Source organism: Sminthopsis crassicaudata, chromosome 3, assembly GCF_048593235.1.
Source record: "Sminthopsis crassicaudata isolate SCR6 chromosome 3, ASM4859323v1, whole genome shotgun sequence".
In the NCBI taxonomy this organism is placed as follows: domain Eukaryota; kingdom Metazoa; phylum Chordata; class Mammalia; order Dasyuromorphia; family Dasyuridae; genus Sminthopsis; species Sminthopsis crassicaudata.
Window position 1 is genome coordinate 648,350,377 of NC_133619.1, and position 56,263 is coordinate 648,406,639.

At 39.6% G+C, this 56,263-nt stretch overlaps 2 protein-coding genes across 3 annotated transcripts; both read right to left on the bottom strand.

Moving 5' to 3' along the window:
- Positions 1-2,431: 2,431 nt before the first annotated feature.
- Positions 2,432-29,197, bottom strand: LOC141565044 (uncharacterized). The gene is made up of 2 exons (XM_074308055.1): positions 28,766-29,197; positions 2,432-8,517 (listed from the first exon to the last, which is right to left on the bottom strand). Exon 2 carries the CDS (start codon positions 8,486-8,488, stop codon positions 6,680-6,682), a length of 1,809 nt encoding a protein of 602 aa, XP_074164156.1. The 5' UTR covers positions 8,489-8,517; positions 28,766-29,197; the 3' UTR covers positions 2,432-6,679.
- A 10,383-nt stretch (positions 29,198-39,580) lies between these two features.
- On the bottom strand, positions 39,581-51,012 carry LOC141565031 (uncharacterized). Of its 2 annotated transcripts, none has more exons than XM_074308022.1 (3): positions 50,809-51,012; positions 46,423-46,549; positions 39,581-42,865 (listed from the first exon to the last, which is right to left on the bottom strand). In XM_074308022.1, exons 1-3 carry the CDS (start codon positions 50,995-50,997, stop codon positions 40,854-40,856), a joined length of 2,328 nt encoding a protein of 775 aa, XP_074164123.1. In that variant the 5' UTR covers positions 50,998-51,012; the 3' UTR covers positions 39,581-40,853. The 2 variants fall into 2 exon arrangements, with proteins under 2 accessions (XP_074164123.1, XP_074164124.1); XM_074308023.1 differs by lacking the exon at positions 50,809-51,012 and adding an exon at positions 49,923-50,789.
- Between the last annotated feature and the right edge of the window lie 5,251 nt (positions 51,013-56,263).

The following is a 56,263-nucleotide window of genomic DNA, read 5'->3' on the forward strand; positions in this document are numbered from 1 at the left end:
TCTCTCAGCAGCAGTCCTTTGAGATGGAGTTGAACTCAGTGAGTCCTCACCATAAAAGGATCATAAACTTACTAGGTTAGATCAACTTAGTTACCACCCCTAAGCTGCCAAGTTTTGTTTCTAATTATTATTATTTTTTTTAGCTGCACCACATATATGATTCCTTGTGCCATTTTTTTGGTCTTTTTTTTTTTTTTTTTCTTGATGACCCTGAGCTATGGCTTCCTTCTCATATGTAGCTCATATTTTTCATCACTAAAAGATCTATTAAAGACCACATTATGAGACTTGACTCTGACTACAATGCACATTTCTAAGCAAACTTTGGGACTTCTCTTCTAGGCAGAAGCCTGGAGGGAAGAAGCCCCCCCTTTTCCTTGAGACAATTGTCTCCAAGAAACGCAGAGCAGTGATTGCATTCCCCAGGTAGGTATAAACCCAGAGGTCAAGGGGCCTACCTGTGCTCTCCCTGACTCCCCCTCATAGAACCAGAAGTGGTCTTGGGGGCCACCTTCAAGCCATGACTTCTGCTTTCCTCAGCTGTCAGCCACCCAGAGGCTCTCCTGACAGGAAGACTTCTCAATGGCACCAACCCTCCCCATTCCCTCTAGTGCTGCTGTCTGGCCACCTTTAGGTCACTCCCTTCCAATCTGCTTCCTCCTTGAACTCGGGGAAACACAATTGCACCAAGTGCCCTCACGTCCCCCAACACATCCCATTGAGGCTTTCAGCTAGGAAATGGAGATCTTCTGAATATGTAAGCAAGCATAAGTAAGTCCACTTGATTCTACACTGGCTTTGTGTATATCGGTACACTCAATACCCCACTTCATTATGTTCCTTCTGCCAATTCCTTTCCGAAACTCTCAGACTCATTTCCTAATAAAGTACTTCGAAGCTACAGATGTCCTTGGACTGGTATGGAACTATAGGAAAAATCTCTGTAACAGACCTTTTTAACTCTAAACGCACAAATCCACATCTTTTTTTTCTTTTCTGAAAAATATCTCATTTCCTTTCTTCATGCCCTCACTGGATCTCACCCAGAACTCTTTGTGAGTCTGGGTACAAGACAAAACCCCAACCGAGCCACGCCAAAGGAAAAGACATGTGGCTCAAGAGAGACTGTGTCTGTGTCATCTGTGGAAGTGTGAGACACAAATGTCCCTCAGCTGATCGCCATTGCAAAGAGTAGGGAGAGGCATCTCAGGGAGATGTCACATAATCTGTCATCCTTTTTTTCCTTTGGGGTCGGGGGCTTCTGTGAGCAGCTCAAGGGACGCTTTGGTGGTCTCATGGAATGCATTATAGAAAGCATGGTCCCAGCTCTACACGCCCCTCCAGGTGGTGACTACTCCATGTTCTGTGGGGTATTTCAGGGTCAGAACTCCTCCCCAGCTCTCAGCCTAATTCCCCACTAAGACTTCTTCCCATCCCTAACCCACCATCACACCCTGATGTCCGGGGTGCCCATAATGGAAGCAGAGATGCCCAGGGGCACTGCCTCCTGCACGTGCCGACTCTGCCCACTCTGGAGCCAGGATCAGCAGTTGGTGCACAACATCCTCATCCATGGGGAGCCTGGAAGGGCCAAGTTGAAATCCTGCAGGAAGAAGTGAAAGGTACCTCCAGGGAGGGAGGAGGAGGCAAGGGCAAGCCTAGAGAAAGGGCTCTGGGCTCTCTGAGGTTCTGGAAGGGCACCTTGGAGAAGGAAAGCCTGGCATGTGGAAAGGCTACAGGAAAGCTCTGCTGCTGCCTCCTGAGTGACTCTCAGTCTGCTTTCACGAGGGTCCCTCTCATGCTTTCAGGGGGACCGTTTCTTTCTCAAATCACCTGTTCCTCAGGAGTTAAGCTGAGCCCCCAGAGCGCTCCATCCCCACAGGGGCTGTTTCTGTTCGTCGCCAGGTGCTTTTTGTTGTTTCCAACATGGAGCAGTTCTCAGTATGTACTGGCCTCCTAAGGGAGGGCTTCGGAGTAAGTGACCTGAGCTTACTCTACCCATCCTCCTCGGTCCTTCACATACCCAATTTCTTCAGTTGCCCAAGACCTTTCTTCCTCAGTGTTCTGCTATAGCAGGGATCTGGTCCTGGGATCTCAGTCCCAGAATACAGGAAGAGTGTGGGGATAAAGGACATAGGACTGTGCTTTGGATAGGAACACATACTTAGAGGGGGATGGGCACATTGAAGCCCCTGAGACCCCTCTCTGCATTTCAAAGAGGAGGTGAGGGAGACAGACTTGTTCCTTGCCTAGAGTTAGAGCTATGAACACCTGGAGCCAGGATGAGGCCGCAAGTGTGGCCTGATTCAGTTCATTCAAGTAAAGGCTCTCTTCACAATATTTGACTCAAATGTCCTCATGTTTTAGCCAACTGACTTTACTATGAGACCAGGGATGCAAGGAAAGATAACAATAAAAACAGCCAGGATTTCCAATAATGATTTCATGTTTGCAAAGTGTTTCATAATTATTCTTCAATGTATTCCTCATCTCAACCCTGGGGAGCAGATGCCCTTGTTCTCCCCATTCTGGAGAGATGGGGAAACTCAGGCAGGATCAGGTTACATGACAAGCCTACATACAATGTACAGCCTGGAAGGCCAGAGAAGGAATTGGAACTCGGGCCTTTTGGTTCCCAACACAACATTTAATCCAGGGTGCCACTGAGTGGCGTAAAGAAAAATTACAGAAATTCATGTCAGGTTAGCAAAACATTTTTACAAGGCTCTTTTATGCCTGAAAGCACAGAAAAAAACAAAGTGAACATCAAGTAATTGGGGAATGGCTAAAGAAATGATAGTTTATGATCATCAAGAACAATTGAGGAGAGATGACAAACAGGACTGAAGAGAAAAAATATTACATCTACTGAGTTTTATGCACAGTGAGAAAGCTGACTTACTGGGGACCCTCACTCAATCCTGAATCAGTATGAATAATTCCATTATGATTTTATGGTAGAAAAGGATTATTGCTAATTTTTCATTTAGTAATATTTAATAGTCATTTAATAGTAAGGACAAGAACAAGTAATTCACTGTTGTAGGAATCATACAGTCATGGACCTTCTGTTAGAGGCTTTGGGCAGACTTCATACTTGTATATATAATAGAAACTATTTCCATAACAGCACGAGGCCGACTTCCATAACTTCAGTATCTGAGAATGACGACAAGAACTCTCTCCATCCTGTTTCCCCACATGCCAATCTGGCCCGGTGGAAAGCCCCCAAGTCTTCCCTGAAATGTTCTTGGAGATGTTCGATCTCCACTTGCCCAACCCAAGAAATAGCTCATCTTGATCACTGAAAGGCCCCATCTTCCCTGACCCAAGCCAAGGGATATCATCCAGCTTATGACATCTAATCAGTGGATAAATTTCCTGCACTGGTCATCCTGAAACCCTATGGCCCTGATGGTATGCATATTTTAGTCTTTGCATTATACAGTAACCAATGAAATACTTTTCTACTTATACCATAATTGTATGGTATTATGGAAATATAGCCCAGAGAGAAGGTGGTACCTCAGATTGAGAGGGAAGTCTGGGATCTACTTAGTTAGAGGGGAACTATTCTCTAATAAAGGGTTTAGGGCTCAGACCTCTGCCTCAGTTTCTCCTGCAGGCTGTTCTGTGTGATTCCCCTCCCCCCAACAGGATGGAAAATTTCAGCTATTTCATGAATATTTAATTCTGTTGAAAGTCTAATGAAGGCTGTGCTGTAGAAAGAGACCTTCCCTTGTGAATGAGATTCCCCAAGTTTCATCTACAGCATGATTTCTCCAGAGGATAGTCCTACAAGCATTGCCTTTATCCATCTTCCTTCCATTAGCAATAAGGTTGCTCCTCCTCCAGGGAAAAACACAGCCACATGAATCTATTTCTAAGACTTCTCAATTAATTCTGAGAGAGAAAGTGAGAAAAGTTCTCTGGTTGAAAGCCTTCCTACACTGAGTCTCCAGGGAACTGTTCCTCACATTGATTTCAGCAAAAATAAAAATCTGAATCCCATTTGAATATCTTATTCATGACAATGATCAGATTTCTATCTTATATGAATTCTGAGATGGGAAATAAGAAATGATTGTTGTTGGAAGACATCACCACTTTGACATAATGCACAAGATTTCCCTGAAGTGGGGAACCAACCTCTTCTGTTAAATATGTTAAGAATGGGAAGTCGAAGCTCTGCTATGTTCACCACACTATGAGGTTTAGCTCCAGTTTGGACTTTCTGATATTTAGCAAAATTGGAATTCAATGAATACTAGAAAATCTAGTTAAAAAAAAACCCACCAGGAACAATGAACAACTTTAGGAAAGTGGCAGGGTATAAAATAACCCCACACAAATCATCAGCATTCCTATATGTTACCAATAAAGTTCAGTAAAAAGAGATAGAAAGAGAAATCTCAATTAAAATAACTGTAGATAATATAAAATATTTAGGAGTCTACCTGTCAAGACAATAACCAGGAACTATATGAACAAAATTACAAAATACTTTTCTACAAATAGTTAGCTCAAAATAATTAGAAGAATGTGAAGTGCTCAGGGATAAGCTAAGGTAATATTTTTTAAATGACAATTTTACCTAAATGAATTTATGAATTGGGCACCCTACCAATCACACTACCAAGAAATTATTTTAAAGAGTTAGAAAAAAACAACTACAAAATTCATCCAGAAGAACAGAAAGGTCAAAAATCTCAAACAAATTAATGGGGAAAAAATTCGAGGGACGGTAGAAAGCCCCCAAGTCCTCCCTGAAATGTTCTTGGAGATGTTCGGTCTCCACTTGCCCAACCCAAGAAATAGCTCATCTTGATCACTGAAAAGCCCCATCTTCCCTGGCCCAAGCCAAGGGACATCATCCAGCTTATGACTATCTAGTCAGTGGATAGATTTCCTGCACTGGTCATCCTAGCTGTATCAAACCTAAAACTATAAAACAAAGCAGCAGTCATCAAAACCATTTGGTACTGGATGAAAAATAGAGTAGTGGATCAGTGGAATAGATAGGTTCAGAAGATATAGTACTCAATGACTATAGTCATCTAGTGTTTTACAAACCCCAAAACTCCAGCTTCTAGCCAAGAACTCATTGTGACAAAAATTGTTGAAAAAATTGGAACATATTTTGGCAGAAAATGGGTATTGAGCATCACCTAACACTCTATAACAAGATAAGGTCAAAATGGATTCATGATTTAGACATAATAGGTGATATGATAAACAAATTGGAGGAATGAGGGATAGTCTATGTCTCAGATTAGTGGAGAATGAAGGAATTTATGGCCAAAAAAGAACTAGAGAACATTATGAAATGCAAAATTTGATTATATTAAATGAAAAAGTTTATCAAATAAAACAAATGTGGCCAAGAGTATAAGAAAAGTAGAAAGCTGGGGGGGGGGATTATGAATAGTGCTTCTGATAAAGATCTTATTTCTAAAATATATAGAGAATTGACTCAAATTTATAAGAATATAAACCATTCCCCAATGGATATAGTCAAAGGATATGAACAATTTCCCGATAAAGAAATCAAAGCCATTTCTAGCCATATGAAAAAAATCACTATTGATTAGAGAAATGCAAATTAAGAAAACTGAGGTGCCAATTTACACCTCTTAAATTGACTAAGATAACAAGAAAAGATAATAATAAATGTTGCAGGAGATATGGAAAAAATGGAACACTATTACATTGTTGATGGAGTTGTGAACTGATCCAAACAATCTGAAGAGCACAAAGGGTTATCAAACTGTGCCCACACTTGGTGCAGGAGTATCTCTATTGGGTTTGTATCCCAAAGATATCACAAAGGAGGGGAATGGATCCATTTTTGCAAAAATATTTGCAGCAGCTCTTTCAGTACTGACAGGGAACTGGAAATTTAATGGATGTCCATGAGTTGGAGAATGGCAGAAAAGTTATAGTATGTGGATCTAACGGAATATTATATTTCAATAACAAATGATCAGAAGGCTCATTTCTGAAAAGGCTGCAAAGACTTTCCTGAACTGATGCTGAGAGAAGAATGGAACCAATTGAACATTGCACATAGTAAGAAGATGATTATGTGATGATTACCTGTGATGGACTTGGCTCTTTTCAACAATAAGGTGATTCAGTAGACTTGTGAGGGAGGGAGCCATCTATATCCAGAGAAAACACTATGGAGCCTGAATGTGAACCACAACATAGCATTGTTATCTTTTTTGTTGTTTGCTTGCTTGTTTTGTTTTTTTGCCCCTTTTGATCTGATTTTTTCTTGAAGAGCATAATACATGTGGAAATATGTTTACAAAAATTACAAAAATTATAACTTATATTGGATTACATGCTACGTAGGGAAAGGGATTTGGAGAAGAAGGGAGAAAAATTTAAAGCAAAAGGTTCTGCACAGGTGAATGTTGAAAACTATCTTTACATCTATGTTGAAAATTCAAAACCCATTATTACTTTAAAAAAATTGGAGTTCAGTGTAAATTATTCAACAATGATTACATTCATAAAGTTTTTTTTTCCCAGTGTGAATGCCCTGATGTTGAGCAAGAGTGGACCTCTGTGTTAAAGTCTATCGATATAGATGACATTCAAAAAGTTTCTCTCCAGGGTGGATTTTCTATGTTCAGCAAGAATGAAACTGTGTCCAAAAGTCTTTCCACGTTGATTACATTTGTAAGGTTTCTCTCCAGTGTGGATTCTGAGATGTTTCCCAAGATTTTTTTTTGCGTGTGAAAGAATTTCCACATTGATTACATTCCAAAGGTTTTTCTTCAGCATGAATTTCCTGATGTGTTACAGTAAGAGGTCCCTTCTGTTTGAAAGTTTTTCTACGATGAATACATTCAAAAGGTTTTTCTTCAGTGTGCATTTTCTGATGTTTAACAAGAACATTCCTCTTACTGAAAACCTTTCCACATTGCTTATGTTCAAAAGGTTTTTCTTCAGTGTGAATTCTCTGATGTACAGTAAGATGTCCCTTTTGTCTGAAAGTTTTTCCACATTGATTACATTCAAAAGGTCTCTCTCCAGTGTGGATTTTCTGATGTTTAGCAAGAATGGAACTGTATACAAAAGCCTTCCCACATTGATTACATTTATAAGGTTTCTCTACAGTGTGGATCATCTGATGCTGACCAAGACCCTTTTTTTGTGTGAAAGTCTTTCCACATTGATTACATTCAAAAGTTTTTTCTCCAGTGTGAATTCTCTGATGTTCAATAAGGTTTCCCTTCCATAAGAAAGCTTTTCCACAATGATTACATTTATAAGGTTTCTCTCCAGTGTGGATTCTCTGATGATAAGCAAGAATGGAACTGAATGGAAAAGCCTTTCCACATTGATTACATTTATAAGGTTTTTCTCCAGTGTGAATTCTGTGATGTTTAGCAAGAATGGAACTGTTTCCAAAAGCTTTTCCACATTGATTACATTCAAAAGTTTTTTTCCCAGTGTGGATTTTCTGATGTTCAGTAAGATTTCCCTTGCGTGAGAAAGCTTTTCCACATTGAGAACATTCAAAAGGTTTCTCTCCAGAGTGAATTGTGAGATGTTCCTCAAGACTTATTTTCTGTATGAAAGCTTTTCCACACTGATTACATTCCCAAGGTTTCTCTCCAGTGTGAATTCTCTGATGTACAGTAAGTTTTCTCTTTCGTAAGAAAGCTTTTCCACAATGATTACATTCAAAAGGTTTCTCTCCAGTATGGATTCTCTCATGTTCAACAAGATGGTACTTCTTTGTGAAAGCCTTTCCACATTGATTACATTCAAAAGGTTTCTCTCCAGTGTGGATTCTCTGATGTTTACGAAGATTAGACTTTCGTGGGAATGCCTTCCCACATTCAAAACATTTATAAAACTCTCCAATATGAATCTTCTGAGGTTCATCAAGATCTGAGTTCTTACCAGAAGCCTTCCCATTCTCACCAAATGCATATGTTTTTACTACAGGATCTACTATACAATAGTTGGGAAGAGATGAATGATGGGATGAGATTGCTTCATTTTCAATATATTTATCAGATTGTTTTCTCTTGTGAATTTGCCAATGGCTAATGAGCTTAGGGGCCTTCCCAGCTTGATTACTTCCATAACACATTTCTCCAGTATCATTTTTCTGCTGTCTAATGAGGTCTGAACTCTTGCTGAAGGACATTTCCCCTTGATTATCTGGATTCATTAGTATTTCAGCAAGCTTCTCCTGGGAATGAAAACGCTCTACCTGTTCAGCAAAACATTTTTGATATTCACTATCCAGAAGACAGTTATTCTCTGAGCTCATTTTCTTACAATGATTTAGGAAAGAAGATTGTCTGAATTTCTTTCTGATTTCATCCAATTCATAGTCACTCTTTGGATTATCTACTTGGATGTTAAAGTCATGAGTTTCCCTCAAAGTGAGGTCACAGGGACCATCCTTCATGAATCGCTTCAGGTCACAGATTTCCACAAAATATCCCAGCTTTCTAGTCATTTCATTCCTTTCAAATTTGGTCTCCACATCTGAAGAAAATGAACAATTATATGTAAATCCATGAAAAGACATTCACAAATAATTAAAAGCAAAAGCAATGGTTACTTAAGAAGGTGTGTGTGATGTGAGAATGACCAAGGAGATGTTCACCACAGAGTACTGGTCCCATCAGAAATTTATTCACTCCAAGCTAAATATTCACATTCAACAAAAGTGGCAGACACAAGGCAAGATACCTACCAGACTGGATGTAAACAGATTAGAGTGATTCTTCATGGGAGAACAGTTTATTTCTAACTTGGAGGGAAACACAGGCTTTGCAACATTTCATCAGAAATAAACTGGTCAGCTTTCAAAAATCTATTATACAACACTACATTTATTCATCTGGACTAGAACACTTGGAAATATCCAAATTGGTTTGATGAAAATAATGGGGAAATTCAGATGGTAAAAATAAAAGTCAGAATTGTACAGGGCCTGAAAGTAAATTACTTCAATCCTTTCTATGAATGCAGTATTTTAAAAAGACATAGGTACACCAAAAGCTAGGTAAACACAAAACTTAAGAGAGATTCATAATTCTGGGCTCAATAAGAGGATACATAAAAATCAGTTTTATACTGACAACAATAATTTAAAGTGCTTTTACAATTCCTGAGACTATATATGGGTCAAGGACTTATGCTGTATCTGAACAATTCAGCGTAGATGGAGCAACATTGAGCAATGAAAGAAACATGATCCAGGAGAGATGGACAGAATAGTTCTATAGCATTCTTTTTTTCCCCAAGCATGAGAAACATATTTCCTATGTGCACAAGAAATGTCAACTTTTTCTCAGTCTTCTTATTTATTAATTTACTCTTTTCACCAGTTACATTTAAAACTTTTTTTCCATTCCTTCAAAACTTTTCTGTTCTAATTAGTATGCCAGAAATTAGATATGGATCCACACTTAACACCATATACCAAGATAAGATCAAAATGGGTCCATGATTTAGGCATAAAGAATGAGATCATAAATAGATTAGAGGAACAGAGAATAGTCTACCTCTCACACCTGTGGAGGAGGAGGGAATTTATGACCAGAGGAGAACTAGAGATCATTACTGATCACAAAATAGAAGATTTTAATTACATCAAACTAAAAAGTTTCTGTACAAACAAAACTAATGCAAACAAGATTAGAAGGGAAGTAACAAATTGGGAAAATATTTTTACAGTTAAAGGTTCTGAAAAAGGTCTCATTTCCAAAATATATAGAGAATTGACCCTAATTTATAGGAAATCAAACCATTCTCCAATTGATAAATGGTAAAGGATATGAACAGACAATTCTCAGATAATGAAATTGAAACTGTATACATACACTCATATGAAAGAGTGTTCCAAATCACTACTGATCAGAGAAATGCAAATTAAGACAACTCTGAGATATCACTACACACCTGTCAGATTGGCTAAGATGACAGGAACAAATAATGATGAATGTTGGAGGGGATGTGGGAAAACTGGGACATTAATACATTGTTGGTGGAGTTGTGAAAGAATCCAGCCATTCTGGAGAGCAATTTGGAACAATGCCCAAAAAGTTATCAAACTGTGCATACCCTTTGATCCAGCAGTGCTACTACTGGGCTTATATCCCAAAGAAATACTAAAGAGGGGAAAGGGACCTATGTGTGCCAAAATGTTTGTAGCAGCTCTTTTTGTAGTGGCTAGAAACTGGAAGATGAATGCTGAATGAATGCTCCATCAATTGGAGAATGGTTGGGTAAATTATGGTATATGAAGGTTATGGAATATTATTGCTCTGTAAGAAATGATCAGCAAGATGAATTCAGAAAGGTTTGGAGAGACTTGCATGAACTGATGCTGAGTGAAATGAGCAGAACCAGGAGATCACTATATATTTCAACAACAATACTGTATGAAGATGTATTCTGATGGAAGTGGATATCTTCAACATAAAGAAGATCCAACTCACTTCCAGCTGATCAATGATGGACAGAAACAACTACATCCTGAGAAGGAACACTGGGAATTGAATGTAAAATATTAGCACTACTGTTTATCTACCCAGGTTACTTATACCTTCGGAAACCAATACTTAACGTGCAACAAGAAAATTGGATTTACACACATATATTTTATCTAGGTTATACTGTAACACATGTAAAAAACTTTTCTGTTCCAGATTCTCTTCCTTAACACCATCTTCAGCCCTTATTAAGAAAACGCATGTGAAATTATCCAAAACATTTCCATAAAAATCATGTTGTGAAAGAAAATATAAATCTCCCATCTTGATAAAAAAAAAAAAACCTGATGAAAAATAAAGTTTAAAGAGACAACGATCTTTTCCCGATTTTTCTTGTGAAGCATGATGGATATGGAGATAAGTTTGAAAAAACTGCATGTTTCATCTGTATTGGACGGCTTACTATCTGCAAAAGGGGGGCATGCATGAAGAGGTGGAGAAAGCTTTGGAGCATGGGGATTTCTAGAGGTGAATGCTGAAAGTTATATAGTTTGAAAGAGAAAAATCTATTATTAAAAAAAATAAAACATATACCCACTTTGACCATAAAAAAAGAAAGAGAGGGTGAGAGAATAAAGTCTACATTTGCTTTTCTTCAGTCCCATGGTGCCCTTCAAGATCTTTCTAAGATCACTGATTGACAGACGCTTATTCATAAAATTAAATCCTAGTTTCCTGGGATATAGTTCATCTGAGCCTGATACAAAAATAATGTTCTGTTGTCTCCAGAAACTGCAGATTGCTCTCTGGGAGGAGATCTTGCTGTCTCAACTCAATCTCCCAGCCAGACTCTTCTTCCTATAACGAGCCATCCCAATTCTGACCTAGAGTAGGTCAACGTTGCTTCTTTTATCCTCCCAGAGAATGGGTGTGGAATAACTCAGGGGCTTGTGGGAAAAAATACTTCAACCAATGAACTTGCTCCTCTTAAAACATGTAAGCTCCTCCCCAGAAGTTCAAAGGGGTAAAACTCCCCTTAAAGTCCAGAACCAAAAGGTGTGAACTAGAGAATTGTTAAGTACTGGATTTAGCACTTAGTAAGAACCTATCATCTCATTATCTCATTAGCACTTAGTACGAACCTAACAAGGGTGATTCAGGCATAATCAATTTCTTCTCTTGATTAGCATAAGATTTTTCATCATAAGACATTCAGAGTAGTCATGGATCATTGTGCTACTGAAAAAAGCAAAGTCATTTACAACTGATCAACCCAGAACATTGCTATTACTTTGTATACAAAACATTTAACTTTGCTTGAGTTCATGGAGGACTTTCCAGGTTTTTTTCTGAGAGCATCTTTTCATCATTTCCCAAAGAATAATATTTAATGACAATCACACACCCCAATTTCTCAGCCACTCAATAACTGATGGGCATTCTTTCTATTTCAAATTTTTTTCCACTGATAACATAGGTTCTACAAATATTTTTGTAGATATAGGTCCTTTCATTTTTAAAAATCTCTTTTGGGCATTCATGTCTTATAATGGCAATGTTAGGTCAATGGATAAGCATAAATTTATGGCCTTAAGGCATATATTATATTTTTTTATCCCACTTATCAGTTGGGGAATGACTCTTATTTTTTATATATTTGATTCTGTTCCTTTTATGTTTGAGAAATAAAGTCTTATCTCATTTCAAAAATATGTAAAGAATTGACTCAAATTTATAGGAATTCAAACTATTCCCCAACTGATAAATGGTCCAAGGATTTGAACAGACAATTTTCAGATTAAGTAATTGAAATTATTTCTAGTCATATGAAAAAATGTTCTAAATACTATTGATCAAAGAAATGCAAATTAAGACAAATCTGAGATACTATTATACACCTCTCAGTTGGCTAAGATGATAGGAAAAGATAATGAATGAAGGTTGGAGGGGAAGTGAGAAAACTGGGATATTAATACATTGTTGGTGGAGTTGTGTCCTGATTCAACCATTCTGGAGAGCAATTTGGAAATATGTCTAAAGGATATCAAACTATGCCTACACACTTTGATCCATCAGTGTCTCTACTGGGCCTGTATCCCAGAAAGAGCTTAAAGAAGGGAAAGAGACTCATATGTGCAAAAATGTCTTTGACAACCTTTTGTGTAGTAGCAAGAAACTGGAAACTGAGGGGATGCCCATCAGCTGGAGAATGAATGGCTGTATATGAATGTTATGGAATATTATTGTTCTTTTAGAAATAACTAGTAGTTTGATTTCAGGGAAGCTTGGAGAGATTTATGCAAACTATTGCTAAGTGAAGTAAGTAGAACCAACAGATCATTGTACATGGTAACAAGATCATGTTGTGATCTACTCTGATGGATGTGGCTCTTCAGCAGTGAGGTGATTCAGGCTCGTTCCAAGGGTCTCGTGATAAAGAGAGCCATCTGCACCCACATAGGTTGGGGACTGAGTGTGGATCACAACAAATTATTTTCACTCTTTTTGTTGTTGTTTGCTTGCATTTTGTTTTCTTTCTCAATTTCCCCCTTTTTGATCTAATATTTCTTGTGCAACATTGATATAGAACTGCACATATTTAAAATATATTAGATTCCATGCCATCTAGGGAAGGGGGTGGAGAGAAGGAAGGAAAAAAATTGGAATACAAGGGTCTGCAAGGGTAATGTTGAAAATTATCTATATATATCTATATCTATATATATATATATACAATTGAAATATATACAATTGAAAATTAAAAACTTTAATTAAAAAGAGAGAAATAAGGCCTTATCAGAGAAACTTGCTTAATTTTTTTTTATATTGCTCACTGTAAATTTCCTCATTTATTTTATTCTCTACCTCCTTTCAAGCTGCCAGTCCTGAAAAGTATTTAGTTATTGACCATTCCTTCCTCCAATATGTCCTCTCTTTTATCACCTTTCCCCTCTTTTTTTCCTGCAGGATAAGATAGATATCTATTCATATTGAGTGTGTGTTATTTTCTTTGTCAGCCAATTCTAATAAGAGCAAGGTTCACTCACTCACTGACTCATGTACCCCTTTTCCCCTCTAATGAAAAGCTTTTTCTTTCCCCTTTTTTAATGGCAGATAATTTATACTGTTGCACTTCTCAATTTCCCTTTCCCCAGTACATTCCTTTCTCCTCCCTTCATTTGATCTTTTTGTTAAATAGCATTCCTTCATATTCAACTCACATCTGGGCTTTCTCTCTTTATTTCTTCAAACTGTAATAATGAGAAAGTTCTAATAACTTACAAGAATCATCCTCCCATGTAGGAATTTAAACAGATAAATCTTATTAAATACCTTCTGTTGTCACTTTCCTGATTATCTCCTTAAGTTTCATATAAGTTCTATATTTGAAAATCAACTTTTCTATTCAGTTCTGGTCTTTTCATCAGGAATGTTTGAAAATCCTCTATTTCACTGAATGTACACCTTTTCCCATTAAGGATTATATTCAGTTTTGCTGGGAAGGTAATTCTTGGTTGTGATCCCAGCTTCACTGCTTTCCCAACTATCATATTCCAAGCCCTTTGATTCTTTAATGTAGAAGCATTAAATCATTTGTTATTCTGACTATGACTCCACTCTACTTGAATTGATTCTTTCTGGATACCTGGAGTATTTTCTCTTTGAACTGAGAGTCCCAGAATTTGACAATAATATTCCTGGTTGTTTTCATTTTGGGATCTCTTTCAGGAGAGGATCAGTGGGTTTTTTAAATTTCTATTTTACCCTCTGGTTGTAGAATATCAGGACAGTTTTCCTTAATAACTTCTTGAAAGATGATGTCTAGGCTCTTTTTTTGATGCTGTTACAACCATAGATGACCCATGAGGCAGAATTGGAGGATTTTCCTAAACCACTCCATTACATTCTTTAGACAGTGACTCAAGACTGTTAAGATTTTTAAGACTTGGCCTTTTACCAAGGTACCTATCTGCTAAAGGCTAAAAAACTTCCTATATAAGAATTTGTGGTCTCCTTTGTACATTTCCCAACAGAAAGCTGTTATAGGCAGGTAGTCTAGTTGTCCCCTATACAAAGTTATATTACAAAGCAGTAGTCATCAAAAACACTTGGTACTGGCTAAGAAATAGAGTAATGGATCGGTGGAATAAGATGTTCAAAGACACAATACTCAATGACTAGTAATGTAGTGTTTCATGAACCTATAGACTCTACTTTCTGAGAAAAGAACTCACAATGGGACCAAAATTGCTGGAAAAAAAGGAAAATACCATGGCAGAAATAAGCCATTGACCAAAACCCAAAATCTTATACCAAGGTAAGGTTGAAACAGGTTCAAAATTTAGGTATAAAGGCTAACACAATTAACAAATTAGGAGAAGAAGATCTGTCTCACAGATCTATGAAGAAGGAAAGAATATATGGCTAAAGAAGAACTAGAAAACATGAAATGTAAAATGGATAATTTTGATTATATTAAATTTAAAAGCTTTGTACAAACAAAACAAATGCACCCAGGAATAGAAATAGACAACATTATAAAATGCAAAATGGATAATTTTGATTATATTAAATTTAAAGGTCTTTTTAAAAGTTTTGTACAAACAAAATCAATGCAGTCAAGCACAAAGCTGGGAAAAAATTTATAGCCAGTGTTTCTGATAAAGGCCTCATTTCTAAAATATATAGAGAATTGACACAAATTTATAAGAATACAAACATTCTCCAGTTGATAAATTATCAAAGGATATGAAGAGACAATTTTCATATGAAGAAACTAAAACCATTTCTAGTCATATGAAAAAATACTCTAAATCACTGTTGATCAGAAAAATGCAAATTTAAGGCAACATAAGCTACTACTCTATACATCTTAGATTGGCTAAAATGACAGAAAAGGATAATGATGAATATTGGAGGAGGTATGGGAAAACTGGAACTCTAAAACATTGTTGGTGGAGCTGTGAACTGATCCAATTATTAAGAAAAGAAATATGGAACTATGTCCAAAGAGCTATTAAACAGTGCATAACTTTTGATCCAGCATTGTCTCTACTGGGCCTGTATCTCAAAGAATCATAAAAAAGGGAAAAGGACACATATGTGTAAAGTTGTTTGTAGCAGTCCTTTTTGTACTGGCTAGGAACTAGAACCTGAGTGGATGTCCATCAGTTGGAGAGTGGTAATATGTTATGGTACATGAATGTTCTGGAATATTATTATTCTGTAAGAAATCAGCAGGATGATTTCAGAGAGTCCTGGAAAGACTTAAATGAACTGATATTGAATGCAGTGAGTAGAACCAAGAGAACACTATACAAAGCAAGAAGATTATGTGATGATCAACTGTGATGGACTTGACTCTTTTCAATAATAAGAAAACACAGGTCAATTCCAATAGATTTGTGATGGAGAGAACCATCTAAATCCATCCAGACAGACGATTATGGAAACTAAGTGTGGATCACAACATAGTGTTTTCATTTTTTTTTAAAGTGAGTTCTTTCTTGGGTTTTTTTTTTCCTAATTTTTTTGGGGGGGTCCTTTTAGATCTGATTTTTCTTCTGCAGGATGATACATGTGGAAATGTGTTTGGAAGAATTGTTCAAGTTTAACCTATATTGGAATACTTGCTGTCTAGGGGAAAAGGATGGGGGAAGGAAGGATGGGACAGAAAATTTGGAACACAAGGTTTTATAAGTGTGAAAGTTGAAAACTATCTTTGCATGTATGCTGAAAATTAAAAACCTAATATTATTATTACTATTTTTTTTTTTTTTTTTTGCTGAGGCAATTAGGGTTAAGTGACTTGCTCAGGGTCACACAGCTAAGAAGTGTTAAGTATCTGAAGTCAGATTTGAATTCAGGTTCTTCTGACTTCAGGGCTGGTGCTCTACCCACTGTGCCACCCAGCTGCCCCACCAGCTATTATTTTTTAAAAAGATTAGATCTCAGTGTCAAATCATTGAACACTGATTACATTCATAAGGTATTTTTCCAGTGTGGATTCCCTGAAGTTTGGCAAGATTGGATTTCTGTGTGAAAGTCTATTAATTACAATCAATAGATTTCTCTGCATGAAGGATTCTCTAAAGTTGAGCAAGATGGAAGCTCTTAGAGGTATTTTCACATTGATTATATCAAAAAGATTTTTCTCCAGGGCAGATTCTCTGATGTTTGGGAAGAACTGACCTGTTTCCAAAAGCTTTTGCATACTGAGTACATTAAAAAAGTTTCGTTCCAGTATGGATTCTGTAATGTTTAGCAAGAATGGAATTGTATCGAAAAGCCTTCCCACACTTACTACATTTATAAGGTTTCTCCCCAGTGTGGATTCTCTGATGAATATTAAGATTTCCCTTTGATGTAAAAACTTTTCCACATTGATTACATTCAAAAGGTTTTTCTCCAGTGTGGGTTCTCTGATGTTCAGTAAGATATCCCTTGCGTGTAAAAGCCTTCCCACATTGATTACATTGAAAAGGTTTCTCTCCAGTATGAATTCTCTGATGGTCAACAAGACTTCCCTTAACTGTGAAAGCCTTTCCACATTGATTACACTGAAAAGGTTTCTCTCCAGTGTGGATTCTCTGATGTTCAACAAGAATGGAATACTTTCTAAAAGCCTTTCCACATTGATTACATTTAAAAGATTTCTCTCCATTGTGGATTCTCTGATGAACAGTAAGCCTGTGAATATATCGGAAAGCCTTTCCACAGTAATTACATTCAAAATGCTTTTCTCCAGTGTGGATTTTCTGATGTTCAGCAAGAATGGAACTATATCCAAAAGCTTTTCCACATTGATTACATTGAAAAGGTTTCTCTCCAGTGTGGATTCTCTGATGTACAGTAAGATTTCCCTTCTGAGTGAAAGCTTTACCACACTGGTTACATTCAAAAGGTTTTTCTCCAGTGTGGATTCTCTGATGTACAACAAGATTTCCCTTCTGAGTGAAAGCCTTTCCACACTGATTACATTCAAAAGGTTTCTCTCCAATGTGAATTCTTTGATGTTCAGCAAGAATGGAATAATTTCCAAAAGTATTTCCACATTGATTACATTTATAAGATTTCTCTCCAGTGTGGATTCTCTGATGTTTAGCAAGAACTTTCCTCTTTCTGAAAGCCTTTCCACATTTATTGCATTCAAAAGGTTTCTCTCCAGTGTGGATTCTCTGATGTTCAGCAAGAAGGTACCTCTTTCTATAAGCTTTTCCACATTGATTGCATTCAAAAGGTTTTTCTCCAGTGTGGATTCTTTGATGATATATAAGAATGGAACTGAATCGAAAAGTCTTTCCACACTGATTACATTTATAAGGTTTTTCTCCAATATTGATTCTCTGATGTTTATGCAGATTAGACCTTTGTGGGAATATCTTCCCATATTTGTTACATTTATAAATCTCTTCAGTATGACTCTTCTCAGGTCTACTAAGATTTGAGTTCTGACCAAAGGACTTCCCACACTCACCAAATGCATGCCTTTTCATTCCAAATTCAACTCTAGATTGGTAAGGAAGAGATGAATGATGGGATGAAATTGCTTCACATTCATTATACTCATCAGGTTGGTTTCTCATGTGAATTTGCTGATGCATAATGAATTTAGGGGTCTGACTCAAGGACTTCCCCACTTGATTACCCACATAAAACATTTCCCCATTATTATTTTTCTGATGTCTAATGAGGTCTGAACTCTTTCTGAAGGCTATTTCTCTTTGATTATCTGGATTCATTTGTATTTTAGCAGGCTTCTCCAGGGAACGAAAAAGCTCTACCCGTTCAGGAAAATATTTCCTATATTTACTATCCAGAAGACAGTTATTCCCTGAGCTCCTTTTCTTACAGTAACTGAGGAATGAAGATAGCTTGAATATCTTTCTAAATTCCTCCAATTCATTGTCACTCTTTGTGTTATCTACTTGGATATTAGAGTCATGGATTTTCGTCAAAATAAAGTCACAGAGATCATCCTTCATGAATCTTTGCAGGTCACAGGCTTCCACAAAAATTCCCAGCTTTCTATTTATCTCATTCCCTTCAAAGTTGGCCTGTACATCTGAAGAAAATGAACAATAAAACATATGTACAAAAAAAGATATACACAGATAATTAAAAGCAACAGCAATCATCACTTAAGACTTATGTGACTCCTGACCTTCTCATTACTAACATCAATAGAGTAAAACTTCATGGATATATTCTTGTAGCAAAAGTTGGCATTTAATAGATATTTTCTCTGCAAGGAGTGAGGATATGAAGGTGACCAGGAGATGGTTCACCACAGAGTGTTGCTCCAATAAGAGACTTATTCACTTCAATCTTGAACATTCACATTCAACAGAAGGGGCAGCCACAAGGCAAGACGATAATCAAACTGAATGTCAACAGAGTAGAGTGATTCTCCATGAGAGAACAGTTTATTTAACTTAGACAGAAACACAGGCTTTGCAACATTCCAATGGAAAAGACTGGGCAGCTTTCAGAGATTTGTTTTACAGTACCACATTAACTCATTTGGATCATAACATTTGGAAATATCCAAACTGATCCGATGCAAATGATAAGGAAATTCAAATAGCACAAAATAAAAGTCAGAACTCTATAGGGTCTGCAAGTTAGTTACTTCAATCATTTCTAAGAAGTCAGCCTTTAACTCCACCAAAATCGAAGTGCAAACAAAGCTTAGAAATTCAAAATTCTAAGCTCAGTAAAAAGCCCCATAAAAATTCAGTTTCCTACAGACACTAATAATTCAAAGTGATTTTACAATGACTGAAGAAAATGCACTGGACATGGCGGATAACATGCTGTTAGAGCCAGGATACTGGAGAATTGGGCTGAACAGTTCTAAAGCATTCTCAAGAGACAGGAAAAGATAATAAGGAATGATGGAGAGAATGAAGGAAAATTGGGATACTAATCCACTATTAGTGGAGTTGTGAACTGATCCATCCATTTTGGAGAGCAATTTAAGATTATGCCCAAAGGGATATAAAACTGTATGCATACACTTTGAACCAGCAGAGTCACTAGTAGATCTGTATCAAAAAAAGTTCATAAAAAAAGGAAAACAAATTATATTTGTAGTAACTGTTTTGGTGGTAGCAATGGTTTGGAAATGGAGGGGATGCTCATCAACTGAAGACTGACTGGAGAAGTTGTGGTATATGAATGTCATGGAATACTACTGTTTTATCAGAAATGATGAGCAGGCAGATTTCAGAAAAGCCTGGGAAGACTTCCATGAACTGATGCTGAGTGAAGTGAGCAGAACCAAGAGAACACTGGACAAAGTTACAAAGTAACAAAGATTTTGTGATCATCAACTATGACAGGCTTAGCTCTTTCAGCAATATAGTCAAACAAGACAAGTCCACGAGATCTGTGTTGGAAAAGGCCATCCACATCCAGAGAGAGAACTATGGAGGATGAATGCAGATTGAAGCATACCATTTTTACCTTTTTTTCCTATTTCTTTCTTTCTCATGGTTTTTCCATTTTGCTCTGATTTTCCTTTCATAATATAACTCATATAGAAATATGTTTCAAATGCTTATCCATGTATAATCTATGAGATTGCTTTCTGTTGTAAGAAGGAGAGAGCAAAGGGAGGGAGGCAGAAAAAATTTGGAACTCAAAGTCTAACAAAAATGAACACTGAAAACTATATTTAAATGTAATCAGAAAAAAAATTAAAACTATCAGTTGAAAACAAAAAGAATTCCTTTGGATTAATGTCAACCCAGTACTGCTATTCAGGAAGCTATGTACTGTCAATCACCTTACATTATTTTTTAATTCTTGTTTGGGGGACTATCCATAAAGACTTTTTTGGATCAAATGTCTTACAAATCAAAAAGATAATTTGTAAGAAAACAAATCACTACCCAATTGATAAATGGTCAAAGGATATGAACAGATAATGTTCAGATGAAGAGATTAATACCATCTATACTCAAATGAACAAATGCTCTTGATTAGAAAAATGCAAATTAAAACAACTCTGAGGCACAACCCCACACATCTGAAATCGTCTAAAATGACAGGAAAAGATGATAATTACTGGAGGGGATGTGGTTGTTTTTTATGATTTGTAAAATGATTCAGCCATTCTGGGGAACAATTTGAAATTGTGCTCAAAGGGCTCCCAAAATGTGCATTCCCTTTGATTCACCAGTGGTACTATTGAATCTATAACCAAGGAAATCATAAAAGAGGGAAAAGGATGCAGATATGTAAAAATGTTTATACCAACTTTTTGTGTGTGGTGACAAAGAATGGGAAAATCAGTAGCTGCCATCAGTTAAAGTTATGGTATATGAAAGTAATGGAATGTTGTTTTATAAAAAGTGAATAGGCTGATTTTAGAAAAGCCTGGAAAAATTTATATGAACTGATGCTAAAGCAAGCAGAACCAGGAAAACACTATATACAACAACAGCAAGATTTGTGATGATTAACAATAATATATTTGGGTAACAGCTAAGTGGTGCAGTGGATAGAGCATCAGCCCTGAAGTCAGGAGGACCTGAGTTCAAATCTAATCTCACATACTTAACACTTGTGTTAAGCTGTGTGACCCTGGGCAAGTCACTTAACCCCAATTGCCTTAGCAAAAAAATCAAAACAAAACAATAATATTCTTGGTTCTTAGAGCTTCAGTGATCCAAGACAATCCCAAGAAATTTTGGATGGAAAACATCATCCACATTCATGGCAAGAACTATGGAGACTGAATGTAAAACAACATGTTACGGTCACTTTTGCTTTTTTCTTCTGGTTTCTTTGTTTTCTCATGGTTTTTCCTTTTTTTTTTTTTAAGAAAAATAATATCTTTTTATTTTCAAAATATATGCAAAGATAGTTTTCAACATTCAACTTTGAAAAATCTTGTGTCCCAATTTTTCCTCTTCCTTCCTCCATCCCCTTTTCCTAGACAGCAAGTAATCCAATATATGTGAAACATGTAATTCTTCTATACATACTTCCACATTTATCATGCTGCACAAGCAATATCAGATCAAAAAGAGGAAAAAATTAAGAAAGAAAGAAAAAAAAGGAAGCCAACAACAAAAAGGTAAAAATACAATGTGATCCACATTCAGTCCCCAAAGTCCTCTCTCTGGATGCAGATGGTGCTCTCCATCACAAGTTTACTGGAATTGGCCTGAATCACCTCAATGTTGAAAAGAGCCATAGCCACCAGAGTTGATTATCACATAATGTTGTTAGTGTGTGCAGTTTTCTCTTGGTTCTGCTCACTTCACTGAGCATCAGTTCATGTAAGACCTTTCTGAAATCATCCTGCTGATTATTTCCTATAGAATAGCAATAGTCCATAACATTCATACACTATAATATATTTAGCCATTCTCCAACTGATGGGCATCCACTCAGTTTCCAGTTTCTTCTACTACAAAAAGGGGTACTACAAACATTTTTGCACATTGGTTCCTTTTCCCTTTTTGTTTTCATTTTTTTCTCCAAACACAATTCATATGTAAGATAAAATAAATATACATGTTAAAAAGTTTTACATGTAATTGGAGAAAATAAAAATTAATAAAAGAGAAAAATATACCATTATCACTTTTACAATTATTTTAGCCAATTTGAGAAGTGTAAAATGATATCAAAAATTGTTTTAATTTGTATTTCTCAATGATACTGAAAAATAACTTGGAGCACTTTTTTCATATGATTGTAAATGGTTTGAATTTCTTTATTCGAAAATTTCCTGTCTATATCCTTTTAACCACTTATGAACAGGAGAATGATGCATTATTTTAGATTTCACGAAGATCTTTATATATTTGTGATAGAACTCTAAGAAACACTCTAGAAATTTTTTAAAAAATGTTTTCTTACATCTGATCTTAGATACATTGCTTTTATTTGTACAAAACATTTGTAATGTACTGTAATCAAAATTATCCATATCACACTTCACTCAATTCTCTGTCTCTTGTTTATTTATAAATAGTTCATCAAACCATAAATATAATACATAAAATGTTCCATGTCCTTTAGATTTTCTTGTAATAACCCCATTTAGATTTAGGTAGTTTATTCATTTTGATCTGATTTTGATAAAAGTTGTAAGTCATTGGTGTAAGCCCACTTTCTAACATACTTTCCAGTTTTCCCAATAATTTTTATCAAAACATGAATTGTACAAAATCTCAAGTTTTTACATTTCTCAAGTACAAAAGTATTTACTTAGTGTTACAAAATTTGTGTGTATTTTGTTTCACTGCTCTACTTTTCCATTTTTTAATCAGTACCCAATAGTTTCGATAATTGCTACCTTATAATATACTTTGTTACCTGGCTCTGCTAACTCTCTTTCCTTTGCATGGTTTTTCATTGGTTCCTTTTTGCTGTTATGATTTTCCCAATAAATGCATTTTTTCTAATTTAGTAAAATCAGTTTGGTCCTTTGAATGGGAAAATCAAATTGGGAATTGAGATAAAATTGTCCTTATTATATTGGCCCTACCTATGCATGACCAATTATTAAATGACTTTTAATATTTCTTGGTGTCTTGTAAAATAAATTCCTCTTGCCCAGTTCTAGGGTTTTTTTAAGTTCTTTTCTGCCTGAAGTTTGTGGATCTCTTTCATTTTCAAGCAATATATCTTTTCATAATTTTCTTGAATTCTTTGTACTACTTTTCTTTTTTTTTTTCCGCTAATATTTCCTTAATTCTCTTTTGATTTTTTTGAAGGGCTTTATAAATTCTGCTTTTTGAGCTTCATGTTTTTCCTCTGATAATATATCCATATCATTTCTCTCTCCAGCTACTGGAACTGGTTTAAATGATTCCACTTGAAAAGGTTACAAGGCAAGGCCACAGTGAATGGAGAACTGATGTATACAGAAGACTTTGCAAAGTACACAACTCCTAAAGCTGAGATGTACCAGAATATGGATCCATTCTCTCCTGCTTGTGCTAAGTATGACCTGATCATTAACTCTAAAAAAAGACAAGAAATTGTCCTTACCCAGGAATAGCAGATTCTGGACATTCTCCAGCATGACCTCCTTGTAGAGCTCCTTCTGAGAAGGGTCTAGGAGCCCCCACTCCTCCTTGGTGAAGTCCACCATAATATCCTTGAATGTCACCAACTCCTAAACCATCAAAAGTCACTTGATTTAGAGCTGAAAAGAGACACCAAATTTATCCAGTCCAAAGTTCACAAGTGTCATGTGTCATATTAAGAAAATTCTATGAAGATTTTGGAAAAAGTTTAAAAGTATTTTATATTCTGGGGCCAAAAAGCTGAAAATTAATCATTGAGAAAAGAAAAAAGTAGAGGAATAATTCAGTAAATTCCTTTAAAGCCTAAAATAGTCTTAACTAAATGAAAGCAATAGAAGAATCCTAGAGATATTAGTCTCACTCTGGCCACAATTGAGGGCTATGAGACTCCTTCCAGCCAAGCCAACCAGCATTCCCTAATCTTACACTGAAGAGCTGATTTGGCACTGGATAGGATGGGTCATGGTTAAAGTTATCTACTGTTTATAGAACATATTCATTTATTTCAATTTTGAATTATTGAAACAGAAGAGTCACTCTGTGGGGAAGTGAAGGTTTCCTTCCTTCTTTAAAAAATGGAATACTTTATTAACCAGGGCTTGGAAATTGAGCAAATGCATAAAAAAGACATCAACAGTTTATTTCTAAAAAAGAAATTGTTTCGGTGTCATGTAAGAACTCTAGAACAATGGGGACCAAGGGTCAAGAGAATGAGTAAAAAGCAGACTCATGGCTCTCATACAAAAGAGTGCTCACAACTGTACATCCTTTGATATCTTGGAAGGCATCATTATTTTCCAACCTGCTATCTGTAGGACCCATGCTTGAAAAAATGCTCCTTCCATTTCATTTGCTCCAAATTCCAGCAGAATAATAAGATTATTCAAGATTTTTCATGAGTTCTTTTTTAGGAGGCAATTGTCCGTCTTACAGATAAAAATCTCTTCACTCTTTTTGTCATTGTGATTTTTAAAAATACATCTGAATCAGTTACCTGTAGTGTATATTTCACTTTTAACTTCCATTCTATTATTGAATATGTGGAATCAAAGTGACATTTTCTTATTTTCTACATTCCAAGATCTTTAATAATAACTATATTCAAGAAAAGGGTTCCACTTTGAATGAAGTCTGTGTTGAGTTGAGACTATAAGAGTTCAAACGTGTTAAGACCATAGATGATCTACTAGGTGGAATTTGAGGATTTAATCAAACCACTTCATTACATTCTTTAGACAATGACTCAAGGCTGTTAGGATTTTTAAGACCTGGCCTTGTCTCAAAGTACCTATTTGCCAAAGGCTAAAGAGCTTCCTACATAAGGAGAATTTATAGTCTCCTTTATACATTTGCTAACAGAAAGCTGTTGAAATAATTACTATTAATTTTAAAGCAAAATATACTTAATTCCATTGCTAAATTTGTAAACACTGTTTAATAAATATTCCACACTCTTTGCAGATGATATGATGGTATACTTAGAAAACCCCAGAGATTCTAATAAAAAGTTATTAGAAATAATTCACAACTTTAGCAAACTTGCTGGATACAAAATAAATCCACATAAATCCTCAGCATTTTTATACATCACCAACAAAATGCAAGAGCAAGAGATACAAAGAGAAATTCCATTCCAAACAAATGTTGAGAGTATAAAATATTTGGGAATCTATCTACCAAAGAAAAGTCAGGAATTATATGAGCAAAATTACAAAACACTTGCCACAAAAATAAAGTCAGATTTAAATAATTGGAAAGACATTCAGTGCTCGTGGATAGGCCGAGCGAATATAATAAAGATGACAATACTCCCCAAACTAATCTATTTATTTAGTGCTATACCAATCAGACTCCCAAGAAACTATTTTAATGATCTAGAAAAAATAACAACAAAATTGATATGGAAGAACAAAAGGTCGAGAATTTCAAGGGAATTTAATGGAAAAAAAAGTCAGATGAAGGTGGTCTAGGTGTGCCTGATCTAAAGCTATATTATATAGCAGCAGTTACCAAAACCATTTGGTATTGGCTAAGAAATAGACCAGTCGATCAGTGGAACAGATTAGGTACAAAGGACAAAAAAGGGTACATCTATAGCAATCTAGTGTTAGACAAACCCAAAGATACCAACATTTGGGATAAAAATTCATTATTTGAAAAAAACTGTTGGGAAAACTGGAAATTAGTATGGCAGAAATTAGATATGGATCCACACTTAACACTACATACCAAGATAAGATCAAAATGGGTCCATGATTTAGGCATAAAGAATGAGATCATAAATAGATTAGAGGAACAGAGAATAGTCTACCTCTCACACCTGTGGAGGAAGAAGGAATTTATGACCAGAGGAGAACTAGAGATCATTACTGATCACAAAATAGAAGATTTTGATTACATCAAACTAAAAAGTTTCTGTACAAACAAAACTAATGCAAACAAGATTAGAAGGGAAGTAACAAATTGGGAAAATATTTTTACAGTTAAAGGTTCTGATAAAGGCCTCATTTCCAAAATATACAGAGAACTGACCCTAATTTATAAGAAATCAAACCATTCTCCAATTGATAAATGGTCAAAGGATATGAACAGACAATTCTCATATGATGAAATTGAAACTATATCCACTCATATGAAAGAGTGTTCCAAATCACTACTGATCAGAGAAATGCAAATGAAGACAACTCTGAGATACCACTACACACCTGTCAGATTGGCTAAGATGACAGGAACTAATAACGATGAATGTTGGAGGGGATGTGGGAAAACTGGAACACTAATACATTGTTGGTGGAGTTGTGAAAGATTCTGGCCATTCTGGAGAGCAATTTGGAACTATGCCCAAAAAGTTATCAAACTGTGCATACCCTTTGATCCAGCAGTGCTACTACTGGGCTTATATCCCAAAGAAATACTAAAGAGGGGAAAGGGACCTGTGTGTGCCAAAATGTTTGTAGAAGCTCTTTTTGTAGTGGCTAGAAACTGGAAGATGAATGCTGAATGAATGCTCCATCAATTGGAGAATGGTTGGGTAAATTATGGTATATGAAGGTTATGGAATATTATTGCTCTGTAAGAAATGACCAGCAGGAGGAATACAGAGAGGCCTGGAGAGACTTACATCAACTGATGCTGAGTGAAATGAGCAGAACCAGAAGATCACTGTACATTTCAACAACAATACTGTATGAGGATGTATTCTGATGGAAGTGGAAATCTTCAACATAAAGAAGATCCAACTCACTTCCTGTTGATCAATGATGGACAGAAACAACTACACCCAGAGAAGGAACACTGGGAATTGAATGTAAACTGTTAGCACTATTGTCTATCTACCCAGGTTACTTAAACCTTTGGAATCCAATTAAAATGCAACAAGAAAATTGGATTTACACACATATATTGTATCTAGGTTATATTGTAACACATGTAAAATGTATGGGATTGCCTGTCATCTAGGGGAGGGAGTAGAGAGAGGGAGGGGAAAATTTGGAAAAATGAATACAAGGGATAATGTTCTAAAAAAATTGCTCATGCATATGTACTGTCAAAAAAATTTTTATAAGTATAAAATTAATAAAAATAAATAAATAAATAAATAAATAAATATTCCAACAGTATAAAGCATGGTTTCAGAACATCTAGATTAAAATAGGATTTACTTTCCTAACATCACCATTGGATCAGCCTTAAGGAGTTATTTTTCAAATGACCATATATATGAAGAATGATTAGAATTATAGTAACAAATTATATAAATTTATTGCCAATCAAATAAAAGTAATTCAGTTGAAAGAAGTATTTAATGGCTTCACAAAGAAAATCATTTATCAATTTGACACCTAGAATGATCGAATTCAGATCCTAGAAAAGAGTTGTCGTTCTGATCCAATGATGCTCTGAATTATCTTCATATTGTCTAAACATATTGTCTCTTAATGCTGAGTTTTCAGAGTATTTTTCATTAGGGAATGATCGACAAAGGGAAGTCACACATTATATACTATCTTAAGAGGAAAACATGTGGGATTTTCAATAAAACCACATAATTTACTGTGGAATAAGCTCATTTCCATCAAAACTAGATTTATAGTGAGGAATGTAGACACTGTAGCTGCTTCAGTAGTCCTGGAGTGACTCAACATTTGCTCTGGAAGTGAGCAGCTACAGTTGGTCCTTGGCCTGGTCTATGGATCTATGGGAAAAACCTCTGTAACTAACCTCTCTAACTCTAAATGCACAAACCCACATCTTTTTTTTCTTTTCTGGGTAATGTCCCTTTTCCTTTCTCTGTGCCCTAACCAGATCCCACCCAGAACTTCTTTGTGAGTCTGGGTACAAGACAAAACCTAGCTGAGCCAAAGAGAAGTGTAGCTCAGAAGGAGAGACTGTATCTGTGTGAGACACATATGTCCTTCAGACACTTATGCAAAATGTCACCCTCCTGAGAGGACAAATAAAGCCCAGTACAGTATCTGGCTGGACCCTGCGCTCCCTTACTCTGGGCATCCCCAGCAAGGACCCTAACAATTCTCACAACAGGATCAAAGATCATGTTTCCATGGCTCATGGCAGATGCCACAGAACCAGCGCCCAAAGCCAGGACAGTCTTCTCCCACCTTCTTCCCCTTCTCCTCCTGGACCCAGGGACACTGGGTTCCTGGATGAGCTTTGACCAAGACCCTCCATCCCATAACTCTGGCTTCCAGGGGCTTCTCTAACCCTGGGAATGTCCTCCCTCCTCCCCTGGGCCTCCCGGCCTCCTTCCCATCTCAGTTAAAGTCTCACTTTCTGAAAAAAGAGCCATTCCAAGTCCCCAAACTGGTGGAGCCTTCTCTCTGAGACTGCCTCTAGTCTACACTGTACAGAGCTGGTGTGGACACCCTTGATGAGATGTTTGTTGCAAACTGGATTGTTAGCTCAGGGAGGACAGGGACCATTAGTTTGTAACCTTCCTTTGCCTCCACCTCAAGAGGTTGGCACAGTGCTTGGCATTCAGGAGCCACATTCTCAGTGCTCATTGATGGGACCTGAGACCTAAGCAAAGGAAAAGGACTCAGAGCCCTGGGAGTAGCCGTGTGGCCTGAGGGGGCAGGAAAGGGGCAGCATCAGGAGGACCATTCCTGCCCTGCTGCCAGCTCTGCCAGGGCCCCCCTCCCTCTGACAGGAGGAAGCTTCCTGGGCTCCCTTGGACTCCCCCTGGGCTGATGCTGCTCAGCTCTGGGAAGGGACTGCACTCACCTGGGAAGAGGTTTTCTGGGTGCCAGGGGCCATGTCTCTGGTTCCCGGCTTGGGTCTTCTGTCAACTGGGGTGGGAGGGGGGAAGGACCTCAGAGAGGGAGACGGGGGCTGAGCCTTCCCTGCCCAGACTGGATCTTGACCTGCCCAAAATGAGAGAGAGTTCTGAGGGCAAGGACAGTGGGGAGAGGCTGCACCACAGGAGGAGGAGAAGACATCTCAGAAAGAGGCAGAGAGATCTCAGCTCAGAGAAGGAGGCAGAGATCTTAACTCCCAGAAATTCTGTATCTGGCCCAAGGGGTATAGGTGGGTACTTCTACTCCCAGGAGCCTGGCTCACTGCCCTGCACCTTTGGGAATGACTCCTCTCCTTCCCAGAATTCCAATGTCCCAGAAAGGGTTCTGACTCCATCTGGGCCACTCTCACCTGAGTGATGATCACAGGGAGCTCCCCACCCCTATCTCTAAGCCCCTCTCCCTCCCTTTTCTTCCTCAGCAGCATCTCCCAGCTCTCCCCCCACCCCTACATTCGCTTTGTTCCTCACAAGGCTGTCTCCCTCCCACATCCCTCCAGGCTCCCCCAGCCATTCCCCTCCTTCTTTTCCTCCCCACTCAGGTCCCACATTCTCAACTGCCTGAGCGGCCCACTTGCCCCCCACCTCCAACTCTCCTGGAAGAGTTAGAAGAAACACAGTAAGAAATACTCCATGCTTTTCGGTCTGAAGTTTTCATTTTTTCATTTCAGCCTGCCTGCTGAGCGCACCCCCACCCTCAGCGGGGAGGGTTTCCTTACTCTTGGCCAAACCCCCTTCTCTGCTCTCCCCCTCTATTTCACATTTATTATTCCCGGTGTCTGTTGTATCCCTTCATGTGCCCGGTAAATTTTCCTTTTCCCAAAGATAAAGGCCTATGGGAACTTGTCCCCTCTTTCCTTTGAGGCAGCTTGGCCTCATTTGGGTGCTCAGAACCCCTGGCCTGCGTGACACAGGCTAAGTTCCAATATTTTCCCTCTGAAAGTGGGGGGACCAGGTGAGGACCACTCTGCTCACGGGGTAGAGATGGCCCTGAAAATAGGGGGGAGGTCCTGCCTTTTCTGCGGACAAGTGCATAGAGTGCCCTTCTGCTTCAGGCTGGGATTTGGGGTTCTTGGGGTCTGTGTCCCCAACACAGCAGAAGAGAGTATTATACTATCTGGCCATGGGAAATGTTAACGAGCAGCTCTCTCTCTGGGTACCACCCTGGGCCCGGCTTCCATTTCTGCCTCCCACAGTCTGACTTTGAAAAGCAAAACTAACCAAACTTTTCTTAAGCTAAGCTTCTGGGGGAGGGGGGAGGAGAGGGGAGGAAAGATTTATTGCCCAAGACTGGCCTGATGGCCCCCCACTTGGAAGCCCCCCCAAAATCCCTTTTCCCAAGGGTTGGACCCAATTTTAGTTTCCTTCCCTGTCCTAAAGGCCTCGGGGTGGGGCCCCGGTGCAGGGGAGGCCGTGGCCCTGGCCCTTCGCCTTGTGGCCAGCACGGGAGCTCTCCCTGTGGTAAAGTATCCACTTTATCCCGCGATCAGCCGCGGTCCGGGGGAGCCAGAGGCCTGGGCCCCAGAAGCTCTCCTCCCCCACAGGGCTGGAAAGGGGGGATGCCTGGGCCCGGGCCTGAGGAAGATGGAACAGTGCAAAAGTTCTCCCAGCTCCTTATCTCCAGTTCCCCTCCCCCGGGTTATCTTTTCTCTCTGGTTACCGGGAGCCGCCAGCTAAGCCAGACCTGCCAGAGCCAGAGCTCCGGCCCGACCCCTCCGGGAGGGGGAGAGAGTCTCTGGGCCCGGAGGCACCTGCAGCCTCCCGGAGAGCCCGAGAGCAGAGACCGCCCCTGAAGCGCCTTTCCCCGGAACGGCCCCAGCCCCCCGCAGCTCCTCAGCGCTGGGGCAGCGGGGGCCGATGGGAAAGGGGCACCCCGTCACCAGCCACTGCTGTGGGGACATCCGGGGCCTTCCTCAGGCTGGCTCGGAGACGTCTGCCCCCCCTTCTAGCTCTCTCCTCCAGTCTGTCATTTTCTCTGTTTCTTTCTCTTTTTCCTCCCCCCTTTCTCTTTCCCTCTTCCTTCACTGCCCCTTCCTCTCTCCCCCCCTCCACTTCCCTTCCCCGCTCCTTTCCCTTTGCCCTCTTCCACTCGGGCTCACCCTCCTTCTCCTCCCAGTCCGCTCCCCAGCCTCTGCTCCTCTCCCAGGCCCTCCGAGGGAGCCCCTCCTCTCCCTTTGCTAAATTAGGTTAATTGGCTCCCGGCCACGGTCCGATCCCTTACTTATTCTTGCAAAAAGCTCGGGGCTAGTTCTTCTCCGCGGAAAGGGGGCCGGGCCGGCGGCTGGCTTTTAGAGGAGACGGGTCCCCAATCTCTTCCTCCCTGAAGCCCCCCCCCCATCCCCGCCCTTTCCCGCCCTGAGCCCCGGTTCCGAGATCGGCCCATTTTAAGTCCCGAGTTCAAAGACCGGCCCGCTCTCCCTCGGCTAGCCCCAGCCGGCCCATAGCATATTTTACATTTACATGAGTGAAAGCCCTCTGCGGACCAGAACCCGAGGAACCTGAGGCTGGCGGACCGAACTCCTCGGTCCCGGCCCGCCAGGTCCGCTCCTCTCTAAGCCACGCTCCCCTCGGTCCCAGTTCTGGGCCCTCTCCCCCAGGGTCCTAAAGTCCGTCCGTTCTTGAATCTCTCTAGCGCCCTTGCACTCCCCATGGGAACCTGCGTGTCCGCCTCGTCGCGGCGCGTGTCCGCGGGGGCAGCGGGCCCGGCCGCCCTAACGGTGATGAATCAGAGATGGGTCAGTTCCTTTTCTCTCTCTCCCCAAAGTAACCAAGGGCAGGGTCGGCAGCAAAGGAATTTGCTACTTAATGCTGCATGGAAACAAAGTCTTTATTGATAGTAAAGGGCTAGACAGGCATTTGGCCTTCAGGAAGACCCAAATGCCTGCAAGGGGGACGCCAGTTGACGGGCATTGGCTGGTATAGAGCAAATGCAAAGATTTCATTTTTCAGCCTTCCTTCACACATACATGATGACTAGAGTCATCAAAACAATGTTTGCACAGAGATGTTATCAAGAGGTTCCGGAGATATTTGTCAATAATACAAGAATTCTCTGTTGTGGTAAATAAGACAAAAATTCTCTATTATCTCCTTCAGTCTCTCCCAAAAAAGGAATTTCCTGTTGGTATTTTTGATCTTAAGCTATCTCCTTTCCAAATCTCATCAACGGCACACGCGCTGTGGGATGGGGGACTCCGGGGCAGTTCGGGGGTCACCCTCGTGGGCGGGGCCACGCGTGTCCGAGCTGCGGTTCTGGTTGGGACATGAGCCGGGAGAACCCTCTGCCCGGGCCGCGTGAACGCACTTGTTCCGGGTGCCAGAGCTCGGGAACGTGCGACAAATACTGAAATGAAGCTCTCTGATCACTCACTTTGTACCTTCCAATTAGAGTTAGTTAATTAATCAAATTAATTTCATGGGAAGTTGAAGGCGTTCCTGTTGTTTTCAAAAGTTGTGTTCTGGGCCATGGCGCCAGGAGGTGAGGTCCATCTGAAGGTTCTGTCAGCCCGGCCCGCCGGGGCTTGGGACGCCCAGCTCAGAATAATTTAGTGCGCCCCAGGTTCCGAATCTGAGAACGGTCCCATTTCTTTAATAAAAAGCTGACTATTAACTGAGCCTTCCCAGTGCATGATTCTTTATAGATTATTTTAGAAAACTCGAGGGAATAATTTATAATGCTGGGATACATTATTCCCTTGACTTATCGAAAAAGCGATTTAAAAAACTATTTGTCCAAGACAGAAGGATCCAGTGAAAACTTTGTCCAGATTGATGTCCACGAGCCCTTTCCTCCCCCTTCGCTGTGGGGAAGTGACAAAAAACCCCAAGGGAACCATTCTTTCTAGCAGCTAGCAGGGTCATAAGCCTTGGGAAAAGAGTTTTGCATTCAGCGTGAAATTCTCATACAAGAAAAAACACGCAGGTGAAATCTGACATTTAGAATTCAAAATCTGTATTGTAGTTTTCTGTTAGATCATTTGGGATCTGAGGGTATATTCTGCCCTGCACCCCCCCTTTCACAGATGGGAAGATGGAAAGAATCCCATTCTTGCTCAGTCCTTGCTGCTGAAATTCTTCAACTTTGAATTGTTTCTGTTGTTGAAAGGAATAGCATGTGTCTACAAGGATTAATAATCTTTTCCCCCAAGTTTGTAGTTATTTTAAAGCCAGGAATCCAATATATGCTAAACATGTGCTATTCTTCTATGTATATTTCCATAAATATCTACACAAGAGAAATCAGATCAAAAAGGAAAAAAAGATGAAAAAGAAAATAAAATTCAAAGAACCACAAAAAAGTGAAAATACTCTGTTATGATCCACACTAAGTTCATGATCTAAACATAAAGAATATTATAAACAAATTAGAAGAATACAGGATAATTTACCTCTCAAATCTGTGGAGGAGGAAGGAATTTGTGAGCAAAGAAGAACTAGAGACCATAATAGAACTGCTAGGTCCTGGGTAATCCCAGTTGTGGCTCCTCTATATTTGAATTATTTCTTTCTGGCTGCTTGCAATATTTTCTCCTTGATCTTGTAGTTTTGGAACTTAGCTACAATATTCTTTGGACAATGTCTTTTGAGATCTCTTTCAAGAGGTGATTGGTGTATTCTGTCAATAACGTTTTTATCCTCTGGTTCTAAGATATTAGGGCAGTTTTCCTTAATGACTTCTTGAAAGATATTCTTTTTTTTTTCTTCATGGTTTTCAGGTAGTCCAATAATTTTTAGATTGTTTTACCTGAATCTCTTTTCCTGGTCAGTTGTTTTTCCAATAAGCTATTTTATATTTTCTTCTATTGTTCTCTTTTTTTATTTCACCAATTCATCTTTTCTTTTTCCTTTTCATCAAATCTATTTTAAAGAAGGTTTTGTTGACTATATATATGGTTTCTTTTTTTCCATTTCTGCAAAGGTTTTTTTTTCAAGCTTGAATTTTATTTTTATTTTTTAAAATTAATTTTATAATTATAATTTTTTTGACAGTACATATGCATGGATAATTTTTTTACAACATTATCCCTTGTATTCACTTTTCCAAATTGTCCCCTCCCTCCCTCTACTCCCTCTCCTAGATGACAAGCAATCCCATACATGTTAAATGTGTTACAGTATATCCAAAGGTATTTTTTTAAGAAGTTGTTTTCTTCAGGCAATTTCTGTAGTTCTTTTTCCAAACTCCCCTGCAAAGTTTTTACTTCCTTTTCCTATTTTTCTTCTAACTCCCTTTTAAGATCCTTTTTGAATTGCTTTTAGTGTCCTAAGAGTTTGAAGTCTGTTCTCCCTTATCTCCATAATAGCTATCTATGGTCAGAATTCTTTTTGCTCTTTTGCTCATTTTAAAAAAAGGTATAGGGGAGATTGTCTGGAGCTTCCTCTTACACTGCCTTGAGGCTAGTGTTGCTGCAGGTTTCCTCCTGGAAAATATTAGGAAAACTGTCAACATAATATGCCAAATCAATAACAAAAACAGGAATTACATGATTATTTCAATAGATACTTAAGAAGCTTTTGGCAACACAGCACCCCTTCTTATAAACAGGAGAAAGCATAGGAATAAAGGAAGCCTTCCTAAGTATGATAAGCAATGTCTATCTAAAACCATTAGTAAGTATTATCTGTAATGGAGAGAAGCTAAAAGGCTTTCCAATACGATCAGGCATGAAAGAAGAATGCCATTGTCACCATTATCATTCAAGAGCATGCTACAAAATTTAGCTTTAACAATGAGATGAAAAAAACAATCAAATAAAATTAGAATAGGAAATGGGGAAAGAAAATCATTCCTCTTTCCAGTTGACATGACAGTATACTTAAAGAATCAACTAAAAAAACTGTAAGGGTGAAAGCACAAAGGTCACAGCTCAGTGCAAGCCAGAAGTAAATAAACAAGTAATGCTTGAGATCCCTGGAAGTAATTTCTGTGACCAAAAAAGAGACCACATGTGGGCGGGAACTCTAGCCATATTGAGATACCTTCTTAAGGGAAGCATCTCCTTCTCTGATTGGATATGCATGTGACCTCATAGCCCCTATTTAAACTCTAAAGAGGAGGAAGTCACTCTCTTTAACCTGGTGTTCATCAAGAAGTCAACAGGAGTTCAGGGCAGGATATGAACATGTGAATAAAAGACTCTGAGCTTACACATGGCTGTTCTTGAGCACGCTACCATATATAAACCCCAGTTCATACAAAACAGTGGCCAGAGATCTCTGAAGACCTCAGAAAGAGGTAAACTTAGTAAAATTGGTTTAAGCACTGAGGGCCTGGGAATTAGGAGAGACTGTCAATGTAAATGCAGAGTAGTACTAGAGTATTCGAAAATAAAGTGAATGCCCAGAGTCAAGCATTTACAAAAAAGTACCTTAAATAATCAACAATTTTGGCAAAGTTGCAGGATATAAGATAAACACACAGAAATCATCAGCATGTTTTTTTTTTTTTTGATAATCAACAAAGCCAAGCAGTAAGAGGTAGAAAGAGAAATTACATTTAAAATAAAGAAAAAATATAAGATGCTTAGAAGTCTACCAGCTAAGTAAAACCCAAACACTCTAGGACCACACTTATAAAACACTTCACACAAATATTCAGATCTAAACAACTCAAAAAATAGAAGTTGCTTATGGATAGGCTAAGCCAATATAATAAAAACGGCAATTCTGCCAAAACTAATTTACTTCTGCAGGGCTTTATCAATCAAATTATCCAAAAATGATTTGATAGAGCTAGGAAAAATAACAATAAAATTCATCTCAAAGGACAAAAAGTAAAGGATATTAAGGAAATCAATGAGAAAAAAAATACAAAGGAAGGTGGCCTAGTCATACCAGATCTCAAATCATATTATTCCAAAATGTATTATAATGATCAAAGTTGTCTGATACTAAGAAGTAGATTGTTGCTCAGTGGGAAAGATTAAGTAAAGAAGATGCAGAAGTAAATGACCATAGTAACCTAGTGTTTAATAAACCTAAAAACCCTATTTTTAAAAATAAAAGTTTGCTATTTGACAAAAAATCTTAGGAAAACTATATAGTTTTCTGATTCCAAGAATAGAAAAAGAAAACAGAAATGGGGCACAAACATCTCAAATTATGTGCCAAGAAAAGATCAAAATAAATATACGATTTAAACATAAACATAAAATAAGCAGATTAGAAGATGAAGGAATAGTCTGTTTTCATCACACAGTTAATAAGTATCTGAGGCCAGATTTGAATTTATGAAGATGGTTTTGTGATTACAACCCTAGTGTTCTATACCATAGGCTATCTTACTGCCCTACACTGACTCCTTAATCCTTTGCAAAATGACTTTCATCTTCAACTCTTCTGAAATGCTCTCTGCAAAGTAATCATGGGAACTCTTTAATTGCCAGACTCCTTGGTCTGTTATCAGCCCTAATCTGATTTTATTTCTCTTCCTCATTCAACTCTCTTGAACACCCACCTAATACAAGAAGCCTTTCATGGTCCACTTTCTCCCTTTGATTACCTTGTACATATGTTGTATAGAGAAAAGATGGTGGGGCATTGTTCTTATATCTTAATTAGTATTATATTATAAGTTATTTACAAACTGTTTCCCGTTTTCTTTTTCTATTCTTGGAATCAGAAAAGTCTACAAACAAAAGTTGTTTGGTTTGTACCAGATGTTTAATAAAGATTGTTAATTTGTTTTCTTCACTAGCATAGTGCCTGACCCATAATAAATGCTTGTTGAAATGACTGAGTCCCTAGATCATGGAGACTGGAGTCATCCTTTTATTGTCTGCATTCCAAGATCTACAATATTAATTGTATTCAAGGAAAGGGGTCCATATAGAAGAAAGAGTGCAGTCTGAAGAGACTACCATACATGATATTTCAGTAGAATTTTATAGTTTTCCTAAACCACTTCATTACTGTAGGCAACTTCCTTCTAAGGCTGGCAAAATTTTTTGATCTTGTCAAAAGAAGTTACCCAGCTATGTCTCCATCAAAGCTTCCCAGAGATAGAGAATTTATAGGCTCTTTTGTAATTTTTTTCCAAACATAAAATTATTATTATGTTAAGATTTTAAGGCAAAAAATATCTAATTAAATACATGAGTTTTAAAACATTGTAACCAAATTTTCTCTCACAGTAAAAGCAACATTAGAAGCATAAAAATAATATAAATAATATCAACTTCTTGCCAATAAAATAGCATCATTCAGTTCAATGCATTTCTGAATTAACTTATGTGGAAAATCACTTTTTAAATTTCAAAACAATTTTGAAGCAATGATACTTCAAATTCTTTACTTTATAATTTCTAAATACATTGCCTTAATGCCCAATTTAAGAGTTCTTGTCACTAAGGTGTTGTTGAGGGTCAAAGTTAGCAAAGATCCTAAAAGGAGAACACATGTGACTTTAAATAAGACCACATTATATTTCAGGATAAACTCAGTTCTATGTGCTGCCAGGACCTCAAAATAGAGGACCCATATCTTTGAGTTACTCCAATGCTAAAGTTTTATTATGGCAGTCTTTCTACTTAGAAGAAGTATATGAGTTTCACTGGTAAGGAAGAGAGGTGAAGAAGTAGGGTGAAGAAGAGAGAAGAGGAGGTAATGGACAAATGAGGGAGGAGGAGGAGGAATCAGGGGGATGCAAGTCTTTCATACTTAGACTCAGGTAGCCTTTGAGCCTTGGGGTGGAAGTTGGTAGAGTAGGAGAAAGTCAAAACAGAAGAGGGGTCATTCCCATGGCCAAGGCATTGCATCTGGTGAAGAGGAGAAGAAGAGCAGCTTCTGGCTATGTATGTGAATGGAGAAAAAGGATGCCTGAGGACCCAGGCAGAGAAGGCCTCTTGGACCTTCCCAGAAAGAGACTGGCCCATTGAGACCCATGGAGTCTCTTCTCCATTTAATATGATCCACCTTTCGAAGCAACCTCTGCTTTGGACTCCTCCTCTTGGCACACTGGAAGCCTTTTAGTAAAGGGAATTATCTCCTACAAATCCTGTGCTTGCACTCTCCAGGTAGGTCTGAGCCAGGAGGTCACAGAGTTCGGGCGGTCTACCTATTCTCTAACTGAATAGTCACCAGAGAACAAGCAGTGGCTTTGCATGCCACCATCATGGCATGACTCCTGGTTCCCTCAGCTCTCTAAAGCCCACCCAGAGACCCTGCTCTCCTAACAGGGAAGTCTCTAAAGCTCACCCCTTATCCCCCTACGGCTGCTCCCTCCCGATCTTTCCTCCTGGAACTCTGGGAAGCACAATCACATCTTTTGCACTCATATTCCCCAACTTGAACCAGCGAGGCTTTCATACAGCAAGTGGGGAATGGTTTGATGACATTAATGTAGCCAATGTCCCCTTCAGCATCTCTCTGCCCAAAAAACACTTTTAAGGCAATTCAGACTTACTTCCAGTCCTGTTATTCTATCTAATCTATCTATTAACGTACTCAGGCAGTCTATCTAATTCTTATGAAGAAATAAATCACAGTTTGCTATCTCTGGCTGGATCCTGCGTTTCTAACTCTGGCTTGTCTCTAACAAAGACCCTCTAACAGAGGGACACGCACACTTACGCACAAGCACATTACACACGCGCGCGTACACGCATGCCCTGTGCTCGTGTCCATCCCCTCCTGAAGACGGGGTGCCATTCTCGGGGGCGGATGGGATGATCGGGGGAGAACCTCTCCTCCGGAGCTGGTCTCCCTCCACGCCCCCGCTGTGGCCTGACCTTTGCGGGCACTGCTGGTGCAGCTGTACGGGCGTTCGGGGATCGGTCGTAGAGTCCCCGCCCCTCCCCCTCCCTTGCTGCCCCCCAGATCGATTCCTCAGCATTAAGGCCCCAAGAGCACGTGACTGATCAGGATAGCTACTTAATTGCGGACCGAGCCCGGACTCCCCCGGCCCGAGGGGAAAAGGTCAGAGGGAGGCGGGGCCTGTTCCGCGGGCACTTTGTACTTTGAGGGGTTCCCTGGCCCGCTGCCCTTTCCGAAATCCCTTTTTGCCTTTTACCTTGAGAGTCCGATTTCTGAGTGCTCGGGGTACCTGTCCCCCACGCGGGGAGACTGGGGGGGGCGGAGAGCCCGCCCCTGTCTCCCTGTCCCTCTGGCAGGGAGCCCAGTTTGCTCCTCCGTGAACTGCAGATAATCCCTGCGCCCCCTCCCCCCTCCGCCTTGTGGGGGGGGTCTAAGGAGTTCATGGCCCAGCTCTGGGCCCTAGCCCGGGGACCCAAACAAAACCGAGAGCGACTTGTTTCTTCGCGGACCCATGAACACAAAGGTGAAAAGCCGTATGAACAAACGGCCACAGTGGGAGAAAGGGAGTTACTAATTCTCACACCATCCTCGGGAAGAATTGATGGTTTTGTGGAATTAAATTTTAGAATGTGGGGAGACATCAAAAAGAGGAAAAGGAACTCACTGCGGAGGATAGGAGGTGCCTCCATCAAGTCAAAGAGGAATGGAAATGGAATCTTGTAGATTCCTGAACTGATAGGCTGGATCAAGAAAAACAGGAAAAGGCAGAAAATGGGAGAAAGGAGGGGAAACCTTGTTTCAGAGGTTGTAACAAGTACCATGGATTAAAGCACCTTTGGAATAAGGAATATTTTGTTTTTCTTTTTAATCGTATTTTATTTTCCCCATTACGTGTAAAGACCATTTAGAACTTTTTTTTTCTCTTTTAATTATAACTTTTTATTTACAAAACACATACATGGGTAATTTTTCAACAATGACCCTTGCAAAACCCTCCCTCCCAACTTTTCCCCTTCTTTCCCCCCTCCCCCAGACGGCAGGTAGTCTAATACATGTTAAAGGTTAAAATATATGTGAAATCCAATATACGTATACATATTTATACAATTATCCTGGACACAAGAAAAATTAGACCTAGAAATTAAGGGGGAGAAAAAAAAACACACCTGAGAAGGAAAACAATGCAAGCACCCAATTACAGAAAAAGTGGAAATGCCAGTCTGTGTCCACCCTCATCTCCCATAGTTCTCCCCCTGGTGTAGCTGACTCTCATCACTGAGCAATTGGAACTGGTCTGAATCATCTCATTGTTGAAGGAAGCCACATCCATCAGAGTTGGTCATCATATAATCCTGTTGTTTACAGTGATCTCCTGTGAAATTTCACTCTTACAAGAGTAACGAGTACCAATTAATTGGGGAATGGGACTCTATGAAAACCCCCATGAATTACTGAACACTTATGACAATAGGATTAGAGGCAAATTATTATATATATAGGTATTTATACATTGGATACAATTTGGGATGTGTAATGAAGTCTCTTTTGTTGGGATACCCAAGAAAAAGCAGTGCTCTGGCACAAAGCTTCGGAAACTGTGGGTCTTGACCCCATGAGGAATCAAATTAACTAAATGTGGGGGCTGTAAAAATTTGGCAATATCAAAGGATACTGCAAGAATTGTCTAAAATTAAACAAGCACATGCATTTCACTAATATGCAAATTTGCTTTCCTCTTTCAAAACAGAAAAACAATGTTTACCTAAAAATTGTTTTAAAATAAATTCCTTTATACTTTGCTCTCAGGAAATGTTTGATTTGTTTACTCATTTTATATACAAATATACCTGAGGTCATGTGAGCAGAAAGTGATGATCTCTAGCTAAAAGCCTTCCCACATTAAGCCATAGAGAACTCCTCAGAATGATTTTACTAATAATGAAGATGCTTTGAAATTCATGTAAATGACTTTCCTTATTCTTGACAGTGATGAGATTCTAATATGAATTCTGAGATGGGAAATAGGAGATGTTTCTTGCCTGAAGGCATTACCACCTTGATAATTCACATAAGGTTCCTCTCAAGTGTGGTAAGGAGAAGCTCAGTTTGTCTCAAGTATGAATTCTCTATTGCTTCCCAAGAGTGGAGTTCAGTGTGAAATCATTCCACATTGATGACAATTATAACGTTTCTCTTCAGTGTGGACTTCTAGAAGTCCAGCAATGCTGCAGCTCTGTCTGGGAGCTTTCCACACTGATTACATTCCTAAGTTTTCACCCAATTGTGAATTCTCTGATGTAAAGCAAGAATGAAACTGGATTTGAAAGCCTTTCCACACTGACTACACTCATAAGATTTCTCTCCAGTGTGGATTTTCTGATGTGGTTTAAGATTAGAGCTATTGGTGAAAGCCTTTCCACAATGATTACAAACAAAAGGTTTCTCTCCAGTGTGGATTCTCTGATGTTTGTTAAGACTGGACCTCTGTGTGAAAGCCTTTCCACACTGATTACAATCAAAAAGATTCTCTCCAGTGTGGATTCTCTGATGGACAGCAAGGCGGTAAGGCGATGTGAAAGCCTTTCCACACTGACTACAGTCATAAGGCTTCTCTCCAGTGTGGATTTTCTGATGTACGTAAAGATTAGAGCTATTGGTGAAAGCCTTTCCACACTGATTACAAACATAAGGTTTCTCTCCAGTGTGGATTCTCTGATGTTTAGCAAGACTGGACTTCCATCTGAAAGCCTTTCCACACTGATTACAATAAAAAAGGTTCTGATGTACAGTGAGGTGGAGAGGGAATGTGAAAGCCTTTCCACTTTGACTACACTCATAAGGTTCCTCTCCAGTGTGGATTTTCAGATGAGCATTAAGATTAGAGCTCTGTGTGAAAGCCTTTCCACAACAATTACAAACAAAAGGTTTCTCTCCAGTGTGGACTCTCTGATGTTTAACAAGACTGGATTTCCATGTGAAAGCCTTTCCACACTGATTACAATTAAAAAGTTTTTTTCCAGTATGGATTCTCTGATGCTTAACAAGACTGGACCTCCATGTGAAAGCCTTTCCACACTGATTACAATAAAAAAGGTTCTCTCCAGTGTGGATTTTCTGATGTAAGGCAAGTTGGAAAGGGAATGTGAAAGCCTTTCCACATTGACTACATTCATAAGGCTTGTTGCCAGTGTGGATTTTCTGATGTGCATTAAGAGTATAGCTGTGTGTAAAAGTTTTTCCACATTGATTACATTCATAAGGCTTTTCTCCTATGTGGATTTTCTGATGGGCATTAAGATTAGAGATCTCTGTGAAAGTCTTTCCACACTGATTACATTCATAGGGCTTCTCTCCAGTGTGGATTTTCTGATGTGCATAAACATTGGAACTTTGTGTGAAAGCCTTTCCACAGTGACTACATTCATAAGGTTTCTCTCCAGTGTGAATTTTCTGATGTGTATTGAGATTAGAGCTCTGTGTGAAAGCCTTTCCACAACAATTACAAACAAAAGGTTTTTCTCCAGTGTGGACTCTCTCATGTTTCTCAAGATTGGACTTCCAGGTGAATGCCTTTCCACACTGACTACAATTAAAAAGTTTCTTTCCAGTGTGGATTTTCTGATGTTTATCAAGATGACACTTCTTTCTGAAGATCTTTCCACACTGAATACAAACAAAAGGTTTCTCTCCACTGTGGACTCTCTGATGTTTATCAAGATTGGACTTCCAGGTGAAAGCCTTTCCACACTGATTACAATTAAAAAGTTTCTCTCCAGTGTGGATTTTCTGGTGTTTAGCAAGATGACACCTCCTTTTAAAGGTCTTTCCACATTGATTACAATCAAAAGGTTTCTCTCCACTGTGGACTCTCTGATGTTTAGCAAGACAGGATCTCCATCTAAAAGCCTTTCCACACAGGTTACAATCAAAAAGTCTCTCTCCAGTGTGGCTTTTCTGACGTCTAGGAGTCTCCTGGGACTGAAAGGGCCCTACTTCTTTGGTGACGCATTTGCTATATCCATTGTCCTGAAGACAATCAATCTCTGAGGAAATTTTCTTACAGTGGTTGAGGGTTGAAGACTGTCCAATTCTCTTTCCAATTTCAACAAGTTGACATTTATTCTTTGGATGTTGATCTGTCTCGATATTAGAACCATGTATTTCTTTCAACTTGAGTTCACAGGAACCATCACTCATGACTCTCTGCAGGTCACATTCTTCCACAAAAATTCCCAGCTTTCCAGTCAACTTATTTACTTGGAATCTGGTCTCTACATCTGAAAAAAAAATACACAAATATATGCAATACCAATCTTACTGAAGACTTATAAAGCTCATAACCTTCTCATCTCTAACCCAAGTGCAAGAACACTTCCTAGCTGTACTCTTGGAGCCAACATTAGCATTGGATAGACCATATCACTATAATTAGAAGAGACAAGAGGTGAGAGTGACAAAGGAAATGTGCATCATAGAGGACTGGTCCCATCATAGACTTTCTCACTCAGAGCTAAACAATTCCATTCAACAAAAGCAGCAGCTACAAGCAGGAAGACCGCTGGACTTGGTGTGAACAGATTAGATCGACTCCATGAGAGATGAGTTTGTTCCTCATTTCCAAAGAAAGATATACCAAAGACATTCTGGACCCAGGATTCTAGACTAAGTAAGAGGGCACATGAAATTAGTTGTTTTGTTCTGTTTGCTGATTGTAATAATCAATGATGTACTTTCTGTTATGATTATTAATTGCTTGGATTTCTTCATACAAAACTGGTTGTTCGTATCTTTTGATCATTTATCAATTAGGGAATGATTGGTATTCTTCTAGATTTTACAAAGATCTTTGTATTTTTAAGATATAAGACCTTTATCTGAGAAACTATCTACAAATGATTTTACCTAATTTGCTCCTTTCTTTCTGGATCCTGGCTACATTTGTTTTATTGTAAAAACTCTGAATTTGATAGAATCCGAAATTTATCCCTTTTTGCACCTCACCATGGTCTCTTTTTTTGCTCTCCAATTCATAAGTCTGATAAGTAATATGTTCCATATCCTTCAAAATGTCTTATAAAATCTCTCTTCAAATCTAGAACATTTTAACCTTATCTTGAGAAAGATATTAGTCAATGCCCAATTTCTGCCATATTTCTTTCTACTTTTCCCTACAATTTCTATCACATAATGAATTCTTATCCCAAAATTTTATCTTTATACTTTTCAAATACAAGGTTACCATATTTGATACTATAAATGATATCTCTACTCTGTTCCATTGATTTACCTTTCTATTTTTTAGCTAATACCAAATAATTTTAATAAGTCAGTCTTCTAATAGTTTTAAGAGTTGATACTTCTTTCCTTCACATTTTTAAAAATTGCTTTCTATGATATTTTTGATCTGTTCTTCCAGGTTAATTTTATTATTTTTTCTAGAAGAGTAAAACAATTTTTGGTAACTGAATTGTGATGCTATTGAACATATAAATTTAGATAAAACTTATTTTAATGGTTCTGGCTACATGAACAATTAATTTTTTGTTTATATTTAACTTCATTTCCATAAAAGTTTTTAATATTTATATTCCTGTGCTTCCTGGGTTTAGTTTAGCAGGTTTAACTCCCCCAGAGTTTATACTCTCTTGACCTATTTTGAATATGGTATCTCTTACTATCTTTTCTTGCATAGCTGTGTTGATGATATATAAGAATGCTGATAGTTTATGTAGGTTTACTTCATATTCTGCTTTGATAAGTTATTAAACATTTAAAATTTTTAGTTGAGTCTTTTCAATATTCCAAGGATATCATCACAACATCTTCAAAAAGACAATTTTATCACCTGATTCCCTATTCTGATTCTTTCTAATTTTTTTTTCTCTTACTACTATTTCTAGGATTTCCAATGCAATTCCGGAATAGTATCCATGCCAGTAAGCATCCTTGTTGAACACATCTTCCTGGGAAGACTGCTAGTTTACTTTCATTACAACTAATACTTGCTGATAGTTTAAGGAAAAATCTATTTATACTTCTACATGTTTGTTTTTTTTAAGTAGAAATGAGTGTTGTATTTTACCAAAAGTTTTTTCTTCACTTATTCATTTGACTTTTTTTGTTATTTTATTATTGAACTAATCCATTATGTGAATAACTATGAATAACTTTCCTTATATTAAACCATCCCTGCATTTCTGGTGTAAAACCCAATTGGTCAAAATATACAATCTTTCTAATGAATTGATGCAATCTCCTAGCTAGTATTTTATTTAGGATTTTTGCATCCATATCCATTAATGAAATTGATCTATGATTTTCTTTCTTGTTCATTCTCTTCTAGATTGAGGTAGCAATACCATATTTCTTTCATTTAAGTATGGCTTTTTTGCTTATAATTCCAAAAAATTATTTAATTTTGGAATTGGTTGACCTTGTACTATTTTGTAGAATTCCTTTGGATATCTGTCTAATCCTTGTATTTTTCTGTCAGAAGTTCTTTTATGGCCTATTCAATTGCTTTTTCTAAATTAGGTGTATTTAGATATTCTATTTCCTCCTCTGTTCACCCAGTGAAAATAAGATTTCACACAAATCCTTCACTTCCCACCTATTTCCTCCATCTCAGTCTTTGTTTCAGGACCTGTTCTAGTACCTTCATTGAACTCTTCCTAACCAATTTTATTTTATTTATTTATTTTTAATAAGAATTGACTTTATTGGAAATCTTCAACATAAAGAAGATCCAACTCACTTCCAGTTGATCAATGATGGACAGAGGTAGCTACACCCAGAGAAGAAATAATGGGAAGTGAATGTAAATTGTTAGCACTAATATCTGTCGGCCCAGGTTACATGTACCTTCGGAATCTAAAGCTTATTGTGCAACAAGAAAATGGTATTTACACACATGTATTGTATCTAGGTTATATTGTAACACATGTAAAATGTATGGGATTGCCTGTCATCAGGGGGGAGGGAGTAGAGGGAGGGGGGGGGATAATTTGGAAAAATGAATATAAGGGATAATATTATAAAAAAAAAAAGAATTGACTTTATGAGATTTGTAAGAATTAACCTTCATATTCAACTGAGTCCAACAATTAATGATGACATTTTCACATATAAAAAGTCAAAAGTTTGACTTTATATTTATCTTAAGGTTTTCCTAGATTGTCTAATTTTCCACTGAGTTCTGTTTTTTTTTTAAATCATAAATACTTAAATATCTTTCAATTCATTATATGATCTTTTTTTTTTTTTTTTTTTTTTTTTTTTTTTTTCCCCCTATTCAGCTTTGTTAGGTAAATCACTTTGGTCAGAATTCCAGTTCTCTTGCTCTATAAAATACAATGACCCCAGCCCTGTGGCCTTTTAATTTAGAAGCTACTAAGTCTTGTGTCATTCTGATTGTAGTTCCATACTATAGAAAATATTTTTTTCCCTTGTTCCTTGAAGTATTTTCTCCTTGACCTGGGAGTTTTGAAACTTGGCTAGGATATTCCTGTAAGTTTCATCTTAAGGTCTATTTTGGGGCATTACAAGGCAAAAATCAAATAAAAGAGGTTGAGGAAAACCAAATAAAATAAATAAGACCAACCCCCCAAAATTATGAGAGTCAACCAATTAGAAAAGGAGATTTGAAAACTTAAAGAAGAAAAATACTTGTTTCTTTCTTTTTTTTTTTTTTGGAGGCATTTGGGGTTAAGTGACTTGCCTAGAGTCACACTCAGTGGACCTTCTGAAATGCTTCAGAGAAGGGATCCATTCTCTGCCATTTGACCTAAATTAGCCTGATTATGAACATCAAGAAAAGAGAGGAAATGGTACTTACCCAGGGACAGCAGATTCTGGACATTCTCCAGCGTGACCTCCTTGTAGAGCTCCTTCTGAGAAGGGTCCAGGAGCCCCCACTCTTCCTTAGTGAAGTCCACGATAATGTCTCTGAGCGTCACCATCTCCTAAACCATCAAAAGTCACTTGATTTAGAGCCAAAAGGAATAATTCATCTTGTCCAACCCTCATCGCCTTAGAGGCCGAGATCATCTTCTTTAAACTAAAGGAGGGATGGGATTTGCTTGGAGCTCAGAGAACCTTTAGGAGGGTCAGAGCCAAGAGCTGAAAAAAGTTATTAAGAGCCCAGGGGGAATATTAAGAAAAGCATTTTCTATTTGAAGTGCTTATCATGTCAGAATAAAAAGCTGGAAAAATGTCTTACTACAAACTGCTGCTTCCAGTGGAATTAGGAAGAACACTTGGGGTCTATAGAAGATATGGAGAAAAAAGAGAAAAGATCTTGTGAGATTGCTCCTCACCATGAATATCCTAAGTGACATATTAAGAAAATTCTAGGAAGAGTTTGTAAATTTGCTAAGTCCTGTGTATTCCAAGTGGGAGTAGGGAGGAGGACCCTTAACAGTGATCATTGAAGAGAGAACAAAGATGCACTTTTTCAGGAGTTTAATTATTTTAGAGCAAATCTAATTCTTTTTATTTTTTAATAATTCTTTTTAATTTTTATATTTAATAATTTTTTTAAATAATTTTTTTTTTGGCTGAGGCAATTGGAGGTAAGTGACTTGCCTAGGGTCACACCTAGGAAGTTTTAAGTGTCTGAGGCCACATTTGAACTCAGATCTTCCTGAATTCAGAGCTGGTGCTCTATCCACTGTACCTATCTGCCCCCAAATCTCATTCTTGTAGATCAGAATCTATTCTCTTTTTAAAAACTCATTTTGTAAGTTAGAGTTACAAAGAGAAATTCCATTTAAAGTAACTACCGATAGTATAAAATATTTAGGAATCTATCTGCCAAGGGAAAATCAGAAACTATATGAGCAAAACTATAAAACACTTTCCACATAAATTAAGTCTGATCTAACCAATTGGAAAAATATCAAATGCTTATGGATAGGGGGAGCAAATATAATAAAGATGACAATACTACCTAAACTAATCTATTGATTTAGTGCTATACCAATCAGACTCCCAAGAAACTATTTTAATGACCTAGAAAAAAATAACAACATAGTTCATATGGAAAAACAAAAGGTCAAGAATTTCAAGGGAATTAATGAAAAAAAAAATCAAATGAAGGTGACCTAGCTGTACCAGATCTAAAATTATATTATAAAGCGGGTTACCAAAACCTTTTGGTATTGGCTAAGAAATAGACTAGTTGATCAGTGGAATAGGTTAAGGTTCAAAGGACAAAATAACAATTCTAATAATATAGTGTTTGACAAATCCAAGGACCCCTGCCTTTGGGATAAGAATTCAATGTTTGACAAAAATTGCTGGGAAAATTGGAAATTAATATGGCAGAAACTAAGCATTGACCCACACTTAACACCGTACACCAAGGTCAGGTCAAAATGGGTTCATGACCTAGGCATAAAGAATGAGATTATACCTCTCAGACCTGTGGAAGAGGAATGAATTTATATCCAAAGAAAAACTAGAGATCATTATTGATCACAAAGTAGAGTATATCAAATTGAAAAGTTTTTGTACAAACAAAACTAATGCAGATAAGATTACAAGGGAAACAATAAATTGGGAAACATTTTTACAGTCAAAGGTTCTGATAAACACCTCATTTCCAATATATATAGAGAACTGACTCTAATTTATAAGAAATCAAGCCAATCTCCAATTGATAAATGGTCAAAGGATATGAACAGACAATTCTCAGATGAAGAAATTGAAACTATTTCTAGCCATAGGAAGAGATGCTCCAAGTCATTATTAATCAGAGAAATGCAAAGTAAGACAACTCTGAGATACCACTACACACCTGTCAGATTGGCTAGAATGACAGAGAAAGGTAATGCAGAATGTTGGAGGTGATGTGGGAAAACAGGGACACTGTTACATTGTTGGTGGAATTGTGAATACATCCAGCCATTCTAGAGAACAATTTGGAACTATGCTCAAAAAGTTATCAAACTGTGCATACCCTTTGACCCAGCAGTGTTGCTACTGGGTTTGTATCCCAAAGAGATCTTAAAGAAGGGAAAGAGACCTGTATGTGCAAGAATGTTTGTGGCAGCCCTCTTTGTGGTGGCCAGAAACTGGAAACTAAGTAGATGCCCATCAACTGGAGAATGGCTGAATAAATTATGGTATATGAATATTATGGAATATTATTGCTCTGTAAGAAATGATCAGCAGGATGATTTCAGAAAGGCCTGTAGAGATTTACATGAACTGATGCTGAATGAAATGAGCAGGACCAGGAGATCATTACAAACTTCAACAACAATACTGTATGATGATCAATTCTGACAGATGAGGCCATTTTCAACAATGAGATGAACCAAACCAATTCCAATTGAGCAGTAATGAGGTGAACCAGCTACACCCAGCGAAAGAACTCTGGGAGATGACTATGAACCACTACACGGAATTCCCAATCCCTCTCATTTTGTCCGACTGCATTTTGGATTCCCTTCACAGGCTAATTGTACACTAATTCAAAGTCCGATTGTTTTTGTACAGCAAAACAACTATTTGGACATGTATACATATATTGTATTTAATGTATACTTAAACATATTTAACATGCATTGGTCAACCTGCCATAGGGGGGAGAAGGAGGGGGGAAATTAGAACAAAAAGTTTGGCAATTGTCAATGTTGTAAAATTACCCATGCATATATCTGGCAAATAAAAACTATTAAAATAAAAAAATCATTTTGTGATTTCTTGTTAAATCATTTGATTTGTTCTACTTTTAATCTATATTTCACTTTTATTTTCCTTTATTGGTATTATTGACTTTTTGAGCAATTAGATAATTTGTGACTATTTCCCCTTAATTTTTAGTTTCCCCAGAATTAAAATTTTCCATTTTCCCCGATTCCCTTCATCAGTGTTCTTCACTGTGCTGCATTTATTCACAGTGCAAACCATCCCTCTAGGAGGGCCCGGCTTTTCTGGTCCCTCCCACATCACGGGGGTCAGCACAGCAGCTCCCCTGCTCTCTCTCGTTTGTGGCCCCCCTTTCTCACCAGAGAAGTCGGAGATTGCTCCTTTTCTCTGGACGAATACTGTAGGTTCCAGTAAAATGGGGCTCAAGGATCTGGGCTCCCCGCCTTGTGCTGGCCGTCCCGAATGTCTCCATAACTCCCCCCCCCACACACACACACAAATGCCCATCCGCTTTCCCGCGGGGACCTGCCCGATACCGAAGCCGCAGCGAGAGCCGGGCAGCGGCCGAGACAGAGGCCTGGAGCGTGTCCCTAGGCTCGGCTCAGCTCCAGCCCCTGACACTTCGGACCCCCTTGGAACGTCCCCTTTCTGGCGTCCCTCTACAGAGTCCCCTGCACTCACCTGGCACGCGGGGCTCCGGCTGCCGGGGGCCATGGCTCTGGGTCCGGGCTTGGTCCTCTGCCCGCCGGGCTGGGGAGGGAGAGGGAGCCCAGAGAGGGGGGACGGGTCTGAGGCTCCTCTGCCCGGGGAGGATGCGGATCTGCCCACAATGCTCTCGGGGCAGGGACAATGGGGAGAGAGTGCTCCCCAGCAGGCGGCGGAGAGATCCCAGGAGAGAGGACGAGGCCGAGGGGTAGATTTCAGACAAAAGGAGCTGGTGAAATCTACATCAGCTGCCGGTAGGAAGCACTCGCAGTATCCCAGCCCGTATGTGCAGAAGTGATCTCATTGGGAGGAGGGGGGAGGGGCTGCTCTCACTCCCTTTTCACACGGGACCAGACAGAAGCAAAAGGGGGTCCAGCTATGGAGGCGTCGCCCCTCCCCGCAAGCGTACACAAGACCCCGAGACCCGGTGAACAACCCACGCAAAACGGGGATCCGTGGGTAAAGGGTCGGTGGGGCTTCCGGAGAAATTCAGCAGCTGCTGCTCTCCCTCCCCCCGCAGCTCCACAGGAGTCCGCGAGCACGATCCTCCCCTACCGCGGCCCTCGCAAGGGAAGTCGCTCTCGGCTCGAGGCCTCCAGGTGCGGCCCCGCACCCGCGCGCGGAACTTCAGTACAACCCGCACACACCGACATCCCCCGTGAACACGCCCCCGGCCCGTGCACCTCCCCTGCGCACCCGCCCCGGACCTCGGGGCCTCTGTCACACGAACTGACCCCGCGAATAGCGGTAAAGGGGGATCGTTAAATAGGAAGGGGGAGGGAGGGAGGGAGGAAAAAGAGGGGAGGAAAAGACTCCGAGGTCGCGCCTGCGCACAGACGCCCTCCTCCCCTCCCAGACTCACCCAACACAAAGGAAAAACAATCACACCTGGACCCAGGAAGACGCGCCTGCGCACCGAGAGCCTCCCACTCTGCCCCGGTGCTGAACCGCCGCGGGAGGCGGGGCCGAGCAAGGGCGTGATGTCACTGGGAGGGATTCTGCTGGGCCACGAGTTCAGGGCTCTTTGTGTGGGGCGGGGTTGTGACGTCATTCTCCTCCGGGTCCCGGTCTTCCCCTCACCCCCTTTTCTTCTTCCGGTTCCCGGCGGCTTTTAGTGCGGGAGCTCCTGCGGGGCGAGCCGCTCTCCGCCTTACCCCCAGTATTCCGAACAGCGTAGTCACGATGAGTGCTCATGGGTCCCCGAGAGGTGGCGCTGCCCTCGGCCCGTTCTTACGGACAGGGAAACTAAGGCAGAGGGAGTGCCAAGTTGTGCTGAAAATCCTGCTGGAAAATTCTGCGACGCCGCTCGTCTTTGGGGGTGTAGGGGTTCCCCCAGGTGTCAGAGGGAAAAGGAGAAAGTACTTAGGGCGTGTACACCTGGCCTCAGACCCCGGGAGCTGTGTGAACTCTGCCCGTGCTTTCGTTGACTTCCATGAAGTACTCCCAGACCCGGCACTTCTTCTCCCCCTCCCTCCCACGCGTGCCTCAGTATCCCCACCTGGATGACGTGTGACCCTGGAGCAGTCCCCCATGCCTCAGCTTGCTCCTCTGTACAACTCGGATAACCCCCGCGCCCCTCCCCCCCAGCCTCGTGGCGGGATCCCAGGGCCTGACCGAGCTCTCAGTCCTGGCCCGGGAGCCCAGGAGGTGCCCTTTGAACCTTAGCCACCATTCTCGGAGCATTTGTTAAATGCGGCTCTTGCTCTCGCACCTCTTGGTTTACCTGAACCTCCCGGGTTGAAAAGTCTCCCCCAGAACGCGAGCCCTTCCTTCCTGACAGCCTTGGACATCCCTCGGAAAGGAGTCAGAGGAAGGTTCCCAAGGTCCCGACTCCTTGGCTACCTGGAAATCCGCTTCCTCCAGGAGCTTCTTCAGGAACCCAGCCACCACTGATCCCCCACCGTGCCCCTCCCCCACGGAGCCCCTCCCTCCCTCCCCAAGCCCAGTTCCCCCCAGTGGTGAAGCTTTCCTTTCACTTGGCCACTTCCACACAGGCCGAGCTCCCCCTTTAAGGAAAGCTTCCTCGGACCCTCCCCACCCTCGGAGCCATCCTATCTCAGTCCTTTCCCAGCCAAACTCCCTGAAGCCCGTGGCTGAACTTTGTTCCTTCCTCTGGCTCTGGCTCCTTAACTTTACTCAGTTCTTGTCCTAGTGTCCAAGTCTTCTGGAGCTCAGACTCCAGATTCAGGGAGGCCCTGCGTCCTTCCTAATGTCTACACATATTGCCTTAAGGACCCATTTTCAGAGTGTTTTTCCCTTAGGGCTGATCCAGCTATAGAGGGTCAAACATCACAGCATCCTAAGAGAACACGTGACTTTCAATAAAACCACATCGTTTACTTTAGAACAAACTCAGTCCCATCAGAACTGCATTTACAGGGACCCATCGGTCTATCCTCCAGAACCTCAATTTCCCCAAGACCTAATTTCTGCCAGGACATCACAATGTATCCTTTGGGTAATCTACTCCAAGGTTTTCTAGTGGCAGACTTCCTACTCAGAAGAAGGGTCTGAGTCCCAGAGCACAAAGAAGGAGGGAGACTGGGAGGGGATGGACAGATGAGGGAGGAGGAGGTCTCAGGGGAAACTAGAGGTTTGCATTTGATCCAAGCACTATTGGAGCCCTAAAGTGGAACTGAGTGGACTAGAAGCAGGTCCAGGCAGAAAAAGGGACATCCCTAGGGCCATGGCATTCATGCTCACGATGACCAGGAGTGGGGCACAGGGGCCCTCATAGACCTTCTCAGAAAGACTTGGTTCACTGATGCCCATAAGGTCTCTTCTGCTTTCCACAAGGTCCTCCTTTCTGAGCAACCTGCCTTGGCCTCTTCCTGGCAGACCCCCTGGTTGGAAACAGCCTCCTTTTAGTTGAGAGGATTGTCTCCTAGAAATGGTTGACTGTGCTTGCATTCCCCAGGTAGGTTGGAGCCTGAAGATCAGATGGCCCACCTGTCCTCTCCCTGACTCCTCTTCATAGAACCAGAAGTCTTGGGGGCCACAGTCATGCACACAATAATTATATTTTGCTTTAACATATAGTGAATGATCTTTTGTTATTTGAGACAGAATCTTGTGGGACTTTAAGCTGATATATTTCTAAATTTCAGTTTCATGTAAATGTCTTGGAAGTATTGATGTTCAAAAGAATACCTCAAAAGGTTGGGGTCACAGACCAGTATCGAGAGGTGTCTCAAAAGAATTTGCAGGCTTCAACCCATCTCCAAGGCAAGGGTTAAAATTTATTATAATTGTAATGCCAATTGAAGCATGCTAAGTTCCAAAAGAATTTATCAAAGAACCAGGAGTAACAAGATAAATGTATAGGACAATGTTAGAGAGGCCAGAGCTTCATGTTACTTATTTGGTAATATTATGGGTTACAAGAAGGTTTGAGGCATGGTCTACTCACTATTGTCTCCAGAATTTGGTTGTCACTTACCAACAGATTATCTATCTGACAGTCAGCAATGTTTGTGGGGCCATTCTCTCATTGACAGAACGATCTCACTCTAAGCAGGGGACTTTAGGATCACTGCTATATTTCCTCTGGAGACTGTACCCCATTAGAAGTACTCTTGGAACAAACTTTAGCTGTGAATAGACAGAGAAGATGTGACAATGACAAAGGAGATGTTTGTCACAGAGGGCTGGACCTATCATAGCCTCATCCCTCCAAGCCAAACATTCACATGCAACAGAAGCAGCAGCTACAAGTTAAGATGACTGGGAGAATGAATGTGACCAGATGAGAGCGACTCCTTGGAGGTGAGTTTGTTGCTTATTTGGAGGCAGCTCTACACCAAGAGTAGTTTTCAACATTGGAGGATAAAAGAAGTGGGCAGATTCACAGATTTGTTTTACAATACCTCATTTAATCATCTGGGCCAGCTCACTCCCAAACATCCAAAGTGATTTGACGGTAGTGATGGAGAAACAACAAATCAGAACTTTGCAAGTGTACAGGTAGGCTACTTCATCCATTTCTAGGCAGGCAATATTTAAGTCCACCCAAAGTTAAGCTCCAACAAAGCCTGGAGAGTTTCAGAATTCTGGACTCCATAAGAGGACAAATGAAATTCAGTTTTGTGCTGATAGTGATGTGGTAGCAATTCCTGAGAAACCCTGGCCAAGGGAGTGCTGCAAACCAGGCTGGCCAATCTGGTGGTCAGTAAACTGTAGAACTCAATGATAGGAACTACCCTGTAAGAGCCCTTTAAATGGGCGGACACGGTGCATCGGGAGATTGAGGCCCAGAAGTAATTTCTGTGGATATTAGGACTGCCTTGTAGGTGGGATCCTGTCCATTTTGAGATAGCTTCATAATGGGTGACTCTCTCGCTGATTGGCTGTGTGTGTGACCTCACAGGCCCTTTATAAGCCCACTGCAGGCAGCAGTCGTTCTCTTTAACCTGGCGCTCTTCACCCTGGCTCCCTAGCCTGGGTGGCCAAGCCAAGATGGATAGCTGAGAGGTAAGGATTTTGGTAGTGAACACATGGGTCTTCTGACCAGGTGTTCACTTGGGAACCAACAAGTCAGGGCATCAGTCAGGGCATTATGTGAGCATGTATATAAAGGCTTTTAAGTTTACACGTGGCTGTTCTTGAGTGCGCTACTGGTTAGTAAACTATAGATTCAAGAGATTGTGGCCAGAGACTTCAGAGGAGGTGAGCCGGGTAGAGCTCACACTGCAAAGGTCAGTGGTCAAAGGTACTCTGTTGGGCCTAGGACAGACTAGTAATTGTAACTGCCAGGAGGGCACGTTACACTACCCCACCCCTACGACTCCTCAGTGGTACCTCTACGCCATCATATTAGCACATCAACCTCATCTTTTTATCTTTTTCCTAAAAAATGATCTCCTTGATTCTGTCTCTTAGCTTAGAATTGGCTCACTGTCATGTCAGCAGCCTAATAAATCTTTGCCTCTTAACCTGGAAACAAACTGAATGTGTGAATTCTTTTTGACAAAATGACAACACTGACCAATGGGGATTCTAATATTGTTGAGGTGACTTCCCATCTCAATAATAATAACAATTCAAAGTGTTTTTATAAGGACAGCTAGATAGAGCAGTGGATAGAAAGACTTGAGTTTGAATCTGGTCTCAGACACAATACTTCCTAGCTGTGTGACCCTGGACAAGTCAATTAACCCCAGTTGCCTCAGCAAAGAAACAAACCAAAAAAAAAAAAAAAAAAAAAGTGCTTTTATGATACTCTTGAAGAGGGGACCCTGAAACTAAAAATCCTTAAAGGAGAAAATCTCCTTCAACTCTGCCTCAGGGAGGGACCCCTCCCTGAGGGACAAATAGTTTCATCCTAGTTATCTGGGTGGGGTTGGCTCAGTCCTAAAACTCATTGAATTTAATTCAAATTCCAGCTCAAAGCTAAACCCATGGAGGAGCCAACTTGGGACTCCCATCCATGACCCCCCTTCAGCTTGTAGCCAAAGCTCCTATTATAAAAGAGCCAAACAAAAACCCTCTCTTTGCAGAGGTTCCAAACATGCCAGCTATGCTATGCTTGGCACGCCAAGGGCCTCTGCCCACTGGAATATTCTTTCCAGTGCCATCCTCTCTTTACCCTCACCTATTTCCCTAACCAGACTTTATGCTTTCCTGTCAGGATTTCTAACCTTACTTCCAATCCCCATAATAAACCTTTTATCAATCTAGGTTTTCCAGTCTGTAAATTCTTTTACAGAGAACTTCTGCACCGCCAGAAGGGAGTCCCCAAAACTCACTATCCTTGTGCCAAATGCCAAGGGGTTGCAGGGGAGCCAAACCTCTCCATTTGGTTCCTGAACCCCTAACCTGCCACTAGACCTTATCATTTAATTCCCAGACCACCGGAAACCCTTATCTCATTTTGGTTCCCAAATCTAAACTTTATCACTCAGAAAGGTATTAATGGGCCAAGGACTGAAGGTACAATTATCCAGGATTAATGAATCCACATTAATTAGTGATAAGGATGTGATCCTGGAGAACTGGGCTGAGCATTTCCATAGCATTTACAAAAGACCAAGGACCATCCAATCCTGAAGCTACTGACCCCAAGTTGTACTTAATCCTCTCCAGCCATTCTCCAACTGACAGCAATCCCAGTAATTTACATTTCTCTGTTACTTAAAAGAGAACTGCTATAAATATTTAAAAACATATAAGTTCTTTTGCTTTTTCCTTAATCATCTTGAGAAATAAGTCTAATAGAGACATGGATGGGTTAAAAGTGATTGTTTTATAATTCTTTGGGGATAATTCCATATTGTCCACCAAAATGGATAGATTGTTTAACTAATAGTGATTTAATGTTC

Excerpts from the sequence above, each read along its gene's own strand:
- LOC141565044 (XM_074308055.1), bottom strand. The coding sequence starts at position 8,488 with ATGACTAGAAAGCTGGGATATTTTGTGGAAATCTGTGACCTGAAGCGA.
- LOC141565031 (XM_074308022.1), bottom strand. The coding sequence starts at position 50,997 with ATGACGTCACAACCCCGCCCCACACAAAGAGCCCTGAACTCGTGGCCC. Across the intron at positions 46,550-50,808 it reads TTGTTTTTCCTTTGTGTTGG|GAGATGGTGACGCTCAGAGA; the intron begins GTGAGTCTGGGA and ends TTGATGGTTTAG. Across the intron at positions 42,866-46,422 it reads CCAGAATCTGCTGTCCCTGG|ATGTAGAGACCAGATTCCAA; the intron begins GTAAGTACCATT and ends TTTTTTTTTCAG.